Source organism: Homo sapiens, chromosome 6 (assembly GCF_000001405.40).
Source record: "Homo sapiens chromosome 6, GRCh38.p14 Primary Assembly".
In the NCBI taxonomy this organism is placed as follows: domain Eukaryota; kingdom Metazoa; phylum Chordata; class Mammalia; order Primates; family Hominidae; genus Homo; species Homo sapiens.
The window spans coordinates 91,263,137-91,335,225 of NC_000006.12; the positions used below are offsets into that span (position 1 = coordinate 91,263,137).

General features: G+C 37.7%; 4 annotated features.

Moving 5' to 3' along the window:
- Positions 35,003-35,595: an enhancer, noted in NCBI's record as "OCT4-NANOG hESC enhancer chr6:92007857-92008449 (GRCh37/hg19 assembly coordinates)". NCBI's record gives its function as "activates a minimal SCP1, AML or CMV promoter by ChIP-STARR-seq in naive and primed H9 embryonic stem cells {active_cell/tissue: H9 hESC(naive and primed)}" and the evidence as "EXISTENCE:reporter gene assay evidence [ECO:0000049][PMID:30033119]".
- Positions 35,596-36,187: an enhancer, noted in NCBI's record as "OCT4-NANOG hESC enhancer chr6:92008450-92009041 (GRCh37/hg19 assembly coordinates)". NCBI's record gives its function as "activates a minimal SCP1, AML or CMV promoter by ChIP-STARR-seq in naive and primed H9 embryonic stem cells {active_cell/tissue: H9 hESC(naive and primed)}" and the evidence as "EXISTENCE:reporter gene assay evidence [ECO:0000049][PMID:30033119]".
- Positions 36,188-36,780: an enhancer, noted in NCBI's record as "OCT4-NANOG hESC enhancer chr6:92009042-92009634 (GRCh37/hg19 assembly coordinates)". NCBI's record gives its function as "activates a minimal SCP1, AML or CMV promoter by ChIP-STARR-seq in naive and primed H9 embryonic stem cells {active_cell/tissue: H9 hESC(naive and primed)}" and the evidence as "EXISTENCE:reporter gene assay evidence [ECO:0000049][PMID:30033119]".
- Positions 36,781-37,371: an enhancer, noted in NCBI's record as "OCT4-NANOG hESC enhancer chr6:92009635-92010225 (GRCh37/hg19 assembly coordinates)". NCBI's record gives its function as "activates a minimal SCP1, AML or CMV promoter by ChIP-STARR-seq in naive and primed H9 embryonic stem cells {active_cell/tissue: H9 hESC(naive and primed)}" and the evidence as "EXISTENCE:reporter gene assay evidence [ECO:0000049][PMID:30033119]".

Below are 72,089 nucleotides of genomic sequence, written 5' to 3' on the forward strand. Positions count from 1 at the left end.
CACTCAAAGGTTTTCTCAGTTTTATTTTTTTGTGGATAGAGATGAGAACTAGTCGCATCTTCCACCACTATAATCTTAGTATTTCTAGATTCTCTTTTCTCTGTGGCAAACAAGTAAATGCTTTTTAAAATTCATTTCCTTTTTAAAGAATCTTGCCAAATGAATTAAATAGTGACCAAGTTGTGCTATTAACATTCTGTTTCCCAAGTTCTTCACCCAATAACATACTCTTTGGGATCATGATCTGCCTTCCAAGTTATGACTGAAAGTTTCACTATTGTATAACATGGATCACTATCCATCCAGCTCTGATAAAAATTTAACCTCTGACCATTTCTTGGCCTTGCAGTGAATGCCACGTATTTTTTATTTTGTTGGTTTGTTATTATAATTTACTTTTGGTTCAAGTTTTGAATTATTTGCAATAGCCCCAGTTATGCTAAGAAAAGTGATACCAAACTGTCACTGGCTCACAACAATAAAAATGCAGTTCTTACTGATATTATATGTTAGTTATGGGACAGTTGCAGTTCTCAGGAGCACCTTCTCCCTAGCAGCCATTATTATCCTGGCAGAAAAAAAGGGAAAATGCAAATAAAGCGCTAATTTTTATAATTTCAGTTAAGAGGTATGCTATTTTAATTTCAGTGTTCTTTTTTGGCAGAACAATCCACATGGCCATATCTGAGTTCAACAGGTGGGATGTTGTATTAGTCAGGGTTCTCCAGAGAAACAAATCCAATGGAATATATATAGACACATGAGATTTATTATGGAAATTGACTCATGTTGTTATAGAGGTTGAGAAGCCCATGATATGCTTCCTGCAAGCAGGAGAACCAGGAAAGCTAGTGGCATAATTCAGTCCAAGTCCAAAGGCCTGAAAACCAGCAGTGGGGTGTGAGGAGTGCTGGTGTAAGCCTAGAGGTCTGAAGGCCCAAGAACCAGGAGCTTCAATGTCCAAAGGCAGAAGCAGACAGATGTCTCAGCTTAAGAAGAGAGCGGTAACTTTACATTTTCTGCCATTTTATTTTATCCAGGTCCTTAATATATTGGCTGATACATCGGTGAGGATTATCTTCTTTACTCAGTCTACTAATTCAAAATGCTAATCTCTTCCAGAAACATCCTTGCAGGCACATCTAAAAGTCATGTTTTAATAGCTGTCTGGGTATCCCTTAACTCAGTCAAGCTGACACATAAAGCAAACCATCACACATGTATACCCACCAAACAAGGAAAATCACCTTAGGCAGAGGAACTGAATATGATGGAACTGTAATCCAATTTACCAATGCAAGCAAATCAAATATAAAAGCAAATGGCCAAAAATAAGGTGTGATACCTTTCCTCCCTCCCCATCACAAGGGTCATGGCTGACACTTCTATAACAAAAGGCAGATTAACAAGAGAAAACCATAACATTTATTTAATCAAAGTTTTACATGATATAGGAAACTTCAGAATGAAGACTTAAAGACCCAAAAGAAAAATTGTCATTTTTATTCCTATGTTCGATAAAGAGTGGAGAAATATGTAGAGATGTGACTAGACAAAAAGGAAATGATCCAGTAGTAATAAACTGAGTGGGAGAACTCAGGAGCGGTTTGGACAATTTTTGGCCTCTCTCTGTGACATCTCAGAAAAGGCTGGACCCCCTCTGGAATGAGCCTTATGATCTCCCACCAAACAAGGTAGGTCAGAAAATTTCTTTTTTGTTTTTTGAGATGGGCTCTCACTCTGTTGCCCAGGCCGGAGTGCAGTGGCGCGATCTTGGTTCATTGCAGCCTCTGCTTCCAAGGTTCCAGTGATTCTCCTGCCTAAGCCTCCCAAGCAGCTGGGATTACAGGCATGGGCCACCATGCCTGGCTAATTTTTGTAGTCTTAGTAGAGACAGGTTTCACCATGTTGGCCAGGCTGGTCTCGAACTCCTGACCTCAGGTGATCTGCCCACCACGGCCTCCCAAAGTGCTGGGATTACAACCCATGAGCCACTGCACCCGGCCAGAATTTCTTTATTGTAAGCTCTTATACAGAAAAGTGGAGGAAGATTGGAGTAATATTGCTGGATTTTATGACTAGCTTTGGGAAAGAGGGTTTCTATGACCATCCTTGGGGAAAAAGTGTTCTAGTTTCTTTGACTTCTTTGTTGGGAGAGAGAGGAGCAAGAGATAAGAGGGCAGGAAAAGGTCAGAGAGACCTTGGTTCTGGGGCCTCCTAATGTTCTTTAGATCAAAGTATTCAGCATGCCAAAACATCATACTTTGGAGTATCATTTTCTGAGCTGCAATATTATATTTGGTTTTTTTTGTTTGTTTTTTTGTTTTAAAAGCTTTTGTTTATTGAGTATTTGCTGTTCACCTGGCTGCATATTACATTACGAGGCTAGGTAGCATGATAGTTACATGTCTGGGCTCTGGAGAGAGACTGCATATGACCTGGTGTCTTCTTTTTTTTTTTTTCTGAGCTGCAATATTATAAAAACTACGAAGCCTCACTAGAAATAAAGTGCAATTTTAAACAAAATTGAATGTCACTTTTTATCCCAAACTTGGAAAATAATTTTGAAAAATGGTAATATGCACTGTTTAAAAGATTATGGAAAAATAAGACACTATAATACCCTGCTGAGGAGATTTACAATGTATACATATATGTAACTTTTAGGAAAGTGAGCAATACTTAAGAGCAACCTTTAAAATGGGCATACTCTTTGTTCCAAAAATTCCCCATTTTATGTGATTTTCTAAGACTATTTTGAAAAAAATGCACAAATGTATATTTGAATGTGGAAAATATTTCATAATGGTATAGTCATAGAAGCATTATCATACTAATGAAAAATTAGAAATATTTACAATGCTTAATAAGGTAATTGTTAATTACAGTATGATTTAGCTCTAGAATAGACTATAATGCAGACATTAAAATAACACAACAATAATCTTTGGTAGAAATAGATGTTTATGCTATATTGTTAAACAAAACACCACATTATTCAACAGTATGCAGTATGGAAATAGAAAATTATAAAGTCTCAATACTTTGATTCAATCTTGATTAAAATTATAGTAGAAACCATATGCCATAATTTTCAAATGGTGCTCAGTGGAAAAGATTTGGCTTTAATAATCTGTTTATATTATGAGTTTCTGAGAATGCAGAGACTTGGCTATTACCCTTTGTTTAGAAAGATAAGGAAGAAGATTAAAGAATATTTGCATTTCATTACCATATATATCTATATATATATATAGTATTTTATCATGATAAAATTGAGTTTCTTTCTGTTTACTAAAAAGATAAAGGACTTGGCTGTAAAATTCATAGTTCTGCTTTAATAGTTTTTTTCCTCATGAATTGTTGACTTATAACATTGAGGCTACATATGTTTGTTCCATGAAATCACAACTGTAAGAATGTTTGTCATAGACTATTCTTGCTCGCTTAAAATTGTAAACTCTGTTTGTCCTAAGTGTTGAATTTGTTCATTAACTTTATGATGATTAATGAGATTACCATTTTATTTTTGTTATACTCAACTGAGGCATAAAATCTCTCAGTTAGAAATGCATTTCAAAGCTCTTCTCCTAGAAAAGAAAAACATACACACTAAAAAGACAGAAAAAAATAAGAAATTTTAAAATACAACACATATCTGTTCTACCACAGCATATAGGATTCAATTTATGTATTTATATGCATGAATGTATAATCAATTCTACAATCTGCTATCTTCACTTAACAATAGATCACGGGCATATTTCCGTGAAAATAATATCCATTCTATCAATGTTAATGGTAGGATATTTTAAATGACATGTGTTAGCTAAATATTCATATTTTGAGCATGTACACCAAAATGTTAACAGTGGTTATATTTGAGAGTCAGAGTTTTTGTTTTCTTTCTTTTGCCCATTTATGTTTTCTAAAGTTTCTGCCATGAATATGTATTTCTTTTGTTATGAGAAATTTTAAAAAGCCAAAGAAAACCTCTTACTAATGCTGTCACAACTAGATTAAATGCCATTTCTTCTATTCATTGGACCATTCTCAGTCACTCCAGTCAAAGGAAACTTTAGTTTTCTTCAAACTCGTGTTTCTTTCAGTATTTTGTAAAGTAGTTACATCTAATCCTTTTTTTTTTTACATGAAACTTTTCTCTTTTAGTTCATCAATTCCTTGGGGACAAGCACTGTATCTTATTTTTCCTTATGGTATGCGTCGCCTTTAGCATAGTACCAGCTACGTGATAGTACCTTGGAATGAATTTTCCGCAAGAATGAATGAGTACAATCAGATCCTTACTCAGGTCACCTCCAATTTACATCAAGTGCTTGGTCATCCCCGGTGATTCCCTGTGGCTTAGCTATCATTATAAAACAAGCCATATCTAAAACAGCATAAGTATTTTACTTGAAAATTAAAGCTTCAGCTCTTAAAAAGGCGATTTTTCAAACAGCCTTCTTGTAGTCATCTAAAAATGGAACTTAAATTGGGAAAGCATTTATTTTTCAATTCTCAGTTGATTAAATTTTTCCCTTTGCCAATTGCTGTCTTTAAACCCGCCTTGGCATCAGTGGGAAGAACTAGAACAGCATGGCTTGCCCTAGACATGTGTGTTAGACTCTCTCACCTCTTGATTTTGATCTGAAAACCAATCTGCCTATCAATTTTTTTTAAACAAAAGTAAATCCTGGCAAGTTCACATGACATTATGAAAAAGAACTTAGGTAGTACTGCTAAGACTGTAAATGCCTCCCTCTCATATACATTTGTGCCTTCTCCATTGTTTTGCTTAGGGTGATGTTCAAGCCCTTTGGCCTTTTGTGCCTGGTGTGCAGTCCTCATTATGACTTGAATAATGCTCAGCCAGTTTGACTTACAGAATTTATGATGTCTGGAGACAATTCTTTTAAAAATTCTTTCGTTGCCCTTATCTAAACATTTCATTAAATGGTAATTTGAAGTATTTCATTTGGTTCTTAGTTGAAATAAGAAAAATATTTTAGGAAGAGTTTTCAAAATACTTAGAAGGGGCACTTAGTGATGTACACTTTTTTTTTTCAAATAGGTTACTTTGGGATTCTTGTTAGAAAGATAACAATCTCTCTAAAGCAAAAAGCTTATGTTGTATAATAAGACCTTTTAAAAACTATTTATGTATTTTAGCTTTAGGCTTTTGTACAACCCTTGGGTGGGCATTTGAAGACGCCAAAATATACCTGCAGGGGGCTTGTGGATTAAGTAATAAGTGGTAAGCCTCCAGCTGAGACTGTGTGTTTATCATTATCATCTTGGTACAGAAAATATTCAGACTGGTAATGATTCTGGGCTACCTGCTGTGGGGGATTTCAGCCTCAATGTAACATTTAATAAAACATTATCACTAGACTTCAGTGAAACTATATTGATAAGAACTGCCTTTAGAAGATGTCGGAAGAGTGAGCTATTGAGGTAGAGAATGCAAACTCTAGAAATAATGAAATAAGAACAGGATTCATAAAAGTAGAGATAAAATTTTACCCAAACTAATAAAAAACACAGTAAATGAAAAAAGAAAAGAAGAAACACACAACAACCTATCGAAAACCCACTACTTAAATGGATAAAGGGAGTGCATAAATGAAAGTCACACATTGCAAGCAAAGCAAGAAATGAATGGGAGAAATATATTACTAGCATAGAGTATAACAAAATTCAATAAACAGGGGACTGAAATATTGGCTCAGCAACGTAATGGACAAGGTCCTTGATCTCATGAAGTGTAGAATGGCGTAAATTTTTACTGTGTCAAGTTTCTTACATTTGGGCTTCACTGACTCTGTACTGTACTGTTTTGCCAGCATCAGTCTTCTTTACATGTTGCATATTTTTAAATGCCCTTTATTTGGATTCACTAAATGTTAAAAAGTCAGAGTAATTATTACACTGAGGTCTTTGCTCTTAGATTATCGTGAATCTGCCCCAGCTGCTGGTTAGCATAATTCAAAGTGCTGACCCCAGTTCATAAATTCCATTGTGAAGAATCATAACTGCCAGAGAAACTGCTCTTCTGGGCTGGATATTTCAGCAGGAAATTGTTTGGGGGTTTCGATTAGTTGCTGGTATTGTTTAGTAATCTTATGCTAACAATTTAGTGCTTAATATTGTTTTAAAGAAAAGCTTCCTTCTCCTAGTTCAATAGATCCTCACTTAATTAACCGTTAGTGCTTCAAGTAAGACACACACCTTTAAAATTTTTATGCTCTGCTAACTATCCATTATTGGGGTTGTTTCTATCACTAACAATGGTCTAAAGTGCTTACTTAGAAAACGCATTAACTCTTATAGGTCATCAAGATATCATTTGGAACATCATTGTTTCAAATGGACTAAATGTTGTGCTCTTGACCTTTAAGTCTAAATCTCTGCTAGAGACCCAACTGACTATGACATCTCAACTATGAGTAATTATTGAATTAATATATTTTTCTTTTAAGGTTTATTGTTTCTAAGGTTTATTGTTAAATAAAGAGCCCAGGCTGCCCATGGTAGCTCAAGCCTGTAATCCTAGCCTTCTAGGAGGCTGAGATGGGTGGATCACTTGAAGTCAGGAGTTTGAAACCAGCCTGGCCAACATGGTGAAACCCCGTCTCTACTAAATAAAAAATACACACACACACAAATAGCCAGGTGTGGTGGTGTGTGCCTGTAGTCCCAACTACTTGGGAGGCTGAAGCAGGAGAATTGCTTAAGCCTAGGACGCGGAGGTTGCTGTGAGCCGAGATTGCACCACTGCACTCCAGGCTGGACCACAGAGTGAGACTCTGTTTCCAAAAATAAAATAAAATAAAATAGCCCAGAGGTTGGCCAATATCTGTTTGCATTTTGTAGGTAGTTTGAATTTCTTGGTCTTACACTTTATTAGAAAAGAAGCAAACACCTCCTCCTATTACTTTCAATTACTAATTCCAGTTTATAGTCTTAATGAAACAAAAAATAAACCTTAGTACCAGTGTAAATAGGAACAAGAATAATCAACTATTCTTGCTGGATGATGGATATTCAGTAACTTTAGATCGCATTTGACCTTCAGTTAAGACAGATGTATTTCTCAAAGGGAGAAGATATTTCTTTCTCACTAGTGGCCTGTATGAAAATGTTGGGATTAATATTTTAAGAATCTCTTTTAAAATAATTTTTTAATGTAAGCCTGAACTGGTTCATAGGACATATCTCAATCTCTGATGAATTTCTTATATAAATTTTAATGGCACACATATATTTTTCCTGTTTACATAATGAATATATATTAATTGAGATGCTAGTATGTGCATCAGCCTTTTTCAGATGTTTTAAGGATGCAAAATGAGGTAGATGCAGACATTGGGGTGAAGGGACAAGATAAAATATTGTCATGGGATCCTTAGGTTGTCACTTCAGCAACTGGAAACCTCTGTGGCCGGCAGTGCCTCTGTTTGGGATTTGCTTGTACCCACTGGGCTTGTTCTGTCCACAGGGCTCATTTTACCCATTCAGCACAGCAGGCTGCACTAAGGTCGTGCTACCAGCCTGGATCCAGGCATGGAGTGGCAAGGGCTGTGTGAGCGAGAGAGCACCGAGTCTGGCCACTGCACACAGCCAGGTACGCCAGCTGTGGTGGGGCAGGCAGCTCCAGGTGCCAGCTCTGTGTGAGGCTGTGACTAGATCAGAGATACTGCAAGCATCTTCCACTGCAGGCACCAGCATCTGGACAGGAGGAACATGATGGCGCCTGAAAGCTCAGAGATGCCAGGAACTGCAGAGCCCCAAAGAGCATGTTACAGCTTGTCACAGTCCTGGCCTGGGGGGCCCTGAGGTCTGGGCTCCAACAGGAGCCATAGCTCTTCTTTCCTTCTTCTCACCTGCAATGTGGTGGTGCAGGGGGGGGAGTGTGTTTCAGCCCTGTTTGTGTTACAGCTCTTTCAGTTCCACCATTTGGTAGGTCCTGAGTTCTTGTCCTACATAGAAGAAGAATAAGATACATGAACAACTGGAGCGTGACCAAGGCAGAGAGGAACTTCATTGTACAACAGAACAGCTCTCAGGAGACCTGTAGTGGGTAGCTCCTTTGCACAGGCAGGTCATTCTGGTGAGTGTCCAGCTCTCAGCAGAGAGGAGACCCATGGTGGGTAGCTCCTTTCTGCAGGCAGGTCATCCCAGCAAGTATGTGAGGCTGGCTGAGGCTGGGGTTTTTATGTGCTCAGAACAAAGGAAGTGCATGCTGATTGGTCTGTGGTCAGCCATAAGCAGGCCTGAAAAAAGCACCATCTGATTGGCCGAACAGTCATCAACCAAGTTTTCACTCCAGACAGCTGGAACCAGTAGCCTAGTGCCCAGGCATCAGGCTGCCACTGGCCTGAAGGTGGGGCTTCAGTGGAGACCCACCCCTTCCTGCCTAGGAAGCTGCATGCCTCCTGCCACTTTCAACACGTTGTCCACCTAGCTCAGGTTGTTTGCCCCTAGGGGTGCCTGCAGACCCACTTGGAGCCACTCTCAGCCACCTGGCTTCCCTCCTGTGCTCAATGATGCCTAAAGTCTGGAGACGGCTAAGGTAGCAGGGTGCTGGTGTGTCAGCACTGCCCTGAGCACGTGCCCACCTGGTTGGATTGTGACAGTGCTGGGCTCCACGGCTACTATGCTCTGCACTGGAGCAGGCATGGGGAGAGGAGAGAGGCCAGGGAGCAGGAGCAGGCATTTCTGAGCCTATGGGGACAGGGGGCTTCCCAGGCCCCTGAAAGTGTAGGGATGCCCAGATCTGGAGCCGAGGCTGGGTGGCTGAACCTGCGCCTGGGAGCCTGGGGTTCCTGCCCTGCCAACTTGGTAGGAGGCAAGGCTCCCACCTGTTCCTGGCCCCCACCAGCACTGGGGTGCACACAGCCCTGGCCACGCCTCTCCCGCTGCAGCTGGCATCCCCGCAGTGGCTGCTCCAGACTGGCCGCTGCCACCATCAATATCAATACTACAAACTGAGTAAAATGGAAATTTAAGTAAAAATAGAAAGACATCATATTAAATAGAAGACAACAACAAAGGTAAAGATTTGTCCTGATGGGTAGACATTATTTTGAAAGATTCTAAAGCGGGAATAGGAAGGGTGCATACCAGACAGAAAGTATAGTTTAAACAATGAACAAGTTGGGTGGATAAGTGAATAGATGATAGTTAGCTAAATAAAGAGTTAAAGATACTCTGATTAATGTAAATAATTTTATAATTTTAATAATCACCAGGTCATTCATAAAAAGATTTATAAGATATTCTTACGCAGCTAGCTCAGAGTCATAGAGTTACAATTTAAAACTATTTCTGAAAGACAAATGACTATTTTAAAATTTTGGATTTCAATTTTTCTTTAACACTTTTTTTTGTATCAAGTATTATTCTCCTAAATAAAAAATATGGAAATAAAATATAATTCAATGTTATTCTCTCTTTGACGTCTTTTTAAATGACAGTATTTTCCCTTTCTTCCTTCCTCCCTCCCTCCCTCCTTCCCTCTTTCCCTTCCTTCCTTCTTTTCTTACCTTTTATTAAGCACCTAATAGGTTTCAGGAACTACATAAATGTAGGAGAAGAAGCAAAGGAAACTTGCAATGATCTTTGGCTTTTTCCAAGCTTAGTAGAGAAAATAAAAGCCACAAAAAACCCAATAGTTTCCTTTATCATTCTTTTGTTTATCTCAGCTAATCTTAGGCTTAACCCTTTCTGGTTTAGTTTTACGTCCTATTGTGTGATCCTCTTGTCCTAATACAAAATATATTTTATAAAAATATGTTTAGTACAGTTTTTTTATGCCACTTTGTGTTTTTGTTTTTATTAATATATTTTGTTTTAATTAAGGTTATTTGTTATTGTGGCCTTTAAGAAGAAAGATTATATTTATCTTTTTTTCTGGATTAGTAATTTAATAATGACTATTTAAAATATGAAGTAGAAGATATATTTTCCTCACTTTCATACTGTCTACTTTAGAAACCAGTTTTGTTTTGCAAAATGTATTCAGAAATAAGCTAAGTTCAGCAGTTCCCACATATTGTTTTATTCATCTTTTGAGAAACACAAATTTCAACCAAGTAGATAAAATTCTCTCTCTCTCCCTCCGTCCCTCCGCTTTGTCAGAATTAACCTTGGTCGTGGATTGGGTTTCCTGGAAACATAGTCAAAGGTGCACAATTGCATACCAAAGGTTTTATGGATAATACTCTCAGATATACTGTTACATAAAAGTGAGAGGCCGGGTGCAGTGGCTCAAGCCTGTAATCCCAGCACTTTGGAAGGCCGAGGCGGGCGGATCACGACGTCAGGAGATTGAGACCATCCTGGGTAACACGGTGAAACCCCGTCTCTACTAAAAATACAAAAAAAAAATTAGCCAGGTGTGGTGGCGGGAGCCTGTAGTCCCAGCTACTCGGGAGGCTGAGGCAGGAGAATGGCGTGAACCCGGGAGGCAGAGCTTGCAGTGAGCCGAGGTTGCGCCACTGCACTCCAGCCTGGGTGACAGGGCGAGACTCCATCTTAAAAAGAAAAAAAAAAGTGAGAAAGGTGGAACTGCCTCCCTCCATATTTGGATTGCAACTGAGACTGTAGATTGCAAAAAAACAATCTACAGGAAACTCTGGTGCTTACGTGACCTTAAAAGTTATCATGAATTAGGCGAAGGAGCCAGGCGTTTGTATCTCATCATCCAACAGTAATAGGCTACCAGCTGTCCCAGGGGAGGGCTCAAACTCTGGAGGAGGAAGTTTCCTGGCTGCTAAGAGCAACTCTCAGCCAGGGCCCAGCTGTGAGCTAGCAGGGGATCTTCGCAGAAGTGAGGAAATGAGTGCAAAGGCCCTGAAGAAGGAACATGGGTGGAGCACGACCATATTTACTTCAGCCTTCAAGTAGATCTCCTAAGAGTTTAACTGACACAAAAATTAATATCTGAATTGAAACAAAAACTAGTTTTGGTGTTCCAATGGTTTCAGCATTTGCTGACTCGTTAGACAAATCTTTCCTAAATGCAAAAATTTTATATGGACTTTCCAACTTGTCAAAATGTATTCCTTTAAATCTCAGGGTTTCAGAAACAATTTTTTCTTGCTTTTTAAAAATACATAGTGTCTTTTGACCATGAAGAATAGTCTACATTTCCGTTACTACTGGTGTTGCTTTTATATCTGCTACTTAAAAAAAAACAAAACAAACAAACAAAAAAAACTATTTTCTTTTTCCATATAAATGAGTATCAGCCAGTTTCTTCTTATAGAGGAAAACGTGTTTAACAAGTAAAGACGAATGACTAAATTTATGTCACTATTAGTCAGTTAGCATGAAGGAGGAAGGGAGACCAACTAAAGCCTTGGGCTGAAAGTCAGAAGATGAGCTTAACTCCATCGCTTGTTAGTTGAAATATTTGGTGTAGGATACTTAACAATTCAGGGTACCCTTCCCTAATTTTGAAGTGGGGAAATGTTTATCTTTTCTCCTTGTTTCACGTGGTTATTCTAAAGTTCAAATGACATAATATATAATACTCTAAACATTAAAAATCACTATATACATGCTATGTGCTATTTAATTTTTCAAGCTAAAGGATAAGGAACAAATATCAACAAAACTGCAAATTGGAGACCTTTTCCTTAGTGAATCTCATTGGCCACAATTGGATCACATGGCCATAGCCTAGTAATGTAAAAGGCTGGGAAGTGAGTTTCTAGCCCTTTTGGTGGAAGATGAGCCTTGCCAGGTAAAAGAAAGGGAAGAGGAGATAGGAGGCAGTGGCCGCTGGGTAGGCAACCTGCTGGGTCTGCCTCATGAGGTAAAAGTAGGTGTCAGGGGGCATAGAATAGGCACTAGCATCACACCTGCAAGGATGTTTCCCCTTAGGAGGTAGTGATCACTAGCTGGGGAAGGGCAGGGTGGAAAATGTGAGGGCGGCCTCCAGAGGAGGCCTGGAAGCTGAGCAAGCATGAGCAGGATGAGAATAGAGAAAGATATCTAATATGGCCAGTGCAATGATGGGGGTGTGGGCCCAACCCAAATCAGCTTCCTAGGGCCTGTTGAGGAGTTTTGACATTAAGAGAAATGGAAATCCACTGGAAGGATTCAAGCAGGGGATGGGGGTAGGGGGCCATAACTGGATTATGGTTCCTCTCCAGGGAGCAGTGTTTATCATTGTAATTTATTGGTTTGTTTTTGCAATTAGGAGAAAGGATGGGAGAAAGGTTGGGAAACTAAGTGGTTATAACAGATCAGATTCAACCAATGATAGGCCGCAAGCCAAATCCAGCCCTCTGCCTGCCTTTGTATGGCCCCAAGATAAGAATAGTTTTTATAATTTTAAATTTGAAAGACAATCCAAAGAAGAGGAATATTTTGTGACATTTGAAAATTATATGACATTCAAATTGCAGTGTTCATGAATAAAGTTTTGTTGGCACACAACCATGCTCATTCATTTGTGTATCATCTATGACAACTTTCACGCCACAGGCAGAGCTGAATGGTTGCAGCGGGGCCCTTTTGGTCTGCAAAGCATCAAATATTTACTATTTGGCCTTTTACAGAAAATATTTGATATCAGTGATGAATTTTCCAGGTATCACTAAGTTTAACAACATAAGAACTCCTCGATAAAGGGTGGAAGCACTTATCCCTGTACTTACAAGATCTGCTTTTAGGATGAATAGTACAGTTATTTATGTAGATACTGAGTGAGGTAAGTAAAATGTACTGTATCTGTTGTTACACTCTGGTGGGAGAGGTAGACATCCAGCAACTCTTTACACAGAATATATATATTTAAAAGTGTCATAATAGAAGGAGAGGTTACTGTGATTTAACATAATTTCCTTTCTAGTCAAGGGGAGAGCCTCTTTGAGGATGTCACATTTAAGTTAAAGAATGGCCTATGAAAGGTCTAGGCAAAACTTTCAGACAGAGGGAAGAGCAAGTGCAGGCAGGGCTGAACTGGGCACGGGGTGTGTTCAAGGAGCTTAAAGAAGGTGATATGGCTAAAGCATGGTGAATGACTGAGACTAGGCAAGGGCTGGGCTGGGCAACAATTTGTAGATCAAATGTTAAAGATGTTGAGAATACAGTGGGAAGCCTTGGAAGGGTTTTGAAAGAGTAACATGACTGGATGTACTTTTCAAAAGAACACTCTGATCTCCTTCTAAAGAGTAGACAGATACGGCAATAGCTGGAGGGGCTGTGGGGACACGGAGGACAGAAATGATGGAGTAAGTTTTGACTATTGAAGGGGAATATGTGGTAGAGAGAGGGAGGTTGAGAGCTCAGGAAATAGGCAACACCTAGTGGAGTGAACTCTAAGAGGAAAGGGCTTCCTAGACATTAGAGGTGAGATGGTTCATCTTTGCCACTAGAGGGAAGAAGGGGGAAGGATCTCAGAAGTACATTTTAACTCTAAAGCCCATCCCCTTTTCTGAATTCAGTGCTACCTAAGAAACTTCCTTCAGCTTTTTTTCTAATTAAATCAAGGTCTGAGGAGGTCAGCAAGCAGCCCATTATTTTTTCACTAATATTAGTTTTATTGTATGGTGTCTTAATCATGCTACATGTTATTTCTCTCCCCCTCTTTACTCTTTCTTCTCTGTTAGACTCTGTTTCCTGCTTCAGGCATTTGGAACAATCCATACATGCAGTGGAGATCTCTGCAAATATCCTCAACCATGTTATAATTCTTCTATCCTTTCTATTCTCCTTTCATCCTCTTTTTCTTACTTCCTCTATGGGACTTCTCATATTTTGCCTTCTCACTTTCTTTGTCCTCATCTCCCCCATGATTATAGGTGCTGCACCCTTTTTTCCTAATCTGCTAACAGCTCTAGCTATGAGGTACCAGAGGAATAACAAATACATGTTACATAGGTAGATAGATATCACAGACAAAAATTTGTTTAATTCAGAATGAAATTTTACTAACTTCCATTTTAATAATTTAAAAAATATTTTAGGTTTTCTATCTCTCCTATCTATTCTCCTACCAAGAAATGCAAAGAATTCTAAGATTTCTAATTCCCATTTTAATAATGTAGCAATAAATTGTTTTTTTATTGTATGTTTCTATTATTCTTGTTTTACATCTACGATTAACCATGATATAACATCTCACTATCATAGAAAGGAAGTTAGCATTATGCTGATTTTAAGTTATGGAGAGAAGTTTTCCAAACGTACTAAATTAGCCAAATGGTATTCCTTTTTCAAGTGATGACAGTTAGAGTTAAGGTTAATTTCCTATTAGGATTATTCTATTATCCCTTGTTTGTCTCTAAAATTTCCACTAAGAACACTTACTTCCCCTTACATAAGGAACACCTGGGGTTAATGGAGAGCTGTGGTTAGAATTCTACAAAGGACCCAGGTGAATTAGGCAAGCTAAGGTTTGCTTTGTAGCCAAAGTCAGAGGGAAAGAGGGAGGTGTTACCAGGTGTAGTAAAGTTTCTGTCACCTTCAGAGACTAGTTTATTGGCTGTTGAGTTCCTTCTCTATTCCTATCTTTTTGCTTCCGAGTTTGGTTTTGTAATGACTGTGTTTCTTTCATAGGTCTTGTTTCCTTTACCTACCTCTTCTGAGGTTCTAATTCTAGTTGCATCCCCATTCTGACAATCTCATTTTGACTGCTGTCCATCAGCTCTGGACTTCCAGATCTTAGAATGGGTGCTGGCATAGTATTACCCTGTCATAGTGACCTCTGCCCTAGAACGTCCACAGAAACTTGGTATATAAATACGATATGCAGGCGCCACATCAGTACCTGAGATGCTGGTAGCTGAAGAGTACAATTGTAGTCCTATTTACATTAATACTCCAATTCTAATGGCTTCCGTCTCCTACATCATTGACTCTAGTATCTCCAGCCTTTTATGGTGTCTACTTTCTATGTACCTTTGATATTCCACTGATGCTAACATATGCTTATGAATCCATCATTATCACTTGCCACTGAGGCTGAGTCCTCCAATCTCATCAGTTGCACAGAGGAACAAATCCAAGAGGCAAATCATTTCTGTTGCTGTTGCTGCTACCATCACTCTGCCTGAGCTGGAGTCCAGTTAATTGGCAACAGAGCTGGAGCTAAGTGGCTATAGCCCTTGCCATTACTCTTACAATGTTAGAAGAAAAATGTCCTTCTTGCATAATGCTCAATGAGGGAAATGCATGAGAGAGTTCCATTTCAAAGCTGTCTGAGTTCCAGAATGTTATGGCATTTAGTAACACAACTCTTCCATTTATATAATTACCAATACACATTTTCAGCATTGATGAATCTAGACAAGTTTTAGTATTAGCTCTGTGATGGCCTTTTGTTGTGTTAACTTGGCTAGACTGAACTACAGTCCCTAAAATTCTATATCTACTATGTTTCTAGGTAGTGTGGGCTATAACTTAGGAAGCGGCGATGACCATTTTATGACTCACACCTCTCTTCTCCCTGTTACTCAGTCAAACACTAATCTAGGTGCTGCTGTGAAGGAATTCTGTCAATGTGATTATAGTCACATGTCAGTTACTTCAGGTGAATCAAAAGGGATACTATCATTGTTGGGCCTGACTTACTTAATTCTAGGGCTTTAAAGAGGGCTTAAGCCTTCTCTGAGCTCAGGGACTCAACACAGCAGCTGGACATGCAGTTACTCTCTCTTTCTCCTGGATCTTCCTTCCTGACTGGTGCCTATGGACAACACACTGCAGCTTGTGTTTGTGGGGTTCTGGCCTGCTTGCAATCCTTCTTCCCTGACTGATCACCTTACAGACTTTGAATTTGAATAGCTGGCCCCCCAAATTGCTCATTGTCTGTATAAATTCATTTGAATCCTACTTATTCAGCTTCTCTAGTTGAGCTGTGACTGATGCAAGCTGCTGCAAACCGCCTCTCTCCTTCTTCTCTTCCATCTTTGGTCCTGCTACTGAATGTGGCTCCCAAGAAGGAAATGCTTTCCTTATGTTGAATACTTTCACAGAAGCTGCCATCTCCCCTCCTCCACACTCTTCCCCAGACTTTGTCTCCACTTGGGCCACCTCAGTCTGTAAATCATCTAAGTCCTGGTGGTAAACATTGTTTGAATACATTCTCAAAACGCACCTCGATCCAGCATAAATAGAGATATGATGGGAGAGATGTTGTCCAACACCACCAGTAAGGAATATTATTTTGGTTGGAATTTCACAAAGATTTGAAAATTCAGGCATCACTGGGAAATTTCTTTTTCTGTGTGATTTAATCATGAAGCAATTTGAGGAGATGACCTTTTTCCATAGATGTGGTATCCAAATGCATAATAAGTGTTAATGCAGAAGATGCATTAGTAGCTACTTTTGAAGAAACCAAGACGTCTTGTAGAATAGCCAGAAAGTTAGATGTGTTTTTCATGTGACCAAATGGCATTTAAAGAAAATGGAGGTAAACAGAATTTTTTTCCAAGTGAAAATAGCTAACTTTTGTTGTTTTCCTGAGTGCCACAGATTCCCAATCAAATTGATTTACAAGTCATTACTGTTAACTAAATATGTGCCATGGCCCAGACCATCAAGGTGTATTAAAGTTACTCACTTGTTTTCTTGTAACTCTGGCTTTATCAAAATGAATCTCATGCCCTATTTAATTAATATCCTCATTACCAACCTTAGAAGTGAACAGCTAAACTCACTAGGGAATGGTAATGGTAATATGTCCTGAGAGAGATTCATTTGGCCCAGCTGTCCGTTTTATTCTAAGTGCTAAATGCGTTAATATACATAGACTATCATTTACATAGCAAGTGGCTATGCAAGATGAATTATTTATTGTGTGACAACTACCTAATACTCAGTGTACTATCTAATGCAAAGCCATTTTTTATTTGACCTGTATGTGAGTTTGCATTATAGAATTCATTACCTTTACATATAAGTCACATTGAAGTTATGTGTGCAGCTATCTCTCATAGAAGCTGCAGGTTACCTCTGCTTTGATTTAATTGCCGCTCTCCTTGTATGGCAAAGAAGCCTGCTTTTGGAATGCAAGAATTTCAGGGACCCCAGCCAGGCGGCATGTGAAAAGCCTCTCCTTTGATGCGGAGAGTAAGGTGAGACAGAAAGACAAGCCCAAATTTAATTAAAATGTTATGAGAGCTAGAAACCAGCACATGAGACAAAGTAAAGGGGAGCAGGGTTTGTGCCTCCTGAAGTGTGTATGCTGCCAGGGATCACCAAGGTAATAAAATTCAAGCTGCTTTCCCCAGGCAGTGGTGACCCCATCCTCTACAGAGAGCCGCATGTTTACGTTCAGAGAGAACTGGGAGGAAGTCTTCTTGAATAAGAAATTGCCTCATTTCCAATTTATTCTTTAGTCTCTGGAATGTAATTTAATTCATCTTTGCAGTTTTCACGTGGCTTTTCAGACTATTCATCTCTGCATTATCTTTGCAACCTCTAATAATGTGGTTCTTCAGGGAGGCTGGTGCCTCTGAACATAATAGTGCTAAGACTAGTTCCCTGACAGGGCAGATAGCAAGCTAATTACCCAACTTGTTGGGGAACCAGAGCTCTAGGGACTGAAAATTTCTGGTATTGAAATGAGGGATGGGGCACCTATAGAGGCCTGAAATGTTAGATATCCTTCCCATTAGATTCTTAGTCTGTCGCTCGGGAATCTGCCAAATTGGATGGCCTCAAGATTTGCTTTGCTTGTGAGATTTTTTGTTACTTCCCAATTCCAGCTGGACTGCAAATACTGCAAGAAAATCCCTTCTTATTATTGGTATTTTGGTCCTTCTATTTCCCATCTCACCTGGAAACAGGCAGTGCAGAGGAGTGAGAAAATGAAAAGAACAATGGAAAAGGTAATAGAATTGTACTGAACCCTTCAAAAGATTTGCTTTGAATTCCACATGAAGGTTGAGGCACGTACAATAGTCACCTAAGTCAATCCAGGTGTACCTGTCCCTCTAAACGTAATTTCAGGGCTGCTCTTTCCCGAGGAAAAGCATTTTTGATATGAGATCTGTTGGAATAATCATAAGATTGCAAAGCTTCATTTGCTCCTCTCATTTGATACCCATGCATGTAAACTAGAAATATTTTTCTTCAGTAATTGAAAAATTAATGATTAAAAATTTGTATTATAATTGGATCCCTTATTGAGCAGAGTGTGATCTGGGGACACACAGTATCTGTACCATCTGGGACAATCTTAGAAATGCCCCATCCCAGATTTATTGAATCAAAATTTGAATTTTAATGAGATCCCCAGGTTATCTGTAAGCACTTTAAAGTTGGGGACTCTGATCCAGTTCACTGACGTCCATTATTTACATAGTTTCCTACAGCGGACCTTTTCTTCAATTGTCTTAGAGCTGGCTTAAAGAAGGGAGGGGCGCTGGGGTGAGATGGATGTTGGGGATTCCCAAGCTGTTCATGTCTCCCATCCCTGCTGCAGGTCTTTGCTATCCCAGGGCAGTATGGAACACAGTACAAAAACACTAAGCCAGTCCCTCCATCTCATTGTGCACTCAGAGACTGAGGCTATGAGAGGTTAAATAGCTTACTTTAGGTCAAAGAGCTTGTTAGTGCTAATGCTAGGTCTATAAGCCAGGTGGTCAGACCCACAGTTCTGTTCTATTTTCATACTGCCTGGTTCTGACACCCAGGATTTGTAATAAGCCTTTGAACAAAAAAATAAGCTGTATCTGAGACTGAAGTTATTATCCAGGCTTTGCCACTTCTTGGACTGTGAAAGGCATTTAAACACCTGTCCTTGTTTAAGACTAAATTAGTGCATTATGTGTTTATAGCTCTGGTAATTGCACCCTATGCATACTATTGTATTTCTAGAACAAATCTGAGGTTGAATGCACACTTCTAGTTTTGATTATAAATGTTTACTTAAAAGATAGCTCTGATTCATTGCTATGAAATTAATTCCAGGCCACCAGAGAGCATGCATGCAAGCTTTTTGCCTTCTGGGCCTGAAAGATGAAAGGCCTTGAATGGTGTTATGGATTGAATGTTTATGTTCCCACAAAATTCATATGTTGAAGCCCTGAGCCCAAATGGGATGGTATTTGGAGATGGTGGCTTTAGGTGGTAATATAGGTTAGATGAGTTCACAAGGGTGGAGCCCTCATGATGAGATTAGTGCCCTTATGAGAGGAGATATCAGAGAGCTTGCCTTCTCTTCCTTCACCTACCCAAAGATGGGGTCATGTGAGCTCAAAACAAACGAGATGACAGCCACCGACAAGCCAAGAGAAGATTCCTCAGAATAAAATCTACCGTGCTGACATCTTGATCTTAGACTACTCAGCCTCCAGAACCCCAGTAAATGAATTTCTATTATTTTTGTGGTATTTGATTTTTGCAGCATGAGTGGACTAATATAGAGGACATATATTCAATGCCCATTTATAAATGAAATCTGGACATTCTCATGAAAATTGAATAATCATGATGGCTCTCATTTACTGAGTGCCTACCATAAGCCAGGTACTGTCAACTACTGTGCTAGACATCATATCAATTATTTAAAGTAAATATTGTCCGTTTTTACAGGCTAGTTTCTTGAGGGGTAGAGCATGTCCCAGGATCTTTTAATGTCTCCAGATTCAAGCACAATATTTGGTATATAATAGGTCTTCAAATGCTGTTGTTGCCCTAAAGGTTGCAAGATTAGTCCAAAGTCATGCATTTGCTCAATTTTCGATCTAGAACTATCTTTCCAAAGCTCATTGTGGTGGATTGCAAAAAAATGGTTCCAAGTTCCTCTTATCACTCATTGTACACTCCTCTGAAAAATGACTTTTCTATTCTTCCCATCTGGAGGTGGAGTATATCTTGCCTCTTGTTTGAATTCAGATTGGCCTTGGGACTTACTTTGACCAATAAAATATGGCAGAAGGGACAATGTGGGAGTTTTGAGCCTAGGCCTGAGACTGCCATGTGAAGAGACTGGGGTTAGTCTCTGTGAGGATGAGACACCTATAGGCAGCACCATCAACCACTGGGCATATGAATGAGAACATTGTGCTGAGTGCTGCCCCATAAGTGAACTCAAGTGAGACCAGCAGAATGGCACGATGAGCTCAGCCAAAATTGATGACCCACATAATCATGAAATAATAAATGATTGTTTCAGCCACTATTTCTATTAGTGAGTAATAGAAAATTGACATATGAGTGCTGCTTCTACCTCCTAATTGGTGAAGATGATGGTCATTCAAAGGATATTATTATGTGACCCTACTGAGAGATTATCATACGCAAAACAATCAAAACCTTACATACATGATATCATTTAATCAGTTCAGCCATCCTAAGAAGTGATATATTTAAAATCGCCATTGTATTGATGAGAAAATTAGGTTAAGTAACTTTCCACAGTCACACAGCTAGTAAGTGTTGAAGTATATACACTCTGGAATAAACACTCTTAACCACGAAGCTGTTGAGTTTGAAGGAAAGAGGCCGTAGTGCAGCGTGTTATGTGGAAGGAGATGGAGTGAGTTATAGGGGCATAGTTATGAAGCTGATGGACTAAAGGAGTACTGTAGGCAGAATAATGCCCCTCCAGAGTTGTCTATGTCCTAATCTCTGAAACCTGTGCCAATGTTCTATTACATGGCAGAGGAGAATTAAGATTACAGATGGAATTAGATTACTGTATTAGTTTCCTGTGGCTACTATTAGAAGTTACTATAAACTTGGTTCCTGGAAACAAGAGAAATGTATTGTTTCACTGTTTTGGAGGCTAAAACTCTGAAATCGGTTTCACTGGGCTGAACCAAGATATCAGCAGTCCTGTCCTTCCTCTGAAGGCACTATGGGAGAATCTGTTCTTTGCTTCTTACAGCTTCTGGTTGTTGCCAGCATTTGATGGCTTGTGACTGCATCACTTCAATCTCTGCCTCTGTGATCATATTGCCTTCTCATTTTCTGTGCATATAATCTCTTGGCTCCCTTTCATAAGGACACTTGTGATTACATTTACGGCCCACTCATAATCCAGGATAATCTCCTCATTTAAGATCCTTAATTTAATCACAACTACAAAAAGTCCTTTTCTTTCCACATAAGGTAATATTTACAGGTTTCAAGGATGAGGATGTAGATAGGCTTGGGGACGTCATTATTTAGCCCACCATCATTGCAAACTAACATTAAACTGGGGAGAGTATCCTGAATTATGCAGATGTGCTCAATGTAATCACAAGTGTCCTTAAAAATGAAAGTAGAAGGAAGAAGAGAGTGTAAGGGGGATGTGACTACAGAAGAAAGGCATAGAGAGATAAAACATGACTGATGCTGAAGATGGAGGAAAGGGCCATGAACCAAGAAAGGCAGGCAGCCTCTACCTGGAAAATGCAAAGAAATAGATTTCCCTAGAGCCTCCAGAAAGAAATGCAGCCCTGCATTTATTTTAGCCCGTTGAGACTTATATTGGACTTCTAACTTAACAAACTGTAAGATAGTAAATTCGTGTGATTTGTTAGAAAGAGGAAGTCAAAATGCTCTGTTTTAAAGCTAACCTTTGTTGGACATTGGCTTTCCATCAATTCCTGTACTAATTTCTTTATACATATTATTTCATATAATTTTCAGAAAAATAACAAAACAATAAACTATTTCAAGTATTGTCTCTGCTTAATAGCTATGAGTATTGACTTAGCTGCCTAAAGATACACAGTTCATACTAGAGTCAGGATTAGACACAGGTGATCTGACCTCTGAGCCATCATTCTCTTAAGCCCCATCAGTCATCAGAGAGATAGTGTGTATAATCTTAAGTTATTTATCTAGAAGTACTCATTTGAATGTGTTCTTTTTAACCAAGGGTCAAGAGAAGCCTGAAGGGAGACATCCCTGTTTATGGTAAGTTCTACCACAGCTAGAAATAAGAGTTCTTGGAATAGATTCTGTAAATTTCTTATACCCTTTGAACTAATGATGATAGATCTAGTTTTCTTCTGTATTTTCTTTTTTCTGCCAATAGCACTGAGGAAAAAAAGAATTGAGTAGAAGAAACAATCAGAAAGGTAGATATGATGGAAAGGAGGTTTATTTTTAAGTTTGTATTAACTCAAATTAACCTTAGCTCCTCCTGAAATTTTTCAACTATTCTTTAGAAATAAGTTCAAGCATCTGGAGGTTTCTTGATTCTAATCTGTGCTTTCTTATCAATACATAACTAATGTCCATCAAATGCCAATACGCCTGGAGAAGTAAGCTCTAAGAAATGAATTTAATTTTCAGTGAAGTGCCACTTATTTGGCATTTTAGTTATGAATCTGCCTGCTTTGTTCTGCACCATAACTGGGTTTTGTCCAACCACTTTTAATTACGAGGTTATGCCTGGGTCCTTGTTTCCTTTGATATAAACTTTTCAGACCCAAGCTCTGGGTCTCATTTTTTCTGAGCTATGGCTTCAATACTAGGAATCCCTGAGGCCTGATGTTGGTTGGACACTGACTCCAATTATTTTCTGTGCAAATTACTTGACCCTTCAGCTTTGATTCTCCCTTTCACAAACTGAGGATATAATCACTCTTCTCTTATCTCCCAAGGCTCCTAAGGGAAACATTAAAGAGTTCTGAATATGAAAAACACTATATACCTGTGAAGGAGTGTTATGAGCTCATCATTTTCCATCCAATTTCCAGATAATATCAGGTGCAACAGTCCCCAGGGAAGCTAGTTAAGACACAGCAATCCTTGGCCAAGTCTGTGGTCTCCCTTGCTGCTTCTGAGGTGCCCTGCAACAGACAGTAAGCAGCAACCCATTCCCTGCTACAGAATTTTTTTTCATGGCTGTTTGCAAGTGAGATCCTAGCAGAATTGCTGAGCACTTGTTAAACTTTTCCCTTCACTTAATCTACTTGAAAAGAACCTTGCTGCATACATTTGTACACATCACCGCCCCAGAGGAGCTCTGTGAAAGTGCACTCCTGTTCCTCTGGACTGCTTGGAGAAGAGAAAAGTAAGTAGTTTTCAGTGCAGTCTGAGAGTTCAGCTGGAGAACAGATATTTTTAGGATTAAAGTAAACTGGTGTTATAATTAAAGTGCTTAAGACACTCTCAAACTGAACATCATTTTTGCTCTCCTTGCTGTAGATAAGGATATCATCAGACTCTACACGTCCTCTCCTAATGCAGTTGGCCTAATCAATTCAAGGCAAAGTGACAGCAAAGCATTTTATGGACCTTTTTCTTTCTATCTGTTTTCCAGGAGAGAGAGGCTGAGTATGGACAAGTGAACATTTATTTATTTTCCTAGGTTCTGAATCCCATTCCACAGCAGTTGGCTTGGATACCTCTAAGTAGCTCCTGTTCCTCTGACTTTGCCTTCATTTACTCCCCTTATTCCTGAAACCTCTTTTTGTCATTTTCAGGGGTGAAAACTTCAGGAGTGCTTCTTTTAAGTTGCTGAATGGAAGGGATTATGCCATTGACTCATCGGGCCCTTGGAATAAGAGAGGACCTTAGTTTACAGAGGAGAGAATTGAGGCCCAGAGCTATTCAGTAACGTATTACAAGTCACAAATCCGATTTGAAACAGATCTGGCACCAGAGCCTGGGTCTCTGACTTCCATTCTGGGGTTCTATCCATTACATGCCCAGTAATAATCCCTGCACCTTGGACCCATATGGGACACAACCCACAGGCTTTACCTTTAGGGATGTGAAGGCCAAGGCTTTCCTTCACCTTCTGCTTTTGTGCAAGTACAAATCAGGAGCATTTCTGTATTTTCCCTTTGGCTGTGGGTGGTCCTGGTGTCTCTTGAGAAAGATGGAAGAGGCTAGCCTGAGGTTTCTTAGCAAAATATTAAGTCAGAATTTTTCACTTTCCATTGTAACCCTCATTTTCCATGCTGGGGCAGCCCAGAGGTAGAACAGGGTCATCATAACAGTTATAAAACCAGTATCTTTCTGACTCTAGCCGATCCACTTTTGGGAATTCCAGCCCCTTCAAATACTTCCCAGGTTGTTTCACGGGTTCTCAGAAGTTGTTTCCCAAAAGCTCTGAGCACTAATTTTTATAATTTACAGTCTTTAAGTCTCAATGATTATTGTAATCTCCTGCGAGCTATCTAAAAATCAGATTTTACAATACTACCCCAAGAAAACTTGAATTGGCAGGTGTGGGATTTGGCCTAGAAATATGTATGTCTGTAACTTCTCACATTGATTTCAGTATTAGACAGGTCTGTGAACCCCTGTTCTATTTCCACAGGTTATTCTTTCAACACAATATTTAGAGCCCACTATAACCTCAGCACTATCCTAGGCCCTGGACATAAGCAATGAAGAAGGAATGTTCTGACATCTTGGAGCTTTCACAGCTCAAGGACAACACATGAATAAATAGTTAAACATGTAGTAAGTCAGCCAGTGACAGATATGATGGAGAAAAGCAAAGTAAAAGTGAGGGTGGGAGCAGTGCTGCTGTTTTATGCAAGGAAGACCTTTTCTATCATCTGACATTTGGGTAGATGCTAAGGAAAATGGTGGAACAAAGCCATGTGAATATTTTGTAGAAGGATGTTCCAAACAGACAGCAGCTAGTTCAAAGAGCCTTGAGTTGAATTAGCCTGCTGTGTTTCAGAATGAGCAAGGAGCCAATATGCCTGGAGAGGACAGTATGAGCCAGAGAGGAAAGCAATAATGTCCAAATGGAGCAGGGGTTCTGGCGTGCAGGACGTAGGTGAGTGTGCAGAGTAGAGCCTTAGAACATGATTAGGGAGCCACTGGAGGATTTTAACCATGGAGAAACAAGGTCTGATCTTGTTTTGTATGTATCACTCTGGCTTGTGGTCTTGAAAGTCAAATTTAAGATGGCAAAGTTAGAAGCTGGTAGACTAGTAAGGAAGCTAATGCAGTCCAGGGAAGACAGTTTTGTAACCAAGTGGTAGCAGTGGCCATGATGTGGATACTGATATATTTTGAACATAAAGACTATGGTAATTTAGCTGGGTGGGGTGGCTCACACCTGTAATCCCTGTTCTTTGGGAGGCTGAGGTGGGAGGATTGCTTGAGGATGGAAATTCAAGACCAACTTGAGTAGCACTGTGAGACCCCATCTCTACAAATAAGTTTTTTTAAAAAAGTCAGCCTGGTGCAGTGGTGTGCACCTGGAGTCCCAACTACTTGGGAGGCTGAGGCAGGAGGATGGCTTGAGTCCAGGAGGTTGAGGCTGCAGCGAGATATGATCATGCCACTGTACTCCAAACTGGGTGACAGGGTGAGATCTTGTCTTAAAAAAAAAAAAGGCAATGAGATTTGCTACTGTATTGAATATGGGGTGGGATGAGAAGAGGAATAAAGGGCAACTATGAGATTTTTGGTCTAGACAAGTCAAAGAATGAAGTTGCAACTTTAAAGAATGAAAGGAGTATGAAAAGAAGAGATTTGAAAAGAAGAAGAATCTGATTTGCATGTGTTAATTTTGAAATACCTATTAGATATCCGGATGGAAACGTCCAATAGCTGTCTGGCTATCCAAATTGGGAGATCCAGGAAAAAGTCCAGACTGGATGTACAAATTTGGGAATCATTGGCAATATGGCAAGGTAGAGGCCATATTGTGTAATGAGTTTTGATAAAGAAAAAAAGGTCTAAAGACTAAAGTCCTCTTGCACTCTAATGTTTAGAGGTTGGAGACAGGGGAAGGGCTGATGCAGAAGAGTGAGAAGGGGTGGCTAGATAGAGTCAATAATTTTCTTCCTCTCCAGTTCCGCCTTACTGAGACAATGTGTCCTGTGACTGCTAATCCCCACAACTGTGACTCACTGCCAAAATCTCAAAGGCACCAGTAATGCCACAGCTGCCTCTAAGGCAGGAAGCACTAGGACACTGCCAAGGCCGGTGCTGCTGCCACTGTTCTCACCAGTTCTGTGAGAGCACCAAAGCAATCCATCCTTCAGCTCTTTGATGCCCAGCAGGCATGAAAATAATCTCTTTTTTAGGTTTCAATATGTAACTTATTGGAGAATTCTTAAAAGATTTAGGTAGGTATCTGGAAGCCAGTCAGAGTAAATGATATATTCTAGTCCATGAAATGAATACATATATTTCAAGTATAATTTGGTTCTGAATCCTAGCATAAACACAGCTTAGATTCAAGCAGAGATACTAGTTACATTGAAAAAAAACATGAAACTATAAAGCAATTATTTTTTAACATTAGGAGGGAGTTCTTGCAATCATGGAAGAATCTGAGCTATAGCATCCCAGAAGTTTGGTTTCAGATCCCATCCTAGCGAGAGAGAGAAAGCTCACAGAGGGAGACAGCATAGTTTTCATTCTCTTCCCGGTTACTCTTGACAAGAGTAGGGGAAGCCTCTGTTACGTGCTATTTAAGGTGTTGGAAAGAAGGAAGCAATTTATTAATAGTTCAACAATGCCTATTCCATTACTGTAATTTATTACTGAAATATATGCTATAGTAATGTGCAGCCCACACACATATGACTTGTTAAAGAGTGGCTGCTTCTCCAGTTTTGCTCATTCTGAGTACCCATCTTGATTTTAATAGTCCAGCAGGGCCCAGGTGCAGAATCTCTAATTTACAAAACCTGAGAATTTCCTGCAGAGGACTAAGGAATGACTGAGCCCTCATTCTATAATAAGAACAATACTTTTTGTACTTAAGTTTGTAGAAACAATATTATATACACAGGATTCTTACATCCTACTCCAGATAGTCGCAAAGTAGCAAGTAATAAAAGTTCATTGGCATGATATGGGACAGTTTGGTTGTTGGTGTGGCTGGATCCTCTTATATTTGCCCCTCGCAGTCCCCATATTAAAGGCTCTTGACCCAGTAAGGTTTGTTTCTGGTTTTAGAGTTCTTCTTATTAATTCCCAGCAAGTCTAAAGCTTTTTATGGTAACCCCAGGAGGGGCATGTTGCTGCAATTCTACCTACACAACTTGAATACTTTTTGTTTGAAGTCTTTCTAGTGGCCATGTTTTCTCAGGTATCAGCTTTTTGTTGGGTTCTTTGGAAACTTCGAGGAAAGAAGGGATTACACTATCTGTCACTCTGATAAGAAGGTTTTCCCACTTGAAATAAGAATTAAACATGGCTGGGTATGGTGGTTTATGCCTGTAATCCCAGCATTTTGAGAGATCAAGGCAGGAGGAGTGCTTGAAGTCAGGAGTTTGAGACTAGCCTGGGCAACGTAGCATACCCCATCTCTACAAAAAAAAAAAAAAGGTTTTAATTAGGCATGGTGGCATGTGCCTGTGGTCCTAGCTACTTGGGAGGTTAAGGAAGGAGGCTCCCTTGAGCCAAGGCTGTAGTGAGCCATGGTTGTGCCACTCCAGCTTGGATGATAGTGTGAGACCCTGTCTCAAAGCTATTTCATGGGTCAGAGTATTAAGTATCTCTGAGGCAATAATAGTGCTTGATATTTCTATTTAATCATTCCATTTTTAATATCACAATGGCTTATATTATGACTGTTGCTGGCCAGAAATGGCAGATGGGTTGGGAAAAACTGACAATAGAGCCTATTCAAATAGCATGCTCTTGTTCTGCATTGGCATGGACAAACATTCATTTTTCCCTCTCCCTTTAGTATTTCATGTATTGATGAATAGCAGCACAATGGTCCACCTAGTGATTGCAGCCAGACTCCCATGCCTCTCTCCTGACCTCATTTTTTACATCACACTGGGATCAAATAGTCCTAATATCTCTTTAATTCACTCTCTCCTATCTCTGGCCAAAAATGCCCTACTTCAGACTTTTATTGTTTCCTACTTGAATGATTTCAGCAGTCTCCTATCGGTCCTCTCTATGTCCAGTCTCATCCTGTGAAATCCATGCTAAGTGTTTCCACAAGAGAGCTCTTCAACCAAAAAAAAAAAAAAAATCCTTCGTCTACTTCAAAACTTTCTAAGGTCACCTCAAAATACAACAAGATGCCTCTAATTGTGGGCTTTGGACCTTCTACATCAGAATTACTGTTAAAGATGTACATTGCAGAATTTTGAATTTGCATTTAAAACATGCTTCCCACGTGATTAATATGCACTCAGATCAGTTAAGAAAAACTTTAGACAAATTAAATTTAACAGAGTTTAATTGAGCAAAGAATGATTCACAGTTTGGACAGCCACCAAACCAGAATAGGTTCAGAGCGATTCCATCAGGGCCACGTGGTAGAAGAAGATTTCTGAACAGAAAAACAGAAAGTGATGTACGAAAGATGGAAGTGAGTTTCAGAAACAGCTGGATTGGTTACAGCTTGGCCTTTGCCTTATTTGAACATGGTTTGAACAGTAGACTATCTTTGGCTGAAAATCAGTGATTGACACAAGAGTAGATTATAGGCTGTTTACACATCCAGGTAGGTTACAGTTCCTTATGCAGGGAGAAACCTTTAGGCCACACTTAAAAGGAGGCAGCTTTAGGCTAAACTTAATTTAACACAGTAATGGGCTTGAGGCCCAAGCTGGGCCAAGTAGAATTCTCCTTGAATCATTCCTCTCATTTCAGGAGAAAAATGAAGGAAAGAAAATAAAGATAGGATGCAGAACAATGCTGAAAGAAGCAGTAAAGAGAAGGCAAGAAAGAGAAAGACCCTGAAAGCATTGAAACCCTGGTTTCAGGCACCCATGAGTCTAGCAGTGCCTCTTATGCTCTCTCTAGAAAATGGTGTGTAGGGCTAACATCAGCAGGTTGCTTAACCTCTTAAATCCTTAGTGGCTTATAAAATCTGGTATGAACTGGCCCTCCATAGATCCTCAATTGACCTCATTTTGTGTAACCTACCTTCATGCTTACTATCCTGCAGCATATTAGACTCCTCTCAGCTCTGTAAAATCACCAAACTGGTGCCCACTTAAGGGTCTTTATACCAACCATTCCTGCTCTCTCACATGCTTCTCTCTCCACTGCCCCCTGGGACTTTCCTGGATGGCTTTTTATTTTTTTCTACTTAGAGCTAGGGTTACTTCTACAGAGGCCACCTGACCACTCAAAAATAACCACCCCATAATTATGTGTCACATCACCTTTTAAAATGTATTGCATACCATTTATAAAAATCTGATGATATTTATTAATTTATTGGTTAGTTTGTGTCTTATTTTCCCCACTTGACTGAGCTCCATGAAAACAGCTCCTGGCACAGGATAAACACTCAGTGGATACTTATTGAATGACAGAAAAATAATCACCACCACCACCACCACCACCAATATTTACTTGGGTTTATTATGTGCCAGACACTGTTATAGGCATCTTATTGGTTAACAAATTAAATCATTGCAATGGGCCTATATGAGATTAATACTTTTATTATCTCCATTTGACAGATGACGAATCTATGGTACAGGAAAGTTGAAACACTCAAAGAACAATGATTCCAGCAAAATAGGCACTTTTGTGTATTCCATGTGTTGATCAAGAAATAAGAAGATATGCAAATAAACAAGAGGAGGAAAGAGAGCTGGGGCATGCCTACTGCTCTGAATATTCAAAAAACAGGGATGAGGTGTAGTAAAAAGAAGCAAAGAGGAGAAAAGATGGAAATAGAGGCTGTATTGGTTTTCTAGGGGTGCCATAATAAAATACCACAGGTTGGGTGGCTTAAACAATTGAAATGCATATTCTCACAGTTCTAGAGGCTGGAAGTCCAGGTCTGGTTTCTTCAGAGGTTTCTCTCCTTGGCTTGCAGATGTCCTCCTTCTTGCTGGGTCCTCACATGGTTGTTCCTCAGTCTGTATTGACTGTGTCTTAATCTTGTCTTCTTATAAGGACACCAGTCATATTGGATTAGGGCCCAAACATAGGACCTCCTGTTACCTTAATTACATCTTTAAAGATCCTATCTCCAAATACAGTCAAATTTATTTAGAGTTACTAGTGACTTCAACATATGAATTTTTTGGGGGACACAGTTCAATTCAACACATAACAGAGAGGAAATAAGTAATGTGTAAAACTGAGTGGAAGTAAGTGAAATTAAGGGGATCAGGAAAGTTGTGGTGTAAAGCAGAAGGTATAGAAGAAATTATTGCATAGTTGGTATAGAAGAAATTATTGCGTAGTTAAATGGAAAACAAAGGTGAAAAATAGAATCCAGCAAGGAAAGAAAATAAATCAATGTACTCACTGAGAAAAAGAAGACACATATGAATATTTGTACAATGACAAAGATAGTGTAACTGCCCAGTGGGTTTACCTAGCCCACTACCTAGACAGAATTGCAATACAGAAAGAGTAATTCACTCAGAGCTGGCTGTGCAGGAGACAGGAGTTTTATTATTACTCAAATCAGTCTCCCCAAGCATTCAGGGATCAGAGTTTTTAAGGACAACTTGGTGAGTAGGGAGAAGCCAGTGAGCCAGGAGTACTGATTAGTTAGGTAGGAGATAAAATCATGGGAAGTTGAAGCTGTCCTCTTGCCCTGAGTCAGTTCCTGGGTGGAGGCCACAAGATCAGAAGAGCCAGTTTAGATGATCTGGGTGGTGCAAGCTGATCCATCAAGGAAAGGGATCTCAAGCACTGATCTCAGAAGCAGTTTAGGGAGAGTCAGAATCTAGTAGCCTCTAGCTGCATGACTCCTAAACCATAATTTCTAACTTGTGGCTAATTTGTTAGTCCTACAAAGGCAGTCTAGTCCCCAGGCAAGAAGGAGGTTTGTTTTAGAAACAGGCTGTTATTGTCTTTGTTTTAAACTATAAACTAAGTTCCTCCCAAAGTTAGTTCAGCCTACACCCAGGAAGGAACAAGGACAGCTTGGAGGTTAGAAGCAAGATGGAGCTAATTAGGTTAGATCTCTTTCACTGTCTCAGTCATAATTTTGTAAAGGTGGTTTCAATAGAATACATAAAAGATTAACACAGGAAAAAAGAGACAGAAGAGGGACAATGCCATAAAAATGAACAGAGAAAAGGGGAAGAATTAAAAAAAATAGAAAACCAGCTTTACAACACATAGGATGTATGCTGTATTTCATTTTTGTTTTGTTTTGGAAAATGTCCTATCATTTTGTAAGGTTGAATACTGAAGTGCATGATTTCTATGACTAAAGACTTCACTGACTTGAAATATTATAAGAAGGCGATGCTGATATTGGAAATATCATGGAGATAGAGTCAGGAATACTTTCCTATATGACAGTACTGATCTTTGTCATAAGAGAAAGTGTATCGGCCGCATTTTATAAAGCTTTGGGGGGCTTTAAAAAGCAAAGAAATTGAGATTGTGTTAGCTGGAATCCGGCAGCAGGTTTAACAGGAGATACTGTTCTGCTACAGCTCTCACCAAGGGAGTTCAATTTCAACAGTGCTAATCTTTCCATTGTGGCGGAAGTTTAAATTTTGTGCCCCTAAGGAAAAATTTCCAAAGTAATTCCCATTGAACTTGCCTCCCAGAAATCCCTGCTTCATACACTATCCAGGTACCACCTGTGCCTCTCCAGGGCAATGGTAACTTTCTCTCCACATGGTAAAACATACTCATTTGACATTTCAGATGCCAAATTCTTTTTTCCAGTGTGGTTAAATAAAGTTTCTATTGTTCCATAAAACTTCTGGCATGAAATTTTAACTCTAATTTTTTTTCATTTTAATGTAATTTTGTGCACTTTATTCTTGGTTTCTGGTATTGCAAATTGATATAAAGCTTTTAAATATAGCTCTACATTGTTTTATTATTTTAGCTATTGTAGGAAAGTTTAACTTTCCCTCTGAAGATTCAATAATTTGGGTCTATAAACAAACTGACAATATAGACAGATTAACAGGAGAAAAGGCATCCAAATTGATATATGTGCAAATGCATGGGCAGTACACAAAATATGAGACTCAAGGAAGGGCCAGATGGCTGAAGCTTAAATAGCACCTTCTTCATAGGAGAAAAGTGGTGAAATATAGGCAATTTTGAGAGGTAGTAAAAGATTTTTCATAGAATTGAATGGGCCCAAAGAGCAGACAGTAGCTTGTGAATGATTGTCTTTGGAAACTGAGTGGTACTGGAGAACAGTCAACGGCCTAGGACAAATTTCCCCTGAGATCTGGACGGAGGTGTTGACAACGGAAGAAGGTGAGGGCTGGAAGTTTACGGTGAACAAAGGTTGTCTTATGCAGATAAAGTCTCCCTAGAAATCTCTCAGGGCTACCCTCAGAAGAACAGATGAAAAGTCTGTCTGGGCATGATGGAGACTTTTAGTCTTTTCTCTTCTCTGGTGGTTAATCTTTCATGGTCATCTGATGAGATTCCTAGGGAGAGAGTTTCAATTGCATTTTTTTTGGGAAGAACTTCCCTCAGTCAAATAAGGGAACTTCCAGAGAAAGCCCCTCCTGTGCCTGAGTGGTAGGAGAGAAACAAGAGAAAGCTAGAAAGTCATTGGTTCAGAGGCAGCTTCTAAGGCCTTTTAATTTCTTTTAGTTCAAAGTGCTCAGCATGCCAAAATGCTATAGGTTGGGGTATCAGTTCTGAGCCCCAACATTATATTGAAACACATCAATGTAAGTATGTTTCTTTTCTGACTATGCATATAAAAAGTGTAATAACTAAACAGTCTTCTTGAATAATAGAATAATAATTCACTATATAATTCTTTTATTATATTCAAAAGTGAGGCCAGGTCTGTTTTAGTTCTAACATAAGCTAGAATTTATCATGTTATGTATTTATTGCATTTATTAATAACTGAGGGTCTCTGGGTCATATGGATCACTTGGGGTGCACAAGGAAATTTCAGGAATCCACTCCATATATAGTAAACAAAATATCAGGAATTGGTCCAATGAAACTACATTGAAACAAACTTTCCAGATGATTCTAATATTTACTAAATTTAGGGAACTACTGGGAAATACTTTAAATGCAAGAAATAAAATTGAGTCCAAATAAATCACCCTGCTGAGATATCACTTTATTACAAGTTTTTATACATGTACATTTCATATATAAAACAAATTATTTTTGCCTTCTTAAAATTTTCTATTTTATTAAATTTATTATACTTTAAGTTCTGGGATACATGTGCAGAATGTGCAGGTTTGTTACATAGGTATACATGTGCCATGGTGGTTTGCTGCACCCATCAACACGTCATCTAGGTTTTAAGCCCTGCAAGCATTAGATATTTGTCCTAATGCTCTCCCTCCCCTTGCCTCCTACCCCCCAACAGGCCCTGGTGTGTGATGTTCCCCTCCCTGTGTTCACGTGTTCTCACTGTTCAACTCCCACTTATGAGTGAGAACATGTGGTGTTTGGTTTTCTGTTCCTGTGTTAGTTTGCTGAGAATGATGGTTTCCAGCTTCATCCATGTCCTTGCAAAGGACATGAGCTCATTCTTTTTTATGGCTGCATAGTATTCTTTGGTGTATATGTGCCACATTTTCTTTATCCAGTCTATCATTGATGGACATATGGGTTGGTTCCAAGTCTTTGTTATTGTGAATAGTGCTGCAATAAACATATGCGTGCATGTGTCTTTATAGTAGAATGATTTATAATTCTTTGTGTATATGCCCAGTAATGGGATTGCTGGGTCAAATGGTATTTCTAGTTCTAGAGCCTTGAGGAATCGCCACACTGTCTTCCACAGTGTGGAAGATCAGTTTGGTTGAACTAATTTATACTCCTACCAACAGTGTAAAAGTGTTTCTATTTCTCCACATCCTCCCCAGCATCTGTCGTTTCCTGACTTTTTATCGATCTCAATTCTAACTGGAGTGAGATAATATCTCACAATGGTTTTGATTTGCATTTCTCTAATGATCAGTGATGATGAGTTTTTTTTCATATGTTTGTTGTATATGTTTGTTGGCCACATAAATGTCTTCTTTTGAGAAGTGTCTGTTCATATTTTTTGCCCACTTTTTGATGGGGTTGTTCACTTTTTTTCTTGTAAATTTGTTTAAGTTCCATGTAGATTCTGGGTATTAGCCCTTTGTGAGATAGATTACAAAAATTTTCTCACATTCTGTAGGTTGCCTGTTCACTCTGATGATAGTTTCTTTTGCTGTTCAGAAGCTCTTTAGTTTAATTAGATCCCATTTGTCAATTATGGCTTTTGTTGCAATTGTTTTTGGTGTTTTAGTCATGAAGTCTTTGCCCACACCTATGTTCTGAATGGTATTGCCTAGGCTTTCTTCTAGGGTTTTTATGGTTTTAGGTTCTATGTTTAAGTCTTTAATCCATCTTGAGTTAATTTTTTTATAAGGTGTAAGGAAGGGGTACAGTTTCAGTTTTCTGCATATGGCTAGTCAGTTTTCCCAGCACCGTTTATTAAATAGGGAATCCTTTCCCCATTGCTTGTTTTGTTGAAGATCAGATGGTTGTAGATGTGTGGTGTTATTTCTGAGGCCTCTGTTCTGTTCCATTGGTCTATATATCTGTCTTGGTACCAACACCATGCTGTTTTGGTTACTGTAACCTTGTAGTATAGTTTGAAGTCAGGTAGCATGATGCCTCCAGGTTTGTTCTTTTTACTTAGGATTGTCTTGGCTATATGGGCTCTTTTTTTTGGTTCCATATGAAATTTTAAGTAGTTTTTTCTAGTTCTGAGAAGAAAGTCATTGGTAGCTTAATGGGAATAGCATTGAATCTATAAATTACTTTGGACAATATGGCCATTTTCATGATATTGATTCTTTCTACCCATGAGCATGGAATGTTTTTCCGTTTGTTTGTGTTCTCTCTTATTTCCTTGAGCAGTGGTTTGTAGTTCTCCTTGAAGAAGAGGTCCTTCATGTCCCTTGTAAGTTGTATTCCTAGGTATTTTATTTTCTTTGTAGCAATTAAAATTTTCTTTAAACAATTTTCAACTTTACATTTCTCCATTTTTCACAAGAATATTTGAAAACTCTGATTTTATTTTCTTTAGTTTTGTTTGGCTTTAGAGACTTTACTGTAACAAGGTGATGCCAATTTAATGAACTCAAAGTACGTTGCACATATAAACAACAGCAGAACAAACGTTTCATGCTTGACTGGGATTGTAACTGAAAGAGTTTTGTTTGAACAGTGCAGCTTGGTATATCAGATGGGAGGACTCAGGTCTCCTGAATCAAGGAAAACTTGCTCTGTTAGGCATGGCCACCAAAGTCCATATAAATTCTTTTTTCTCCCTTCAAAATTTGATGATGTTGAGGAAATAGAATTAAAAACACAATCTTCTCTCAATCCAGAAATTTTCTCCACGAAGATAGCAGAAACAAAAACCACCCCACTTTTGCTTTTGAATTAGCATTAAACCATGATGTGATGTTAATCACAATCAGCTGAAAGACTGCAAAATCTCACCCCTCTATATGCCAACCAGTTACGACCCATTGCATACATGCTTTCAATATAAACAATAACTAGTCCATGAGTAAAAAGATTTAACAGCACTATTTGTCTTACATAATTCATCCTCAAATCAACCATTACCAGGATGACTGTCTGTGTTAATTGACTTTACCCAGAGAAAAAAACAAACTTCTCCCATATTTGTGGCAGGATGTAATTTTGTGACTTGCAGCAAGGTGCCCACTGAAGTTAGGTTCCTAATCTCTCAGAGAAACTTGGAGATAGGGGTGCTATACCCCTTGATGTTTACATTTCAAAGAGATGGCTCCTGAATCCTTGAGAAAGGCAATCCTGACTCTTAAAGCTGACAAAAGGCCTATCTGGTTTTCAAAAGGATTTACATACATTTCAAAGAGAAGAGAAGGTACTTATAATTACAAGTTTTCAAATGCAAATGCTCAAAGAGAAAGGGAGAGAGGAGCTCTTTCCTCATTTTCAACAGGCCGAATTAAGCACCTTACTTTTAATTTGCGTTTGTCCTTACAACTACCACTCTTAAATGTGAATTCCTAATTAAGAACCATGAAGCTGACTCATTTCATCAGATAAAGGCTTTTGGTTTTCTCTGCTGTTACGTCAATAAGTTTAAAATATCCAAATTTTCACCCTTATTTTCCCTGCGACCAAGGGTCTACATTTACAGGACAGCTGGGTGGGTTTATCAACAGTCATCAGTTTGTAGTGATAAGCCTGGTACCCAAGGGAACAATAAAATGTGTAAACTTGCCTCCTAATTATATCATATCACCAGCTGAGGCACAGAAACTTGTATTACAGATGTTCAATTAGTTCTTGACTTCCAGTCACTGATTTTGGACTCTAACCTGGACTAAGAAATTTTCATTTTAAGAATGTATGTTCAGTCCTGAGATAGTTACAGGTGTTTGCTGGGAGATTTTGTTCAGAAAGGGGCACTCACAGGGTCGCATTTGATTTGAAGGGTGCTCATCAGGACACACCTGAGGCCATCTGGACCCTCAGTCGTGGTTATGCTCTAAGTGTTTGCCTTCTAGAGAAACAGTTACTTGTACAAGTGTTATTTTCAGAACATTCCTTTGACTTTCTGCATAAATAGGCATCACATCACTTTCTCACTCCACTCCAATTTCTATCTTCTTGAAAAATGAGCAACGTGAACTGGTTGGGGCCAGAGGGGAACGCTCCTGATTCAGCAAGTGGCAGTGGGATACTGAGTGGCCTTGTATGACTCAATATGTTTACTCTTAAAGGGTTGGCTCCCAAGGAGTTGCACAGATAGTTCTTGGGCTTCAGTCAAAGAAAAGAATAACACAGCTGCCCTCAGCAAGGGGGAATTCCAGCATAATGGATTGGCAATGGAAACAGTTTAAACCAATATAAATATAATAGCCACCCACTGAGAGGCAATTTACACACACCAGACCAGCCTTGAAGTGCTGTACTTGGCCAGTGTAATCTACTCAGGGTTATTTTATGAGACTTGATATAAGGAAAATGGGTGAAGAGAAAATGAAAAGTAAGGGAAAGTCGACCAGTCCAAATGACATGCTAAAGCCCCAAACTCCTGCTTCAGGGGCATTGCTGCTTTGTATGACACAGAAAGAATGGTATCTGTCTAGCTCCTTAAGAAGTAATATGTTTTTAAGTGCTAATCTGGCCTGATTTCAGTTCTAATTATGCTGGTAACTGGTGAAATGGCTCTGGACGTTTTACTTCCCTACTCTACTTGATAAAAATAAGGGGTTGTGTTAGAAAGCCAGTCCAAAAAAAGTGCCTGGAACTTGGGCTCTGGAACTCTGGGCGCCATTGCGAGCACCTTTCAAGATGGCTGTGTGAACTTGGGCAAGTTTCTTATCCTCTGTAAGCCTTACTTTCCTCATCTGTACAATGGGGACAATAGTACTACTTTCTTAATACCCTTCTTATAAATATTAAAGGAGATATTCATATGAAAGCACTTTCAACACGTCAAGCCCATGATGAGTACTTACTGAAGGTTAATCATCCTTATAATCAGGAACCTTTATAGTCTCTTCCTGCTTCTAATGTCTAAGATTTTTATAATGCTTTGTCATTTCTATATCATCAACTTTTAACGCCTAAGGGAAATTCTCTTTGAGAAATAGTTATATTTTCTGGCTTCATATTTCTAAAAATAAGATTTATTTGTATGCCTTTAATTCTAAACCTTAAGCATTGTTTCAGAAAAGCTTCTCTTTCCCATGATAAATTCCATCAAATTTGCAGAAATGAAGGGATCTCTACCTCTGTTTATGTTTCAGAGGCTTCCTGAGCGGTAGTCATGTTAAGCCTAGCAGTGAGGGCATACGTTTCTAAAAGTTAGATGATGTTCACCAGAGTGGATCTTTGCATGGATCTTGTAAGATAAAGTTCATGGCCAACATGCCTATAACAAGAGACACATTAACAAGAGAAAAGCATAACAAATTTAGTCAAAGTTTTACATGACATGTAAAGCCTTCAGAAATGAAGATCCAGAGACTTAGGGAAAACTACTTTTTTTTTTTTTTTTTTTTTGCTTAGGTTGAATGAAACATGGATAGCCATGTAGAAATGTGATTGGACAAGAGTATGATCCAATGGTAATAGACTGAGTGGGAAGGAAAACCATTCTAAAAGGCCTTTTGCTCAGATTCTTTTTGCCTCTCCACTGTAACATTTCTTCCTCCAGGAAATATGGGAGGATCTCTCTGGAATGGGAGTTTTTATAATCTACTATCAGACAAGCATAGGTCAGTGAATTTCTTTATGGCAAGCTCCTAGATAGACTGGAGAAGGTTAAAGTAATATTTCTAGGTTTTGTTTTCTAGTTACTATTGTAATCACCTGATGAGTCCCTCTTGCTCATTGTCCAGAAAACCCAATTCACCGAAAGCAGCAGGTTTTCGCAACAGAGAAAAAATATAATAGTCCCAGGGCTGGCCAAGTGACCAGGCAGGAGTTTATTACTATACAAAGGAGTCTCCCCGCAAATTTGGACTATGGATATTTTTAAGGATAATCTGGCAGGCAGGGGCTATGTAATAAGGAATGCTGATTGGCTAGGTTGGGGATGAAATCATAGGGGGTTGAAGCTGTCTTCTTTTTGTCTTCATTTATCGGGTAGGATCACAAAACCAGCTGGTCCAGTTTGCTGGTCTAGGTGGCACCAGCTGGGCTATCAGAAGGCAAGTTCTGATAATTATGTTGAACAGCAATCATAGGTTTTACAGGAGTGATGTTATCTATAGGAGCAATTGAGGAGGTTAGGAATCTTGTGGCCTCTGACTACATGACTCCTGAGCCATAAGTCTAACCTCATGGCTAATTTGTTAGTTTTCCAAGGGTGATTTGATCCCTGAGCAAGTAACAGATTAGTTTCAGGAAGAGGCTGTCATTATCTTCGTATGTATGTATGTATGCATGTATGTATTTGAGACAGGTACTTGCTTTGTTTCCCAGGCTGGAGTGCAGTGGCACAAACACAGCTCATTGCAGCCTCAACCACCTGGGCTCAAGTGATCTTCCTGCCTTAGCTTCCTGACTAGCTGGGACCACAGGCACATACCCCCATGCCCAGTTAATTTTTTATTTTTTTCTTTGTAGAGATGGGGTCTCATCATTTTACCCAGGCTGGTTTGAACTCTTTGGCTTGAGCAATCCTTCTGCTTTGGCTTCCCAAAGTTCTGGGATTACAGATGTAAGCCATGACACCAGCCTATCTTTGTTTTAAAGTTAAACTAAATTTCTCTCTTAGTCAGCCTGGTCTATGCCCAGGAGTGAACAAGGACAGCTTAGAGGTTAGAAGCAAGATGGAGTCAGGTCAGATTTCTTTCACTGTCATAATTTTTCTGTCAGAATTTTTTCCCCGTCATAATTCTTGCCAAGGCAGTTTCACTATTACCTGCCTCGGGGATAAGGAATTCTGATTTCTATGACTTGCTTCAAAGAAGATTGAGGGGTGAGAGACAGGAAGCCACTAGAAGGTCAGAGAGACCATGCCAGCGTTCTGGGGCTGTTTCTGAGGTTTTCCAATTTCCTTTACTTCCAAGTATTCAACATGCCAAAGCACTATATTTTGGGGGTATCTTTTTCTGAGCTCCAACAATCTACATTAAGTATTGTGTCCGGAATTGGTGGGCTCTTGGTCTCGCTGACTTTAAGAATGAAGCCACGGACTCTCATGGTGAGCGTTAGAGTTCTTAAAGATGGCGTGTCCAGAGTTTGTTCCTTCAGATGTTCAGATGTGTCTGGAGTTTCTTCCTTCTGGTGGGTTTGTGGTCTCGCAGACTTCAGGAGTGAAGCTGCAAACCTTTGCAGTGAGTGTTACAGCTCATAAAAGTGGTGCAGACCCAAAGAGTGAGCAGCAGCAAGATTTATTGCTAAGAGCAAAAAAACAAAGCTCCCACAACACAGAAGGGAACCCCACCGGGTTGATGCTGCTGGTTTGGGTGGCCTGTTTTTATTCCCTTATCTGGCCCCACCCACATCCTACTGATTGGTCCATTCTACAGAGAGCTGATTGGTCCATTTTACAGAGAGCTGATTGGTCCATTTTACAGAGAGCTGATTGGTGCGTTTTGACAGAGTGCTGACTGGTGCGTTTGCAATCCTTTAGCTAGATACAGACTGCTGATTGGTGCGTTTACAATCCTTTAGCTAGACACAAAAGTTCTCCAAGTCCCCACCAGATTACCTAAACACAGAGCACTGATTGGTGTGTTTACAAACCTTTGGCTAGACACAGAGTGCTGATTAGTGCCTTTACAAACCTCTAGCTAGACACAGAGTGCTGATTGGTGCGTTTACAGTACTTTAGCTAGACAGAAAATTTCTCCAAGTCGCCACCTGACCCAGAAGCCCACCTAGCTTCACCTCTCAATGGCACTTGTGGTGGGACTTTGCAGCACCTAGCCCAGGCACTCCAGCAGCCCCCAGGGAGCTTGTCCCTGATCAAGCCCAGCAGGTGCCTGCTGGCGGCACATAGTGTGGGGCCCGCAGAGCTGGCGCCCACCCGGAACCAGCACTGCTGGCAAGCGCCACGCGCAGCCTGGCTCCTGCCCACGCCTCTCCCTCCACACCTCCCAGCCAGCAGAGAGAGCCAGCTCTGGCCTTGGCCAGCCCCAGAGAGGGGCCCCCACAGTGCAGGGGTGGGCTGAAGGGCTCCTTGAGCAGCCAGAGCTGACCGGAGGCAGAGGAGGCGCTGAGAGCTAGCGAGGGCTGCTAGCACGTTGTCACCTCTCAGTATGAGGTATAAAAGAAATATATTTCATTAAATTTAATAATTACTTTACCTAACTTAGTAGTTGGGAATGACTGAAGATAAATGAATACAATGTATTTTTATAAGTCTTATTAATATCATAGTGGATAAGGAAAAAAATGAGAAGGTGGATGCTGGATACTTGGTCTTCTCATAGATCTAGGAGGTGTATGTACATGTTTCATATTGCGCTTCCAAGAATGAAATGAGATAGAGGCACATTACTGTCTCTAGTAGTACACGCAATAAAACTGAAGAATATCCATATTTTTAAAAGATGTAAGATCCCCATAGATTCAAGTAGCTCACCTTTTCTAAGTGTTATTTTTAATATTCATGATAAAACTCATATTACTCAGCATATTATTAATAATAAATTTCTAGAGCACATATTCTAATGTTTCTTAACACATATTTTCGCTTTGCTAAACAAAGTGATGTTAGGTTATGTTTCAGGCAGCTTAATCCCTTAAAAAGCAAATTTTAAGGGTGGTGTTAGCCTTTTGGTAGCCAGAGCATACATAAATAATATTATTTCATTTACCCGTGTTAACCAAAAACCTTTATGGAGCTTTATGAATATCTCAAACATAGCATTTTTGGTGTCTTTTTTGGAAAGAGTAACCAATTAATTAAAAAATGCTTTCTCCATGCCATTTATCCTTTCTCTTTGCATGGAAGTTATGTGAAACTAGGAAGGAAATGTAATGTCTGCTTTATACAACCTTTACTGACATAAATTAATTTTCAGTTAATGAGAACTTGCAACTAAACAGTGTTCTTTATTCTTCAAGTGGTAGTAACTATTATTAAGGGGCAACACCTCATTCCTCTGTAGTTAATGTGTCTGGTATTTCTGGAGATAAGAAGAAAACATTGAAGATGCCCCAAGGCCACATACTTCTCAAGGAGATATTTTATTTAAAAATTGTAAGATTTAAGTTCCTCTATGTATGAGTGGGTATGTGTTGTGTGTGTTCATTTCGTGGCTGTTTGTGAGAAGCATTTCCTTGTAAAGCTCTGTTAAGCAATTTGAAGCATTAGGCAATCAGTTCACCTTTTGACCACCAAGAATATGGGAAGCCCAGTGAAGTTACTCGTTTATAAATCATAGTCATTCATATGTCTAGGAGAGACACGGACCCAGTTTTCACTCTAGTACTGTGACAGCTAGAAGGACTGTTTTCTGAAAACACATGTAGGGTATGAGGCAGGGGCAGAGAGGGGAGTTATGTAGCCTGAAAATTAGAGCTATTTGTCCTTCTTTAAAGATAGTACGTGGTAGCAGTAAAAACATCTCCTATAAGGAGCTTTTGCTTCCTTTAACTTTACAATCTGAAGTTCTTTATCCTGTTTAATTTGGGTATATTATGTTAAAATGCGTATGGGACATAATTGAACAGTAAAGTACTTTCAAGTGACCTAGCTGACAAGATCATACATTTGCTAAATATTTGTAATATTTTAGGCACCTGATGAACTAAAATACAGGCTTTGTTACAAAAGAAATAAAGAAGTAGGCGAGGCCGGGTGTGGTGGCTCACGCCTGTAATCCCAGCACTTTGGGAGGCTGAGGTGGGCGGATCATGAGGTCAGGAGATCTAGACCATCCTGGCTAACATGTTGAAACCCCGCGTCTACTAAAAATACAAAAAATTAGCTAGGTGTGGTGGCGGGCGCCTGTAGTCCCAGCAACTTGGGAGGCTGAGGCAGGAGAATGGCATGAACCCGGGAGGCGGAGCTTGCAGTGAGCCGAGATTGTGCCACTGCACTCCAGCCTGGGCGACAGAGCAAGACTCCGTCTCAAAAAACAAACAAACAAACAAACAAACAAAAAAACACAGAAGTAGGCGAATTATTATTAACTATAATATTGCTATCACAAATTTGTAAGGAGGATTAGCAGAGTTATCTGTTTTTTAGCTTATACAGATAAATTTCAGCATAACATTTTACATCTGGTTTTCTCTTTATTCACTAAATTCTATGCTCTCTTACTCACTAAAAGAAATGTTTGTTTAGGTTAACAATCTGTAAAGCAGTTCTAGCCCTGTATCAATCCATTATGAAAATCTAGGTCAGGATACTATTAATGCATTTTTACCTAGAATTCTCTTCTAGACATTCGGAGGCAAGTATAATCTTTGTATTAAGGCAGAGTGATCTGGGCTACAGAAATGAAGAGGTTAAAAGTGGTCCAGATGTGACATGACTACACTATTTACCATCACCGTCATCTTGATAACTGACAAATGATTGACAGCAACACTTGACAATGACATGATTTCCCTAATGTGTTGATAAGAGCTGAAAGGGGTAATTTTGAATAGAAAAGACTTTGTGGGTTTCTAATACCTGCATACCAGAACTGAGCAGAAAATCACATTCAACTTTTATTGAAAGAAAATTCACAAAATACTGGAGTAAGGAACCATTAACTTTTGGGACATGTTTTAAATTATCTTTATTTTTATACCCTGAATATTTTATAATCCATTTTTAAATACTAAAAAATTATTTTTAATCCTAAAAATAATGAACATCAAAATGTAAGATGATCAGACATTTTTAAAAAGGAGCCAGAAGATTAATGGGCCTTTGGTATAAGCCAGTTACTACAGCTGGGCACTTAAAATGGCTCTAAGTTTCCAAGCAAGAAACGCAAAAAGATAAACACATTGGTTTACACAATTTTTTCTTCTCTGACAAAATAAAATAAATACGTTTATCTGTAGAAGCAAACTTACTTTCTGGGACCAAATTTCAGACAAAATTTATCACGTGGTTCCTTGATTAAGAGGTACTGAATAACATAACGATGTCTGCAAGAAACAAAGATACTGCTAAAATGGACAGCTCTGGTATTGATTCACTTTACTGGCTGAGAACATAACATTAAATTGTGCTCAGTGAAGCCCTTTCTGCAGGGGATAAGAGGAAATGGCCGAGGTATTCCACTTTCTGATGATTAAAGTTGATAGTGGGCTAGAGCCTGGAGACTAGGAGTAGGGATAGTTAACATGCCCATTACACTACCTCCAACATCATATGTCTTACAAGAGCCTTTGGTCTGTGTTAGGAGGCAGTTAACTCATGACTGAATTCTCACAGTTTCCTGCAGTGCAGATAGTCTATGTTGTTTGCTAAACTGAAAAACTTACAGTTAAGAAGGAGAAGTGGTTACTGAAATGAGAAAGTTTAAGAGAGAAACTTATATTCTTGCTCAGACAGAAGGTCAACTCAATTCATCTTCAGTTGTGGGAACAGGGTTACCTAAAAGTAGTGCCAGTCTTTTTCACAAAGAGGAGCGTTTTATCTTGTAAAGCATTTCACAAAGTATTTGGTTGAATCTTCGTGTTGAGTGCTGCATTTCAGAGATGAGATGACTTCAGAATGAAATGTGTTTATGGCAAGTGTTATCAAATACTCTCTAGTTCATAGTGATGGGGGAGTCTGTGGGTGGTCCTTGTAGGATGTCTGTATTTAAGTAAATTATTCACATAAATGATACAGAATATGAGACCAATTTCAGATTTATACAAAGATGCTGAGCATTGAAGTATACGGACAAAAAGACAGTATCTCTGGAGTCAGAGAAACTGAGTCTTGGTGGTACATCCACTTAGTTCTTTACTGTGTACAATTTTGCCTCCTAAACCTCAGCTTCCTTTTATGAAAAATACATACCAAAGGCCAGGCTCAGTGGCTCATGCCTATAATCCCAGCACTTTGGGAGGCCAAGGTGGGCGGATTGCCTGAGGTCAGGAGTTCAAGTCCAGCCTGGCTAACAGGATGAAATCCCATCTCTACTGAAAGAAAAAAAAAAAATTAGCCGGGCGTGATGGTGGGTGCCTGTAATCCCAGCTACCAGGAGGCTGAGGCAGGAGAATGTCTTGAACCAAGAAGGCGGAGGTTGCAGTGATCCAAGATTGTGCCGCTGCACCTCAGCCTGGGTGACAGAGTGAGACTCAGTCTCAAAAAGAAAAAAAAAAGAAAAATACATACCAAGTTGATTTAAAGTTTGAAATGAAGAAACATGTATAGAGATTGCCCATATTCAACAATTAGTCTTTCACACATCCCATATCTCATTTGGCAAGTACCTGTTAATTACTTCTAAATACCAAGGCAATAAGGCTGAGAAAATAAAACATATCAGCATAGCTGGTTATTCAGCTTGCATTCAGCATAGTCATTTCCCTCCCACCCTACTCCTTCAAAACACTAGTTGTATATTGGAAAGACTCATACAAATGTATTATTTTTTATCTTTTGTTCATGTACTAAAATAGCAGAATAAATCAGTATTTCTCAAAGTGTGGATGCTAGATTAACTAACTCAGAATTTCTGAGGGTATTTGTCACGTACTGTGTACCCAAGTCAGACCTATTGATTTAAAATCTCTGGGTATCAGGAATCTGCATCTTTAAACAAGTGCCATAGTTAACTCATAGGTACAGTAGAGCTTGAGAATATCTATAGTAAGTTATGAAATGTCTTAATCTCAATCCCAGGGAGTAAAACCCTACTATACTGGGCAACATTTTTACTAATCCTAATCCCTTCTCTGCCTTTATCATAACAACACATGTTCCATAATATGCAGTGGGGAATATTACTCAGCAGACAGAAAGATTATGCCTGCAGATGTCATACTTGAGTTCATTGTAGAGTATTATATTTCCCAAATGTTGCTCACCAATATATCCCATTCCATAGGTTTTTTTTACAATGTGATGTTGACATTCCTCCACCAAAAGATGGAGTCTACGTGCCTGCCCCTCAAATCTAAATGGGGCCAGTTACTATAGCAAAAATGATGTTATATGACTTCTGAGGCTAAGTCAAAAAAGGCATTATTGTTTCCACCTCTTCTTCTTGGAATTCCTACCCTTAGAATCCAGCCACCATGCAGCAAGGAAGCCACATAGCATTTGGGAAGGCCAGATATAGTGCTTTTTCCAACGTCCCAGGCAAGGTGCTAGTTGACCGGCCATGTAAGTGAATGAGACTTCATTTGTTTCCAGCCCCCAGACTTGAAGCCACCCCAGCTGATATAATTAAACCAGAGATTTATGAGGAAAGTAAATTTCATATTTGTGAGTAAATTAAGTGCTGTCATTGTTTTAAACCACTACTAAGATTTTGGGTTGTTACGTATCAATAGATGAAAAGAATACCCAAATTGTCGGTGATTACTTATGTTTTTTTTTTTGTTGTTGTTGTTTTTTGAGATGGAGTCTTACTCTGTCACCCGGGCTGGAGTGCAGTGGTGCAATCTAGGTGCAGGCTCTGCCTCCCAGGTTATCTGCCTCAGCCACCCTAGTAGCTTAAATTACAGGCACCCACCACCACACCCAGCTAATTTTTGTATTTTTAGTAGAGACAGGGTTTCACCATGTTGGCCAGGCTGGTCTCGAACTCCTGGCCTCAAATGATCTGCCTGCCTTGGCCTCCCGAAGTGCTGGGATTACAGGCGTGAGCCACCACACATGGCCTGTGTAGGTAATTATTTTTGAATCCCAACTGGTGATGTTATCTTCTTCTTGTGGGCATCTGACATATTCTTATCTGTATTCCATTTATTCAGTCAATATGGGCCATTTCCACTGGGAGTTCTGGAAGCCTGGATTCAACTCTTCTCCTATCCTGCATCAATGAATTGGACAAATGACAGGTTACATGGCTCTTCTATAGTAAATATGGGAAGTTGATTGACTATAGACTCCATTTAAAAGGAAACCAACTGTTTAAAACAAAAGAGAGCATGGGATTGAATATCACTAGTCAAAGATTAGAGAAGGATGTTACAGAGTTGAAAAATGCAACATATAAATGAATGAGAGAGAAAAGCAAGATAAATTGCTATCCACGATTTGCCTAAGTACAGCTGAAACCAGTTGCATTTGAGTGGATCTGTTTTAAAGCTTCTCTAACTAAAACATTATTCTAAGGCCTGAGAAAACCATAGCTAAGTCTGACAGTCTTTCCCCTTTAGGACCTCACTTTGCTGGTGGAGGAGATATATGGGCAGACAAATATCTCTAAGAGAGTTTATCATAATGGAGGTCATAATATAGAAATGATAATATGGGGTAGAAGGATTCATGCCAACAAGATAGATCAGTATCACAAGGTTGGGATAAAGTTTGACAAGATAATATCTTGTGGTGAGGGAAGGATATGTCATTGAAAGTATATCATTCCAACTTGAGAAACAGAGGAAAGGCCAGAGGATGCAGCTCACACCTGAGGAACATTTATTGTCATTATGACCTGGGATGGGTTGACTGCTTATTAGAAGATACAGTTGTAGGAAGAGGTCAAGGTCTTTACTGGTCTGAACACATAGGCTTTGTTTTCAATGAGGAAATTACAGGGTTTAGAAAGTAGGGAAAAAATGAAATTTGTTTTAATGATGATAACCAAGGTAGTCATGCAAAGTATGCATCAGATAGTGGTGGCAAGAAAAAGTCTATTAAGAAACAATTGCATTACTGAAGCCAATATGAGCCCAAAGCAGGGTAGTGGCCAGCAGAAGAATATGAAGAGTTAAATAGATGCAAAAGATGTTAAGGAGGTGGGTCTGATGGGCTCTGATGATTAATGGCCAGTCTGGGTTCAGTCTGTGGGCAAAGAGAAAATGGAAGAATGATGATGACGCTGTTAACAGAAAAGAGCTGTTGATTGAGTATCCGTGTGTGCGTGTGAGTGAACGGGCTGTATGAGTATCTCCCCACTGGCTTAGAGCTGCTTCAGGGCAACCTTCTTCAGTGTCTACTATTTTATCATATAACGTGCTCAGTAAATGATTTCCGATATTAATTTAAATGATGGAGAAGACAAAGGAAGAGTAAATGCCACTAATATTTATAAAAAGACAAAGATGTACTGGAAGATTTATGTGGTAGGAGCTTTACACATGCATGAAATTTAATCTTTCAACAATGTTATGAAGTAAAAATGATTATTCCTATTTTACAGGTGATAAAACTAAGGTGCAAGCTGGCTGTATGCACTAATGTCTGGAAATGGCATCCCTGTATATCTGACTATGCAGATTATGTCTTTTCTCATCTAGCATTAAGATCTTCTAACAAAATGATCTGTCTCTGCTCATTTTCCAAAATTCCCTGCAGGCCCACACATGCACACATTGAATGTTAAAGATTAAGAGTAACTTGATTTAGATCATCACTATTTCTCTAATCATTAAGTTACCTATTGTGTTGCTTTTTGGTGGGTGGCACTGGTGCAGAGAGAGCATTTTATAGATTACAAATCGCTTCTATGTGCCTTTGATTTTCAACCAATCCAATAAAAGATTTCACTCTCTCTGAGGATTGATGCACAGTGGAGGGTATATCAAATATTGCAACGTATAGTAACCTAATATTTGAGAAAGTCAGAGATGCTCCAGGAGAATATGTGTACAAAACAAGCTACCTAATAAATTAAATGCACTCTTCTACAACAGAGGGGCCATAATTGCATTTGCTTGACTTTGTACAAGTACAAAAAAAAGTATATTATTTTTAAATACCCCCAGAAAAAATAAAATACCAAAAGCATTTGTTTAGGGGGTGTTTAGGATTATAAATACCTTTGTTCTGCAAAAAAAGAAATTATACCTCAACATAGGCTAGGTATATATTTTGTGGACAGGCAACTGGAATATATGGTTAGAAGGAAGTAGAGAAAACAAAACAAATAAAACTGAAGTGGGCCACCAAAGTATAGTGCTGCTCATTTCAGAAGATCATACTGTAAATGTTCTTTCCAAAGACATTTAAATGATTTTTTTACATATAGATTTTGTATAAAATAGTGCATATTTCTGAAATGCCTCTGTGTCTCAGACTAGTGGAAAATATTATCTTTTTGGTTTTCTCCAATCAGAGAAGTTACAGGGAGCATTACAGACTGTTTACTTATTTAGTGAAAGCTGTAAGTGTGCCTGGTATTGTGTAGGCTTCAGCATATTTGAAATACACGTAGAATCTCAAATATGTTGCATCCTCTGAACACAGTCAGACAATCTATGTGCTGGGAAATGAAGCACAACAATGTAATATTTCCTTCTAATATCAGTCTTTCAATTCCCCTATTGAATCTCTAACACTATATTTCATAATCAGGTCAGTGATGACTATACATCAACACATGTTTTCCTCTGTGTGTGTGTGTGTGTGTGTGTGTGTAAAACTTCTCATTGCCCTGAAATGCCAAAACCCTTCACACTAGCCCATAAAAGTAACCAAAATAAACGGGTGAATGTGTATAGGTCTATTAAAAACATAACCATTACTTCTACAATGATGACCAGCTTAATGCATTTTGGAACATACCATAGCTAATATTACTCTGAAAATATTTATTAAGCACATGAACATCTAGACATAATTCATTATAATGTACTAAACTGTTAGGTTTATAGGATTTCACATCTATCATACTTTCTAAGTTTGGTTCTTCAGTTTTAAGCAATAATAGTATTTTTTTTATTATTTTTTAAGGAGTGACTTCATTATAACACAATAATAGGAAGAGTTATGTGAACTTAAGACACGAGGAAGACTATGAATGTGTTGATACTCCTTTATGGGAAAGGTTATTGTTTTGTTTGAACAATAAAGCTATTGATTGCTCCCTAATATTGGGGGGAAATAGGAGATTTTATTAGCATTTGTTTGGAAATACAAGAACACAACATTACATTCTCCTTAACATAATAAACATAATAGCTATGATTTAATGAGCTCTGTGCATGTTGCAGGAAGCTTGCATCAATTACCTCACAATGACCCTATGGAGTGGGTCAATGGAGAGGAAACTGACACCTGAAGAGGTCCACTATCTGGCCGTGATGCTGATAAGTAGCAAGCGTCAGTGTTGAAATGGCAGTCCGGGATATCAACTTCATTCTTTTAGTTTGCTTTATGCTGTTTTTTGTTTTTTATTTTATTTTTTTAACAGTGGGTCTTTCTACAAAATAATTCAGCTGTATTGGCTATAATTCTATAATGACTTTTTAGGAGGTTGATGCCCCCCTCCACAACACTTTTTGTGAGGCATTTTAATTACAGATTACATTACCTTTGAAATCCAAAGTGGATTTACTTAAAAGAAAACATAAATGAAGTCACTCTTTTTGTGAGGATATAAAGGATATTCAAGCACTATATTTTACTGCTTTATTAAATATTAACATTCTTCAATGACTTTGGAGTGCAAAAGAAAAGTAGTATCTCATACAAAACCTGAAAATTATGGGATGAAATTTAATTGTTATTTACTAAAAAGTAGGTGTTGATAGATTTTTCAACTTTATAAGGTTTAGTCATTTTGTGGATTCTAGGTCTCTTTTTTAAAAAAGCAAAGATATAAACATAAAGATATTTTAATCATCGTGGAAGATAAATTAATATAATGAGAAAGCCTTCACTACTTTCTTTCTGTTATTCCATCTCTGTTGTGTTTTTCTATGATATAAACCTTAATCATGCTTTCTTTAACACATTCATAGTAACTGGGAGGTATAGTTATTTTGCAATTTTTTCGATCTGTGAATTTTGTTGGGATACATTTTAGAGTTTTTAATGTTGATTAAAAATATGAAGATACAGAAAAGTAAAAAAGCATATATACTTATGTATATTAAACAATAGTATAATGTATAAAATCAGTAGTATATATTAACATTATATATCATATTATATATGTGAATTATTTTACTATTTTAGTATATGTATGTATAAATAAATCTATAGAAGAAAAATAACAGGCTTTGAAGGACAAATCGTGTGACTAATGCCAGAATAATTGAATTCATTTACATTACATATAAAAGATATAATAAGAAATTTTGATATAAGGATATTTGCTAAGTAACCATGTGAATTTTAAAGCCACACTAACTTAGATGAATTCAAAATCTATATTTAAAATGCTTTCTAATCTTGGGATAGATGTCTGATCCCTAAAACGCAGATTCTTTATTTGTAGAAAGGAGTTAAGGATGATATCTCAAAGGAATATTGTGAAAATTAAAAACAAGCTAATGAATAAAAAATGTTTGGCTGAGTAGTTCTAGGAAACAGTAAGTAGCCAGTTAATGATACTTGTATTTTATTTCTATAAAATGCCTTTTTAATTTTAATAACTATTTGTGGATTGAAACACCATTTTAGGTAATTTTATTGATCAACAGTGTGGAAGAACTTGAGAGATTGTCCAGGACAAACCTCACTGTTATGGCAAAATAAAATTTGAAGATGTTAGAGCAGCCCTTTTCTGGAGTGGTAGAACAGGTTAACGGTAAAATCAGCCTTGGAACCCACCCTTCCTGACATTGAATGTACTGGGTCCCCCTCTACTACTGGGGTTTGGTGAAACAAGTAAATGACATTTTCCTCTACCAATACAGACCTAATTGGAACACAAGAGACAGAATGGTGGTGAAATAACTGATTGGAGAATGTGCCTAATATTTCGTCCCTGAATACGACTGATTTTCCCACTCAGTCACAGACAGCTCTGGAACACGAAGAACCTTCCAACTGGGCATTGCCTTCCTACGATTCTAACATACAGAAGAGAGGGCAGGGTCTGCTTCTCGAGTATGGATTGCCAAGAACAAAAAGCAAAAGAAATAAAACAACCCTGATGGGCCTGAGCTGAGTGTGCCCAATTTCCTAACCAAGAATTACCAGTCACATAAATGAGTGAAGGTAGAGAAAAGATCTAGTCTGAGAAATTCCTTCTCATGAAAAGGGAAAGAAAGAAAAAAAGAAGATCCTATGATATACTAAAAATAAAATGCAAGTATTACATTTCATTATATTTAGTATCTAACCATAATTTATATGGGCCTACTGTGTAATATATTTAAGATAAAAACATTTCCATGATTTTATTGTAAACTTCTCCATTTCATATCAGTCCTTTACAGTAATAATCTAAATTACGTGAATAATAAAACTATTCACTCATCTTCTCTAAACCTCATTGCATTTGAGAAGATCTGGCTTGCCCTAATCTTTTGTTCCTCATTGCCAAACTGTCTTAATCATTTTGCTTTCTCTGTAAGAGTCACATTTTAAAACCTGATCTTGGTGGCTTTTCTCCAACTGTTTCCTCTTATGTGGATTATGAAAACTTTCTTGAAATCTAGCTTGTAACCTCAAGAGCTCACTAAAGTCCCAAAGGCAGTATTTAATGCACAAAAATGTGTGCTCTACCTTGTTATTTTGATTAAGATTATATTTAAAATAAATTTAAAATAGTGACATGAAAAGCAAAATAAATCAGTTTAGAATGAGTGCCAAGTCTAATAAATAGCATAATCTGAATGTATTTAATAGTAAGGGAATGAAATATAATGCTATGGGAACTTGCTAATTTGCAATAACTATGAGGAGATCTGTTAATACTACATACTACAGGTTATTGTATTTTGAGGATTAGCAAGAACGTGAAAAACACAGGATGTGAAATTAGAGATAGCAAATGTAATGCATTTATTTTCAAGGACTGTTTTAACTATTCTCAGTGTTTTGTAATGTATTGGTAAATGCATATAATAGTCTTGGTAAAATTTATGAAATTTTTCTCAATAGCATTTTCTGTTGGCTATTATTTTTTTACTGACAAGATCTCTTTGTGAAAGATCACATCTCTTTGTAAAAGATCTCAAGTGACAAGGTTTCTTTGTGAAAATTTTGAAGATTACGAGATTATTAGAAAGAGTTCCTGAAGTTCCATGACAGTTGTTATTTCATCTTGACAAATTTTACATCAGAGGCTGGTAACTTTCATGTAATATTTAGTATTATAAGCAAATCAGCACTTTTCTGACTATCCTATTTATATTTCACACTCCAGAGTAAAAGCAATGAATGTATTTATTCAAAATGAAAAAAATATATATCTTTTTTTTCACATGTAGGACCTCAATTTGAGTGAATATTGTTGAACTGAGTTGAGTATGCCTGGGAGGGATTACTGAATTTGAGGTTAATAATCACTCTATAAGCATTATATTTTAAAAAGCAATTGACTCTCATCTCCAAACACTGTTGCTGTCCATCACATGGCGGCCCTGTTTATTTTCTCCGTTGCACACATGTTTATTTTCTATCTTTCTCTCTCTGCATCAAGGGCCGTATGGGCAAGGCCTTCAAGGTTTGCTTTCCATTGGATTCCCTGGTCCTCACATAGTATCTGAGATGTGCAGACACTTAATGGCCATTTGCCAAATGAAAGGACAGAATCAGATCAGCAGGACTTTGTGGATTTTTACACGGAGCAATTTACATGTAGTTCACTATGAACTAGGCCTTCATTTGCATGTGTTATTAGGAGTGAGTCTTCATGCAACTGAATATTCATGCTCTATGAGATTGTGTTGGCGAAGTTCTGAGACCCTTTGCTGGCACAGAGCGGGCCCTGAAATCGTCTAGACTTGTTAATATACAAATCTTGGTGAATGCAACTATAAAGAAAAAAAAACACAGTTGAATTGGAAAGTTTTATTTTTCTCCTTTTTCAGAAAACATTTCTGTCTCTATGCAACCAAGTTAAGAGCATCAACAAATGGTTAAGAGTTTGCCTTCTGAAAATGAAACTAGAACAGAAAAGAAGGCTTTGGCAAACTCAAGGCCACTGGCCAGATCCAGCTCGAGAGCTAGGAATGTTTTCCACATTTTTAAACAATTTTTTTTAAAGAAAATTAAGAATATATCATAGAGACCATAAGTGGCTCACAAAGCCTAAAATATTTGCTATCTATCTTTTTATAACACCATTCGCCTCACTAGATGATGCCATTTAACAACCAAAATAAAATGAGTGTGAATAATAATGCATTTTAGTGTTTTACAAACAGATTGTTTACTGAGAAATTATCATCCTAAGTGTGTTTCATGTATATTCTTCATGGAGTTTTGCTTTTTTAGTCTTGGATGGGCCTTGGATTCTTAATTCTGGCAATAAGAATAAGAATCATCGACCAATAGGAAAACGAAGACATTTTTCATTCCCATTTAAATCAATATTAGAAACATTGTATCTCTGACTTTACAATGTAAACAAGAAAAAATGCTATTGCATGTATCATTTATTTAACTTGATTTTTCTTTCTTCAAAATCAATGTTTATCATAGAAAGATATATTGCACAAATGTGCTGTATGCCATTAGCAATAAGAGGTTATTAATAAAACAAATAAATGAGAGAAAAAGAAAAAGGGAGATGACAACCTGTGTTCAGTATTTTTGGTTTAATTTATAACTCATTTTATAATATGAGACTTTCATACAGCATAAATATAACTGGTTTCCTATAGATTTCCAGAAATGCTGACCAAATATTTTTGAGCCCTGGAAAACTTCCATTTCAAGAAAGTATATTTTTCATCTTGTTCAGCTTGAAAGGATAAGTCTACCATACAAATATATCTTATTCTATGTATTTATTTCCAATAAAATGAAATGATAGGACTATATTTTATAGGTCTCATTCAGACCTGAGTTAAAAGGCCATTTAGATGCTCAACTACTACTGAATGTGTAGTGATAAGAGTACCTAAAAAGTAGGAGAGTTTGAATACACAGTACACAGTGCTTCCTCATTGGAGAATCTTTGTCACAAGTTGTAGATGTTTAGCTCTTCAGAGGTTTGCAGCCCTGGCCATTTATAAGTAAATGGAGAGCAGCCAAGCCAGAGCTCTGGAAGCAGGAGTGTCTCATAAGACCTGCTGTTTGGTTATGCAGGCTTTTCACAATCCTGGGGACTTCATATTTGCATTACTAATAGCGCTGTTTTTAAGGGCACTGGCATTTTAGGTGGATTGAATAACAATATTTTTCCCTATTTCAGCTGTACAAATTGACTCATACTAAGGAAAGACCACACCTTTTTTTCTTCTGCATATTCATTTCAGAGTGTTTATGTGTGGATGATATTTAAAAGGCAAATGTGTGACTGAGTAGGAAATCTTATACAGATGTTTGTAGCTTTGACTTTCTAACTCTGCCACTTACTAGCTACATACTCTTAGCAAGTTACTCAACCATTTTTTAGCATTAGTTTTCTAATCTTTGAAATTGTTATCATGATTCTTGTTTCACGGCATACTCATCAATTAGTGTAAGTATTTACTGAGGGGATTCTATATACCAGGGACTCTTCCTGGGCCCTGAGATATGGTGGTGAACAGGACAAATTTTTGACTATGTGCAGCTGAGGTTATAGTGCACAACCATTATAAATGAATATAAATTATGAGCAATAGAGTGAGCCTTCATTAATTGTTATGTTTCTGCTCTGTTTGCCTTGCCTGTCTCTTCTGCTAGACTGATATCTCCTTAAGGGCAGGATCTCTTACCTCATTTGTCTCACCCTGGTCTTTAATAAGTAACTATTAATTAAATGGATACATTTTGTCTTTTAATTCCATGTGAACTCCTCATTGTGCTGAATCATGATTTTTTAAAAATTTCAGCCAACTATTCTACTGCACACACACACATACATATACACATGTAAATGCTATCTTTGGGATGGATTCAGAATGTTTGTACCAGTTTCTGAATCTTAAAGTGAGGAGAACAGTGTGACAGCTTGTGGACCCCAAGTTAACTTTCAGTGCCATGTACAGTCATTGCTTGTTCTCATCTCTCTTGAAATTATTGTTGATTGTGGCCAGGCACGGTGGCTCACGTCTGTAATCCCAGTACTTTGGGAGGCCGAGGCGGGCGGATCACGAGGTCAGGAGATCGAGACCATCCTGGCTAACATGGTGAAATCCCGTCTCTACTAAAAAATACAAAAAAATTAGCCTGGCGCGGTGGCAGGCGTCTGTAGTCCCGCTACTCGGGAGGCTGAGGCAGGAGAATGGCATGAACCCAGGAGGTGGAGGTTGCAGTTAGCAGAGATAGCGCCACTGCAGTCTGGTCTGGGTGAAAGAGCAAGACTCCGTCTCAAAAAAAAAAAAAAAAAAAAAAAAAATTATTGTTGATTGCTCTAACAATTCCAATAGAAATGACTTCCCTCCCCTGGCAAGAAGTACAGAAAGCTCAGGTTCCCTCTGTCTCTCCCTCTCTCCATCCCTCCCACCACACCTTGTCTACTCTATTGAGGCTGGAAATTGGTAACTTGGCATGTGGCCCTTAAGAGCTTTTCTTTTTCCAGATTTCTAGCTCACTACCAACTTTGAACCAAATGAAATTTAACTTCATCTTCAAATCCAATATCCTCCTTGCTCCCTACAGCAGTTAATTTCATCACCTTTTTTCTACCAAGTTATCTGGTCTGAAAACTAGAAAATATTCAATACTTCCCTTTTATTCATTAACATATTTATTTATTTACTTAAGGAGAATGCTTGACATGAGGTTTAGGATGATTTTTTTAAAGCATGGACTGTAGTTTGACTGTATATGTTCCTGAATTTCTCATGTTGGAACTTTGATCTCAAGGTGATAGTATTTAAGGCCTTTGGGGGAAGTGATGAAGGCATCAGGGCTCTGCCCTGGTGAACGGGATTAATGCCTTTATAACAGATGGTTGAGAGAACTGCCTGGCCCTTTTACCCTTCTGCCTTTCCACCACGTGAGGACATAGCAACAAGGAGTCACTTTTAAAGCAATGGGAGCCAGCCCTCACCGGATACTGAATCTGCCAAGCCTTGGTCGTGGACATCTCCATCTCCAGCACTGTGAGAAATAAATTTCTATCTCTTATAAATTACCCCATCTGTGGTATTTTGTTATAGCAGCAGGATTGGACTAAGACTGCATACTATGTTATTGTCTCTTCACTGCTGAAAAATATTCTATGAATTCCTGCTGCTTACAAGGTAAAAAATTCAAATGCCTGTGGATAGTGCAGACTTCATAATATGACTTCAGTCTACACTTATATGCTCATTTCAGATCACTTTCTCCCAGTCATCTAATTACACTTAACCCTAGACAGAGTATACGTTGTTATTTCTTCTTCTGTTTTCTCTAGTCTGGAATGCCTTCCTTCCATACCTCTAGTTGGTCAACTTTCACTTTTCTCTTAAAACTCAGCTCAATATTTTCTTCAAGTCTTGTATTTGTCTACACGACTCTTGGTTGGCATTAATTTACTCTTTCTGGTGCATCTGTAGCACTTCAGCCATCACAGTTGTCATATTATGTTCATATTAATTTTGCTCAATTTTCCTCCCTGGTTAAACTCAGTTACCGTTCCAATGCCAAGTCTTCATCATTGTATCTCTGCTACCTAATGCAATACCTGACACATGTTCAATTATTTGTTGGGAGTTCCACCATGCTATTAAGAAAATCTATATAGAGTATTGTGTTTGGAATATTATGATATTTAGTGTATCATGTATTAGCTTTAAAATTTCATATTCATTTTTGAACTATACTCTACAAGCAACGTATTTTAATAACCCCAAGTCTTGAGTGTTTGCAGATTCTATTACACTGAAAAAGAGAAATTTTCCAATATTAGTCCAAGAGGTGCTGGCAAATATGAAGGTGTTCTATGCAGCCACATTTTGATTAATTTTTTGTAAAGTATTTGGATTTAAGTTTAGCTTTCATTCATCTATTACTTTTTCATTCAATATTTAAGAGGTTATTCCTAGTTCATTCTCCAGATATTCTTTCATATAAAATATAGAAAAAATACAGCTTCTCAACTCTTCACACAGATGGCACAGAGAAAGCAGTTCAAATTATATTAATTCAATGATCAATTTATTTTTTGACTTTCTGAAATTAAGGAGAATAATCTTTAATAACCAAGGGCTGAATAAATATGGCAGGAGTGTTAAGGCCCAATAAATAGATTGAGATAGTGAGGGAGTACTTACATGCTGTCAACTAGTTATCTCCAAACTTAGATAAATTAGTTTTCACCTATTCAACAAACATTTAATAAACATCTACTACATACTAGGCTTTGAAATGATACATGGCATTTAGTTTTAAAGCAGTAACCTAGACCAGAATCCAGGCCTTCTGACTACTGTTCAAGGACTTTCCATTCCTGCTAAATTATATTATTGGTTAATCTACATTTTATGAGTTGGTTATTCCTTTGCACTGCAATTCTGAACAATTCCTTGAATCTTAAATCTCTGAGATTTCTAAAACAATTTGTAGACCTTATCTCAAAGCCACTGCCTGTAATTGTGGAGAAATCCTGGGAAAAGAAGAGTTCCCAGACTAGAAGTGATCAAAAATTGTCTCGTTTAAAAAAATGGATAGAGATATAAATTCTAGAGAGTACAGTCTTTCAAGTTTAATATTGATTTTTAATATTCTAGAGTAGAGGATCAAGTTGTATGTCTGTTAGTCCTTAGAATAACATGTATGGTTGGTAGAAATTGATACAGATACATTAGGAACAAGTTATGTTCTCTCAACCTCATTCCCTTTTTTGGTTTTGGTTGTGTATTATAGACATCCATATTCAGAAATTGTTGATTTATTGAACGGCTAAATTGGAGAGAACCTACTGATGATTCAGATGGCCTTGGCTATTATGTTCAATATTTGAAAATAGTATGTGAGTGGAAACATTTTTATAGAGTACTGAAATGTACAAAAGTGATTTGTAAGGTTTCAATTAATACTAAATGATGAAATTTAGGACTTTATTGAATGAGAATGTAGTACATTTTAAAATATTTTTACATGACATGAAAGTGGAAAATACGTCAAATCTAACAGATGATAAAATTAGGATGTCAATGATCCCGGTAAAGTGAGGCCTTATAGACAGATATAAAGGTTTGCATTTGGGCTAAAATATCGACCTCATGAGTACCCGATGAGAGAAATTTGACCAAACAGTTAAAGTGAAAAGAACTTGGGTTCTTCATTGAACCCCAACAAAATCATGCAGCTGCTAGAAATTTAATATGATCTTATAGCGAGAAATAAGATCAAGGTTACATGAGGGAGTGACTTGCCTAAACTCGTACAGTCCCAGTGCAATTCTCTGAAATAATATGTTCAGTTGAGGCAATAATATTTCAGAAGGGGCTATTAATTTGGAGTTTGTGGAGGAATTAAAAAGAAAAGAGAAGTTTCAATTCTATTAAACAGTTTAAAAATAAATAATTACGAATATTTTTAAACAATAAGGTTATGAAACAACTCTGCCATGTTATAAAGGGAAAAAGCCCAAATCTTAAGTAATATTTTAAATAATGTTTAAGATAAACATTTAACTTGAGTTCTGAAATACAGAATTATAATTTGAATGATTCACGTAAGCTCTTCTACTTTAAGAGTTTTTGCAAATCTATAAATCACATTTTTAAGACTTTTCTTGGGCAAAGGAAGTCCCTAAATTAATGTATGTTTGTTCATGTTTATTTTATCATTTGCTTGCTTTCCTTTGCTTGTTTTCTGGTTTTAGTTTTTGCTTTTATTATGGACATTTTTTTTCCTCCTGTACTTTTAACTACCAGAAAATAGGTGTTTGCAACATTATTATTATTCCTAGTAAATAGAAATTTGTTTCCATGACTGCTGCAAATTAATCAAGCAATATACATCAAATAAACCTTTTGTTGTCCTATTTTTGTCCCCATAGGCATTGAACATTATAATGTAACAGTCACAATTATAGCACATAATAAAAATAGGTTTTCCTTTGAATGTTATGTATATAAAACTTTCAGGGTTAATTCTGCTTACCTTTATATGCATGCAGAAAAAGCTTATGTGTCTTTTTCTATATATATTCATACATAATTCAAGTCATACTATAATAATATTAGTAAACTAATGTGAAAAATATTAACGTTTCAGGAAAAAGGAAAAACTCAAATGGTAACTGAAGTGTAATGTAGATATAAATCACCACTGAAGAAAAAGACAGATGTACTATATAGAGGCATAGTATATATCTCAAGCTGAATTTGGGATTTTGAGCTTCGTTTTTGTTTCTGAAAAGACTTTTGAAGACAGTTCCAAACTATACAACTATGAATAACTTTAGTAATAGTTTTTCTGTTATTTCCTATTGAAATAGTAACATATTTAAGAAAAAAAAGGGAAAAAAATCTCTTCAGAACGAAGAGAAATAATCTGATTAATTTATGAGAAAAAAACCAAGGGCTTATAAGAGGTTTTTTTCCACTCCTGACACCAACCAATGCTGACACCAACTGGGTGTCCTACAATTCAATTCAATTCTAGAACCAACTACTGTAGTCAGCGTCAGTCTCCACAGGTTGAAGTACTCAGTGGCATAAGACTGACCTCCCTTCAGATACTAGTGGCAAGTACCAGACCCCCAAGTTACCTGAACTTCTTTCCAACATGGATACAAAGTCAAGGTTCCCCCCAACCTTCAGATTTGATAATTTGCAAGAACCGCTCATAAAACTCAGGGAATCACCTAACTCATGTTGACTAATTTATTATAAACGATACAAATGAATAGCCAGATGAAGAGGTACATAGAGCTGGAAGGGGCTGGAAGGGTCCTGGCTACAGAAGTCTTTGTCCTATGGATTGGGGTCCACCACCCTCCTGGCACATGAATACATTCACCCACCCAAAAGTCCTCAAAACCCATCACTTAGGGGTTTTTATGAAGGTTTTTATTATCTAGCCATGACTACATCACTGGAATTAATGGTGATTAACTCAATCTCCATCCCCTATCCCCTCCCTGGAAGTTGGAGGTGGGATTGAGAGTTCCAAGCTTCTAGTTAAGACTTGGTCTTTCTGGCGACAGCTCCCATCCTGAAGCTATCTAGGGGCCCACCAAGAGTTGCCTCTTTAGAACAAAAGATGCTCCTATCACCTTAATTCCTCAGAAAGTCCCAAGGATTTAAGGAACTCTTTTCCAAAAACTGGAACCAAAGACCAAATACTTTCTATGATGCCACACTTTGATTTCTTAAAAAGAAAAAAAAAAGGCAGTTTATTTTACTGAATATATGGTGCATTTTTTAATGATGGACAATAAATCAGCACTGTTTATTTACTGAAAGACAGTATGTTTTATACCTCAACCTCTAGATGAATCTAAAACAATTAGTGAAAAGTGAAAGATTTAGTCAGAGAGTTCTTTATCATCCTCAGGGCAAAAACTAACATTTTCATTGAAAATATCTTCAGATGTGTGGAAGAAGAATCTTAAATTTATTTAAGTCCAATAATTTTGATTATCGTGTTTTGTGTTTAACTTAGAAATAAAAGATACCCTAAATAAAAAGCAGTGCAGCAAGTAAAACAGAATGAAATATATTTCTATAGTAAAAAAAAAAATCAACTGTTATTTCTGTCTCTTTAATAGCAATTTCCATGAAGTCTGCAAGATGGCAGTGTTCTTTTTTATAATATTATTATTTTGAAGATGAATTCTAATAACAATTAAGATATGAAATCTTAGTATATGTTAGTTACTATGTTAACTGCTTTAGATGGATTATTTCACTCAGTTGTCATGATATTACCATGAGAATCTTACTAGAAAAACTATTTAGTGTCCAGGTAATTTGCCCATGGTCTTAGACAGTATGAGGTGAAACCAGAAATAGAATGCAAGTGAGTAACTCGAATACTTTCCTCTTAAACTTGCACTTCCCTGTCCACTAAAAGCAGACACTCTTCTCTGGTCAGTTTCTAATAAAAGATGCTATAATGTTTATTATCAAAATAATAGAGAATGAGTTGAATACTTGGAAAGTTGAAAGATTTTGTTTAAAAAGACATTATGGTTGAAGATAAGAATACATTGCCTTACTAGAATGCTGTTCAACAATTTACCTGATAATGTATTTTACAGAACCATTACTATAATATATTCCCAGAGAATTGTATACATTCTCATTTTATCTGAATTCGGTAAATAACAGCACTACCCAGACTATATCCTAGCTAATGTAACCAAGAAAGCAATTTCTAAGAAATGACATGTCCCAATATTGATTCAACAAAGTGTACAATGCCATATACAGAAGAGTAAATTTTATTTCTTTCTTTAGTAGACATTCATCATATATATTTTAAAATACGAGAGATTGAAACTTTTGGGAAAAAAATTAGTGTGTAGCTCGCTACATTTATGTATCTATAGGGAGTTACTATGGTTGTTTTTTGGTTAAATGGTCCATAGTGAATGAGTGATTGTGGCTAATATGACTACCTTTTACAGAGAAGGCTAGACTTTGAAGAAATCCAACTGAGCAGGAATGTGTATAAATAGATCAGCATATAAATCTTGACTTGTCATTGTCCCACTCCCTTGCATTATTTCTGTTAACAATGATTCCCTTCTAGAAATATTATGAGAAGAGTAGGAATTTATTTTCTCTTTGATATCCTTGGCAAGCATGATGAACATTAACTTGTTTAGTTGTGGAGGAGGAATTTTGCATTATCAATGATTTCAATGCTATTTCTGGCACCCAGGTTCAGAAGAAGATGTATAGCCTCTTTAAAAAGGTGTCATCTTGAATCCAGAATGTTTTATTATTTTTAGTTGGGAGCAGCCTCCCCGAAATTTCACTATAAATAATGATATAATTATTTATGTCAACCAGTGATACATTCAGGAGACCCTAATTTTGCTTAATTTTTTTTCATGAAATCTATAGATGTATTGTTCAAATATATGAAACATATTTAGGTGCTTCTGGGACTTTAGTGTTCATAAATATAAATATTATTTTTCTATTTTTATTTTATAAGTTTGATGTACTGAGATTTTAGAAGTGATGATAAAAAAATTGGAATTTTTAGAGCAATCTTCAGTGTTTCAGGAAGCAACTACATTCAGTGTTCTGCCAAAAATGTTAATAGCTTTTTTCCTTTTCTAATCATAAAAGTAGTACAAACATTGTAAAAATTCAAATAAGAGAGACAGTTTATTTTAAAAAATCATCCATAACCTCACCACATAGAGAAAGCTGGTATGGTCAGTTCTGCTAAAATATGACATATGTGTTCTTAAAACTCACATTACTATAATAAGTAAGCTAATTAAAAGTAAATATGTACATTTATTTTAAAAAGTCTCAAATCAACTTTGTTAACCCTTGCCCCTCTGAACCCTTGCACACCCTGTTTCTTAAAGATGCCATTGTACCAAAGTAAGGATTTTCCATTTATCTGTACTCCATCACTGTCCCCTGTTCATTCACTTCATACTATTTTTCACAATTTCTATCTTTGTATCTTTGTGGCATGCTGAGAGTTACAGACAGATGCAGGAGTAAGAATGACGTAGCATCTTTTCGTTAAATATTTGGGGAAAAGTTTATTTCTAAAACAAAACATATATACATTTTTGTATGAATTTAAAAGTTACTCTTACTCCAGAGATAGTTTTCCTTTGGTAAAGGTTACTCTGTCCTTCCAAGATTTTTGGTGAAAAAATCAGAATGCAAGAATACAGCATTATGGATGCTAAATTCCCAGAAGAAGAATTTTATAAGAATTTTAAAGATATTATGCAATTGCTGACCTATGACTTTGTATCAGTATACCACCCACCCCCGCCAACAGTATCTAAGTGTACACATTTTTTCCATTAAGGCTGTAATGATGTAAAGAACTTTAATTGTAAACTTATATAACAGAATAAGCCAAATCCTACTAGCTTCATCAGGGAAACTCATCGAAGTTATTATTCAATTGGACATTTAAATTGTATACTGCACTCATAGACCTCGTGTGTGTGTGTGTGTGTGTGTGTGCAAATATACACGTGTGCTCATGCATGTTTTGTCTATGTTTTTATTTAAAGCAGGCAATATTGAGTCCAATGCGTTTACAAATATCAAGTAATAATAATAAATAAGCTTAGTTAGTAAAGTCTAATTCTTTTGCAGCATCATGTTTTTCCTCTAGTAAGGACAACAATGAATGTTTGTGTTACTTTAAAATGTGTTCATTTTTATCTGATTCTAAAAGCTTTTCTAGTGACATAAGCATTCTTCAGAACATCCTTTTCTGTGACATCTATGTATGTCTTATAGTTTATTTTAGTGAGCCTACATAGATATCCCATGACACTGAATTTTATTGGCATTTTCCTTTGCTTTTATTCAGCTTGGCTCTGTAACATTTACTTTGTCAATTATAGTCATCTTAGTATTCACAGTCAATTCTACCACTGTGTGACTTTAATTGTATTTCGCTAAATTAAAGAGGCATTATAAAGTTGTTACCCTTTGATTTTTCAGTTTAATTTCATTTTTCTTTAATCTTTGGAGCAACCAGATTATCAATTAGCATAATAAAACAGTCAGTGTGGAATTTAGTAACTATATTGAATATTCTATAAAGTAGGCTGGTTTGTACAACATCAGTGTATGCAAAGAATGGTAAAATGCTTATTCTCTTACTACACCTTAAGAGTATCCCCGTATGTATCTTAAACTGATAGTATATTGGACCATTACACAGGAAAACATTGTTAATGGGTGAATAATATTAATGCCTTGCACTTTAGTAATACATCTTATTCAAAGACCCTAAAGTGTTTCACATATGACAATTAATCAAGTCTTACCACATTACTCCAAGCCAGGTATTATTATCTGCTATTATAATTTAGATAAACTATCGTTATAGTTAAGAAAGATGAAAGATTAAGTGACTTGTCAAAGATCACATATTAGTTCAATACGGGAGCAATATAACTCAGATTCCTGACTGCTGCTATTAACATTAAGCACAGCCACCATGCATGTTATCCAGAGAGCACAGCACTGTTCTTTTGAAACCGCTTACTCTATGCCCACCTATTAAGAAGTTTAAGTGAACATGAATATAATGGCATTAGATCGTGTATCCACATCCAATGCCAAATTTGGAGGCAAGTACGTGTGTAATTTTCTGAAAGATGGGAAAATGTTAAACCCATAAGTTAGCATCATTTTTTATTAGAAAATGTTGTAGTGCCTTTAAAATAGTGCTGAGCTATCTCATTGTTCCTAGTGACTGCAAACGTGAGAACAATGGAAAATTGAAAGTGGTTTTCATTGATAGTGTAGTGGAGCTGTTACCAAAGTAGATGTTCTAGGATGAAGTCTTTTCACAAGACTACTGCTCAGATGTCATGATTGCTCTGGAGTGTTTGCAACAAAGGACACTGTTGATTTCTTTTATGATGTTTCTTTATAATTTGAGGGAATGGCAGGACTCGGAAGTCTCTTTTTTGCTTTTTCTTTCTTGTTTTCTCTCTATGAATGATTTTTTTTTTTCTGGTAAAGGTAGTTTTATTTGGTTGAGGTCTTTTGCTACTAACTCTTCATTCAGTGCTGTAGATCCATTCCAATGTCCATTTAGTGAGAATCACTGGGAGCGATTTGTGCAATTGATTGGTGACATCGAGCACAGAATTGATGCTTCATTGCTTTGGGAGTCCTTCCTAGAGGAGACAGAATTGTCAAACAAAATGCAGGAGAGTATTTCATCTGGGTGAAACTGGATATCACAATTGTTAGAACTCAGCTTCTGAAAATCCTGCTTATTTTCTCTCTGCTTTTTGACACCAAGCCGTGCCTAACTCCCCTGAATACTAGAGTGGTTTGTATTTGTATTCATGGTAGCTGTGCACTAAAACTACTGCAGATAATTTAGGTAATTGGCAAACCACAGGGGCACTTAGTCTGCTCACCTGCCTATTTTAGGTTGGCTCATCATCACTCTAATTGGCAGTGGGTAGTTACTGGTCCATTTGCCATGTATTATGACAAAAGATGCTAATGGGCCCCGGCAGTGGGTGGGTTGTACCTTTGCCCTGCTTCTGGCATGCAGAAAGCAATCCCACTGTTTTTGCATAGCAAGTAGCATGGCTGGACATTTTTCCTACATCAAAAAGAGCTTTTCCTTTTGAAAAATGACAACTTCCCCTGGCAAAGGCCTAATCTCAGAATTGACACGTATCCTTTCTCGCAGCCACCATATAGTACATTGTCCCTAAAAACAAGAGTACATCAGTCAAGGTAGTTTTCATCATTTTCACCACATTTTTATTATCAGAACTCCTCTGAAGCTTGAAATTGAAATCTGTTTCTTTCTTGACATTTTTCTCTATATTGGGCATGTAATTATGGGCCCAAACGAAGTTCAAGAGGAATGGATCAACAAAGCCCACAGCTAAGCACACTAAACCTTGATCTTGGAGGAAAATATGAATTCCAAGGTGGATTTGGACAGCTGTGCTATGAATGCCACAGTGAGCAAATGTGGAATCAGAAGGAATATCCCATGGTTAGCTGACATTTTTTTTTTACATAAATTCAAGGAACATAAGCAGAAATTCAGTTCTCCTAGCACACAGGATACTGGTTCTTAGCATTCTGAAGATAAGAACTCATTTGTAAAATAACAAAAAATGGTCTGCTCAGTGGATAATAATATTGATTTGACCAACTATCAATGGAGGGTATGTTAGTATTAATTCAACAATTTTAAATAAAATGTTTATTTTGTTAATTACAACAGCAACTACGCTTGGGGAAAAATCAGCGTAAGAGAGACATCATTCCAAAGGCTGGGCTTTGCACACAAATATAGATTAGCAGATACATAACAATTGCTCTGTGACCTATGGTTTGAAAATTGCTGATGCAGAGCCTATGAAGAAAGGCCTAGTTTATTTTAGTGTTGTAGTGCAATTGTGATGATAAACATTTATCAGGTTAATAAAATGGATTTATGATATGATGACATTGTGTGAGATGCATTTGTAGGTGGGTTTACATTAATTCACTAAAAAATCAGCCTAGAACTAAGAAAAAATAATTAATGTTTATTGATTAGAATGCTGTTAAATTATCTTTTATTTCCAACTGTTTGTCAGGTTGAATTAAAGTTACATGCAGTCATTAACATAAGTTGGTATGCTAAAGTTTTAAATAATGTGCTTGGATTTTAAACAACACGGAATTCATTCAGAACAGATACTGCAGACTCTGGCAATATTTTCACTCAATGATATTAGTAATTAGATCCAGGATTTTTCTAAAGCTTATACTTTAGGAGCGTATGAATTATGCTTGCATCTACAATTCCCCTCCGCTGGACATTGTTTTCTGCTAGATTATTAGCTGGAATATACCCAGACACTCTTATATTCATCTTTTGTGCTTGAAGATGCCACTGCTAATGGGCATTATATTCTGTGAGTGTTTGAGTGAGAGCAAAGTTAGAGAAGTGGCTGACAATAGTCTTTTTTCTCTGGTGGTGGTGGTGGCTTTTTGTGTAGAGAGAAAGATTCAGGAAGCTTTAAACCTTTGTTGAAACTGGTTCAGTGAATCTCTGTGAAGAAGCACTGGTGATGGCCTGTCTGTCTGTCTGTCAGGTGGTTTTCCTGTTATCTATGTAGAGGACATATTATTAGCTATGTTGTTCCTTGGGGTCTTATTGTATTTCTTTGAAGTGCTTGGCTAATGGTTATGTCACCTCAGCTACTCTGTGGAAGTCCTACCAGCCAGTCAGTCTCTGTTCCTGTCACAAACAGTACACCTATCCTAGCTTAATTGTATTCCAGGACTTTAGGATGGGTGGTTCATGGACCAACATTTCTGAATTTTAGCACTATTGCATTTGGAAACAATTTTTTGTTCAGGGCTGTACTGTGTGTGAGTGGTAGGATGTTTAGCAGCATCTCTGGCCTCTGCCCACTAGGTGCCAGTAGCACCTCCTTGCTCTGGTTGCAACAAGCAAAAATGTTTCAAGATGTTGCCAGTGTCCTCTTGGGGACAAAATGATTCCAAATTGAAAACCACTGTCCTAGGCTATCATGTGATGCTCAGTATGGCCTATACATAATAGGATATCAAGAAGATGGGAATGATGCTTATAATATGCCTAAAACATCTAATCAGAGAAACAGGACAATTCTATGGCCATTTTATAGGCCTTCAGTTTGAAGAAGATCTGTGCCACACTGCCTCTAACCAATATCATTCTATTTTTGAAAGGGATAGCAAATGGTTACATAAATAATAAAGATGGATATACTCTGTGTGTGTGTGTGTGTGTGTGTGTGTGTGTGTGTGTGTGTAATTTTCCCAGTATGATTCCTCTGTAGGTAAATGTTCTCAAGCCAAATTTCAGAATGTTTGGTGCTAATGTGTAAAGTCATATAGAAGCAAATTGCCTATTTTATGGACTTGAAATTGAAAGGGATTTGTAAATGTTACCACATTGATTTCTTTAGCTGAGTTTGACCTTAGTGGATGTATAGGAACAAACTATATTTCTTCTTTAGTTTTTTGGATAAAAGGAAAAGAGTGACCTAACTAAAATGGAAAGCTTATTGTTATTTTAATATAATGCATTCCTCACAGACCTTAGGAAGATCTTGGAGTCAGGGTATGAACAGCTGTTTGGAGTCATTCTCACATTTGTTCATGCGTTCATTTAACAGATATTTATTGAGCACTTCTTCTGTGCCAGAAGCACACAAGAGCCCAGTGTCTTCCTCTCTTTCTCTTTCTCTCTCTCTTCTCTGCATGGTCACTTCAGTCTTCTCCCTCTATTCCTCAGGCCCAGTTTTATGAGCTTCCTGGCCAATATGCAGAAAATAAGGTGCCCACATAGCTGACAAGTTTTCCTTGTCTTCTGCCTAAGAAAGTTCCTTCAGCTGAGGAGACCATCTCTTCGTGCTATTCACAGAGTTTAAGAGAAGGGACTCTGACTATCCTAATTGGGTCAGGTGCCCACCCTGAGCTAACAGTTGTGCCCAGCATGTACTATCCCAGGGAACAAACATGACTGCTGGGAGCCTTCCTCCACAGTCATATGAATCACATTGGAGGGAGCAAAGTTCCCAGAAAAGAGAGACTGTGTAACTCATCCTCAAAATCCCCAATTTGGAACAACATTTTAAGTGGCAAAATGCAAAAGGTGCACATAATAACTGAAGCAAATAAGAGGAAGTTGGGTGCAGGCCATAGTTGGAAAGTGTGTGTGGCTGCTCAGGGACATGGCTCCTCATCTTCAGTGATATCTAGAAAGTTAAAGAGAGCAGACAGAGGTGGGATTAGTATGACTATGTATGTACAAGCCACAGAAGTGGGTTAATTTCTCTCTAGTCCTTTAGAGATTTGGGAGATAGTTTGGGAATAATTCAGGAGTAAGTAAATAGTGATAGTAGCTGGGTGTGGTGGCTCTGCCTGTAATGTGAACACTTTGGGAGGTGGAGGCAGGAGGATGGCTTGAGCTCAGGAGTTTGAGACCAGTCTGGGAAACATAAGGAGACCCTGTCTCTAACAAACAAACAATAAACAAACAAGCAAACAAAAAAGGGAGAGAGAAAAAGTAAAGAAAAAGAATCTGGCATGAGAAGGCTGAGGTGTGAGGATCGCTTGAGTCCAGGAGGTCAAGGCATCAGTGAGCCATGATCACGCCACTACACTCCAGCCTGGGTGACACAGCAAGAGCATAGACGGGATTCTCATAGACCAGTTAGTTTGGCATTATCAAGCTGTAGATACAAGAGATTGTTCAGGAGGCCCATGTGCTGGGACATGATGAGAGAGGAGGATGCAGGGAAAATTTCCTCCTACCTCAGCTCCTCAGTACCCTTTCCTTTCACCACCCCTGGGCACAACTAGTGCAATCCAACGAGATAAGCTTGTAAGGCTGATGGGGATGCCCTGCCGTTTGTGACCATTATCATAAACCTTAGACCAGTTGACTCCTTCTAGACCTCCCATCTATGCAATACTTGGGCATGACCAATATGTTGAGGGGAAGATTATTAGAATCTTTGAAAAGCCAACACATAGTTGAAGAGAACACATCCACTTTATAATTTTATATTTGACAGAGAACTTGCTCAGGCCAAAACCAAATTTTCCAACTTCTACCATGATTCATGAGATCTTGCATTTGGGAGGAACTGTGCATTGACTCAGGTGATGATGAAGTGGCATATTTTCCCCAGTTTTCCTTATGTTTCTATATTCTTCAGAAAACTACAAAGAGTGATTTGCATACCATGCCCTGGGAAATCCAAAATTCTCTAGTGAATTTATACCAAATGCTCTCAAAATCACCATCTAATTCATAATACCACCTTACTTATTAATAATTAATTAATCAATGACTTGATATACTTAGGTAATACAGACTGTGGGGAAAAAAGGTAACCATGATGTTAGTTTCCTAGAGAAAGAGCAAGAATGCTTTCAGAGAAAGTCCAGCAACTCACCTGCTGTGGCATGGTTACTGGTGATGGGTAATATACATTCTCTGTTAATGGTGTAATGATACGCTTGGGCTTATTGCACATCCAAACATGATTAGTGTTTTCTACTTTAAAATGACTGCATAGAATACAATGTTTATTTAAGAGTAAATAATAGGAGTAAGCTAATTGAAAACTCAACTGCAATTGTAGCAATTGTTTAGAATTTGATTTTTTTAATATTTTAAATAATTTTTATTTCTGGGAGAAATATTTTATCACTATCAGTGCACATTCATAATATAAAGCAGGCTGACTTTCAGTTGCTTTTATTATTGTTTTCAAATTCTCTCCATACAGTGCAGCCCTTCATTGTATACTCTGGGGTAGAAGGCTTCTCCATGTCCTCCAGTGGTACAGCATTGCTTCTGTCTTGAAATATTTCCTTCTCTGTGTAATCCTCAGTATTTTCCACATGGGAATAATAATAGAACCTAATAGTTTTATTTTATATGTTGTGAGAATTAGACAATTTATGTGTGTGGAACATACTAGGAATTCAATTATTGTTACTTATTCCAATAAAAAATTGAGATTTTTTTCTTCACTCTTTTTTTATCACTAGGCAAGCTATAGATTTCTATTGGATTGACTGAAAACTTAATGAAATGCTTTCTAAGCATTCCACCATTTTTCAAATTTTCATATAATGAATCAAACCACATTTCTATTTTCCTGGAAAAAATGCAGGGAAGTTCTTATTACAAAAATGTTTGGCATCATCAGTAGAGTTTGGATCTACTTATAACTAAATACATTTTGCTGTTGATCTGAAAAGTTTGCCATGGTGCTAAAGCCCTTCATTAGGATAGAACTAACCATGTGGACATTGGTCGTTGTGAATTCTTTTTGTCTGACTGAAGTAGGGGGGAAATAACATTTTTAAGTGACTCTAGTTTCTTTAGTTTATATAAACATATCCAAAAATTTAGAATGCAATTGGAAGCCGGCATCTGAATATATTTATTTATTTGTTTATTTGTTTATTTGTTTATTTTATTTTAAGTTCTGGGATACATATGTAGAGTGTGCGGGTTTGTTGTTACATAGTTATATATGTGCCATGTTGGTTTGCTGCACCTACCAACCCATCATCTAGGTTTTAAGCCCCACATGCATTAGGTATTTGTCCTAGTTCTCTCCCTCCCCTTTCCCTCTTATCCCTGATAGGCCCAGGTGTGTGATGTTCCCCTTCCTGTGTCAATGTGTTCTCATTTTTCAACTTCCACTTGTGAGTGAGAACATGCAGTGTTTGGTTTTCTGTTCCTGTGTTAGTTTGCTGAGGATAATGTTTACCAGCTTCATCCATGTCCCTGCAAAGGACATGAACTCATTCTTTTTTATGGCTGCATAGTATTCCATGGTGTATATGTGCCACATTTTCTTTATCTGGTCTATCATTGATGGTCATTCAGGTTGGTTCCAAGTCTTTGCTATTGTAAATAGTGCTGCAATAAACATTTATGTGCATGTCTCTTTATAGCAAAATGATTTAGAATTCTTTGTTTATATACCCAGTAATGGGATTCCTGGGTCAAATAGTATTTCTATTTATAGATCCTTGAGGAATCACCACACTGTCTTCCACAATGGTTGAACTAATTTAAACTCCCACCAACGGTGTAAAAGCATTCCTATTTCTCTGCATTCTCACCAGCATCTGTTGTTTCCTGACTTTTTAATGATCGCTGTTCTAACTGGTGTGAGATGGTATCTCACTGTGGTTTTGATTTGCATTTCTCTAATGACCAGTGATGATCAGCTTTTTTTCATATGTCTGTTGGCCACATAAATGTCCTCTTTTGGCAAGTGTCTGTTCATATCCTTCACCCATTATTTGATGAGGTTGTTTGTTTTTTTCTTGTACATTTGTTTAAGTTCCTTGTAGATTCTGGATAATAGTCCTTTGTCAGATGGATAGATTGCAAATATTTTCTCCCATTCTGTAGGTTGCCTGTTCACGCTGATGATAGTTTCTTTTGCTGTGCAGAAGCTCTTTAGTTTAATTATATCCCATTTGTCAATTTTGGCTTTTGTTGCCATTGCTTTTGATGTTTTAGTTATGAAGTCTTTACCCATGCCTATGCCCTAAGTGGTATTGCGTAGGTTTTCTTCTAGAGTTTTTATGGTTTGGATACATTTTTAATTCTCTTGGAAACGTATTGCTTTCCACTTTATTGAGACACACACACATGCACACACACACACACATGCACATGGATGGCTGAGGAACAAAATGTTACTAGCTAAAGTTGTAAGAAGAAAAGTTGTGCTAAGGAGAGAAAT